The sequence below is a fragment of the Enoplosus armatus genome, chromosome 14 (genome assembly GCF_043641665.1).
Source record: "Enoplosus armatus isolate fEnoArm2 chromosome 14, fEnoArm2.hap1, whole genome shotgun sequence".
NCBI classification, from domain to species: Eukaryota; Metazoa; Chordata; class Actinopteri; order Centrarchiformes; family Enoplosidae; genus Enoplosus; species Enoplosus armatus.
The window spans coordinates 14,668,573-14,740,213 of NC_092193.1; the positions used below are offsets into that span (position 1 = coordinate 14,668,573).

At 42.2% G+C, this 71,641-nt stretch overlaps 4 protein-coding genes across 4 annotated transcripts in view; 3 read left to right on the plus strand and 1 right to left on the minus strand.

Moving 5' to 3' along the window:
• The first annotated feature begins 22,282 nt into the window (after positions 1–22,282).
• LOC139296566 (leucine-rich repeat and immunoglobulin-like domain-containing nogo receptor-interacting protein 3) lies at positions 22,283–24,953 on the plus strand. The gene is made up of 3 exons (XM_070919004.1): positions 22,283–22,837; positions 23,444–24,187; positions 24,380–24,953. The coding sequence occupies exons 1-3, from the start codon at positions 22,283–22,285 to the stop codon at positions 24,947–24,949; spliced, it is 1,869 nt and encodes a 622-aa protein (XP_070775105.1). The 3' UTR covers positions 24,950–24,953.
• A 13,845-nt stretch (positions 24,954–38,798) lies between these two features.
• onecut3b (one cut homeobox 3b) lies at positions 38,799–49,702 on the minus strand. Its single transcript, XM_070919286.1, has 2 exons — positions 48,622–49,702; positions 38,799–39,145 (listed from the first exon to the last, which is right to left on the minus strand). The coding sequence occupies exons 1-2, from the start codon at positions 49,700–49,702 to the stop codon at positions 38,799–38,801; spliced, it is 1,428 nt and encodes a 475-aa protein (XP_070775387.1).
• Positions 49,703–59,657: 9,955 nt separating this feature from the next.
• LOC139296410 (organic cation/carnitine transporter 2-like) lies at positions 59,658–66,469 on the plus strand. The gene is made up of 10 exons (XM_070918809.1): positions 59,658–60,005; positions 60,239–60,342; positions 61,998–62,152; positions 62,394–62,565; positions 62,883–63,024; positions 63,189–63,283; positions 63,928–64,142; positions 64,221–64,403; positions 64,669–64,804; positions 66,292–66,469. Exons 1-10 carry the CDS (start codon positions 59,658–59,660, stop codon positions 66,467–66,469), a joined length of 1,728 nt encoding a protein of 575 aa, XP_070774910.1.
• Positions 66,470–67,110: 641 nt separating this feature from the next.
• map2k2b (mitogen-activated protein kinase kinase 2b) overlaps positions 67,111–71,641 on the plus strand; it is a 5,282-nt gene continuing 751 nt past the window's right edge. The window contains exons 1-11 of the mRNA XM_070918390.1: positions 67,111–67,245; positions 67,340–67,550; positions 67,719–67,865; positions 68,451–68,528; positions 68,806–68,857; positions 69,122–69,246; positions 69,602–69,815; positions 70,194–70,246; positions 70,370–70,431; positions 70,569–70,614; positions 70,894–71,641. The exon at positions 70,894–71,641 is cut by the window's right edge and continues 751 nt beyond it. Of these exons, the coding sequence (XP_070774491.1) occupies positions 67,157–67,245; positions 67,340–67,550; positions 67,719–67,865; positions 68,451–68,528; positions 68,806–68,857; positions 69,122–69,246; positions 69,602–69,815; positions 70,194–70,246; positions 70,370–70,431; positions 70,569–70,614; positions 70,894–71,004 (1,188 nt within the window). The 5' untranslated portion in view covers positions 67,111–67,156 and the 3' untranslated portion in view covers positions 71,005–71,641. The remainder of the gene's footprint in view (positions 67,246–67,339; positions 67,551–67,718; positions 67,866–68,450; positions 68,529–68,805; positions 68,858–69,121; positions 69,247–69,601; positions 69,816–70,193; positions 70,247–70,369; positions 70,432–70,568; positions 70,615–70,893) is intronic.

A 71,641-nucleotide genomic window follows, 5' to 3' on the forward strand; every position in this document is an offset into this window, starting at 1 on the left:
TCTCTCTCGGCTGCTTGGCTCTGATAGGACTAACACTCATAATGAATTAGCATTTAGCTTTGCTTTATTATTCAGTCTGACACAACCCTCCCTGGAGTCATTCTCAATCTCTTTCAAATACACTCTCAAATTGAATTTAGTGATGATTGCATTTTTCCTTTCAAATTACTAAAAAGTCTTACCTGCTGAGGGTTACAAAGTCCTTGAAGGTTTGTAAATCCAGTTTTCCTGTTAAATATCAACCACTGTGACCAGAGACTGCTCAGCCAGGCACAGATTAATTTAAAAGTCAGAAAGGGGGTCTGATTTTACCGACTTTCAAGGGTTTTCTCAATCTAACGCAAATATCTTTTTAAAGAAACTTTATTTGATTATGTACAGTTACACTATGTCCTTGTCTCATTCAGAAGAAAGCATCTTATTTCTTTGACACCTCACTCTGAGCCCTCCTAATAAGGTTTCTTTTTCAGCCGCAGAAAGCACAAAAACAAACTGTTCGAGACCACAACATCACAAAACTGCAGTTCCTGTTATGCTTTGCCAACAGCTGTTATTATCAGACTGCATTTTACAAAGCAGAGTAAAAGAAGCCTTGGAAATACACTGGCTTAGTGAAAAATAACGTTTAGTTCTTACAATGGACACATTAGTGCAGGCAATGTATTGACCTTCAAGCTAAGCCTTGAACAGGCACTGCTTGTTGTTGACTACTCTGGGAGTCTCTGTTCTATCAGTACATTTTATTTCATGTTTCTCAAGCAGCAAGTAATGGTGAATTCACTTCTACCCACAAACAAGGACAATCACAGCCCGACTTCTGTCTTCTCTCTCATCAAACTAGTTGTTTACTCAGTGTGTTTACATCCTTTGTTGACCAACTTTTGAGTCTACATTTCTCCAGACCTCTATGATCTTGCTGAGTCGGAGGTCTGGACACTCAACATTAAGCGACGACTTCTTTGTTGATGTTGCAAAGTCTTTTGGGGTGTAGCTTGGTTCAAGACCTCTAATTTCTGCCCTCATCTCAGAATTGTTCAGTGATTTAAATAGATCTGGTGTTGTCCTCATTGGACGGCTGTTTCTTCCAGTTGGAGAAACAACCAGAGCTTTGTAGGAGGGATGAAGAATGGGGGGGTCATTTTCGTACATGGCATGAAAAATAGCTACAGTAGAACGGCAACAGGCATGGATAAGGTCAACATTAAGTCGCCTAGTTGTTAAGTCGACTCACAGACATCAACTCTACAACATATCTTTTTCATCTATGTGAAAAACATTAACTGTTCTTGGCAACCGCTACTGCAGCTTCTTTGTTAACTGACAATGATGTCGCCAGGCAGGCTGCTAGCATGAACACAATGGCTGACTTGATGAAGTGAAATAAAATGGCGGTTCAGTTTGATAATCAGGCTTCTTTCTGTGAGCAGTATGTGTGACTAAATAATATCAACTCAAAGCTCTACCAGCAGGCTTTTGTTCTGAGTGTTCAACCGCATTTCATAGTCAGGGTCTGGTTACATTACGTCATCTCTGTGTGGAACTTAAGTTATGTGATAACAGGTGGTTGTAAAAGCAGATCACAACACTTGGCCTCAGATTTGTCCTCCTCGATCCTTTTCCGATCGCTCACTGTCTCGTGAGGTCAATGGTTTTGACCTCTTCCCAGTCTATGCTGTTACCAATGTTGGTCTTGTGTTCACAGACATTCACCACACACAGTTTCAGTCGTTGCTATTTCAGTGAGATTACTATAATTTGAAAAATCTCACTTTTGAACTGAAAATGTGACCAAAATAAGAAGTTCATACGAGTTTGAGAGAGAACCTTTTGCCTTTTAATATTATCTGTGAATGTTCTTGTAGGCCGCAAGAAAAATGTCAATAGAAAACGTGACAGTCTGTTAACAATCTCTTCCTCTCGTCACCTGTTGCAATAAGAGGAATCGAGTCCACCAACTGTGTGTGTGTGTGTGTGTGTGTGTGTGTGTGTGTGTGCGGCAGACCTCTCATTACCTGCTCTGCTTGAATTAAGGACTCGTTCTTCTCAGACTTCATTAAATGTTGATGTGGGTCATGAAGTTTGTGGCTCGGCTCACCTGAGCTTCCCGTCCCTCCGCAGATGTTAATGCAGGTCAATGAGATTACCCTTTGTGTGTGTGTGTGTGTGTGTGTGTGTGTGTGTGTGTGTGTGTGTGTGAGTGTGTTTTGCACATATCTGCTATTTTTAATTGAATGTTAATGCAGGTTAAATAGTATTACCTTAAGTTTTAATAATGCAAGGTGCAGGATGCAGGAGCTCTACTTTCTTCACTCTACTTCCTCTTCTCTCTTTCTCTATTGTCTCCCCCTTCTGCTGTGTGTGTGTGTGTGTGTGTGTGTGTGTCATAGAAAACTGTTTTAGTTATTTTGATGCTTTGGTTTGAACTGATGTGATAACGTACTACAATTTGACATTTTAATACACTGTACACATTTGCTGTTTGTTAAATTATTTAAAGGACTGTTCTGATGGCCTGTAGTGTGCATGTAAATGTGTGTGTGTGTGTGTGTGTGTGTGTATTACCATCTAATGCCATCTGTAGAACAGACCTTTGGAACAGGGGGGACGTTATTCATTAACTTTAACAACATGACTTCTAGACAAGAGCACTATCGAAGTGTGTATGTGTGTGTGTGTGTATGTGTGTGTGTTTGTGTGTGAGGAGCATGCTCTTTGCACACATAAGGTCAATCAGTTTCACTCATACGCTTCACTTTTCTCCTCTCCTCTCACTCTTCTCTTTCGCTCTTTCATCTGTGATTCTCAGTAGATGAACGGCGCTCTGATCCGTACGGACTCTGTTAATGAATGCTGTATTGCTATTGATTTCTCCTCTGATCCCTCAGTTTGTTCAGGCACAATACAAACCACGTTTTTCCTGCATCGTGAGAGGAGCGCCTCAGCTGATAGCCGTGATGGAGTGCTGTGCCCCGGTCCTGCAAATTGGATTTTAATGATTCAAGTATCATTTCTCGACACTGCTCAATGCTCTGCGCAGAAATTAAAAAGCGATGCCCTCTGACTGAAAGAAAGGGTCAGGAGAGAAATGTTTTGGTATTCGAGCTGAGAAGATGTTAAAATGCCATTTTACATCATTGTGGAAATGCGTGATTATTTTGCAGTAAAGTTGAAGTGAAATCACTTTTTGCTAAGAAATCAATATGTAGTCAAGTTGAGTAAATTTTATTTATATAGCCCAATATCACAAATCACAAATTTGTCTCAAGGGGCTTTACAATCTGCATTTACAGCATACGACACCCTCTAGTATATGTCTAGCCCCCCACATTAGCGTTCTCCAGGGGGAGTGAATTTTTTAATTCTCTTTCAATGTCAATACTAGTAATTTAATTTGTACAGTATTTGTGCAGACGGGCACTTAAAATAGCTAATAATATCACTTCTATTCCAACGGACACACAGACAGTTAAATGGCTGATGTTGTTAGCTTGTTAGCTCTGTGATTGCGTTACTCTGTGACACTGTTGTGTTGGGATTTGAATCACAACAAGTGCAGAGTGCTGAGGTTACAGGACCATCTGTTGCTGAGAGTTTTGACAGTCTAGTCATTTGCCGTCACCACAACTGGGCCCATGAAAGAGAAGACAGCCAACGCTAGCTGATCTGGGACGGCGTCTAGACAGCAACAGCGGCTCTCAAATGTCAGTCAATCACTGCTGATACGCCACCCAGAGGAGTGAGTTCCATAAATATAGGTTTTTTATCTTCATTTGCAAAATAGAAAATTATCACTGACATATCATTATGGGGAGAATTCAGATGCTGAAATGCAGTGAAGTAAGTAAGATTTAATCTGGTTGTGCATTTTCACATTAAACATCTTCCACGCCGCTGTGGGAATAATTTATTTGGGTGAATGCAGATGGACAGATTTTCTGTAATGTCCTTCAGCACTGACCCCCTATTCTGCACACACACACACGCACACATACATTTCGCTCTGAGGGAGCACAGATTCAGACATTATTTCTGCCTCACTGCTACACAAACAGGCTTGCAGAAGCCTGGGGACTGTTCGCCATTGGTGTGTGTGTATACATACACACATAGACAGACACACATTCACACAGGCACACATGTGCGTCACCCTCCCTGCAGGACTGGAGGCATGTGGAAGTTACTTGGGGATGCCAGCACATATGTGTCGTTCTGTCTTTTATATGTGTCTCGTACAATAAAGAGGCCGGTAGTTGAGTCACAGAGTACATGTATACAGTATCTGTTAAGCTTCCTGCAGAGCTAAAGGTTAGCCGCCTCTTTAAAATGAAATCACTCTTTGCTTGGCTTCACCTCTAGTTTACACAACAGAACTGTCTCAAATCATGTGCTCCATTGCGTGTTGACCTCTTTGTTTTTCACCAGTTTTAAATTGGTCAGAGACTTGTTGCCCTTTAGCAAGGCAGCCGGGTATGTTTTTAAAACAAACTCAAGGGAGGAGAGGCTGCATCTATGGACAACTTCCTATTAATGTTCCCGTCCACATCCACAGATGTAAAGAGAGAGAGAGCGCGGACGAACAGACAGAAGTTTTTCATTAGCTCATGTTCTTGCGTGACTGACTGTGTGGAGCTGCGTGTCCCCTGACTCAGTGTGTTTCAGCAGCTTGTTAAAGTGACTGTTGTTTGTTTAGAAAGGACAAAAGCCTGTGGCAAGTTGCTTCTCTTCATCTTTGTCTTCTTGTCTCTCCTTCTGTTGATTATCTGGTACCTTGTTTTCAAAACTACTGTAGTGGCCCGATTATAAATCAACCCTTAAATACTTTTTATCAGACAAGTCCTGTCGGGAAAGTTTCCCAGATATACTGTTACACCAGGGGAGAAGATAGTCCTCATTCTTGAAAAAACCTTTTCTACTTTAAAAGTGAAACATGCAGTACTTGCCTTATAGCCCCTACTTTTCTCTGGCTGTTAGCATTCAGACAGTTTTTTTGTCCTTATGAGCTGCTCATCGTGACATCTGTGACAGTGGTAATTCTTGCTTATGTACAAACATCAAGAGATGCTTTTGACCTGTTTTCACTCGTCAGGAAATTTGTGGTAAAACATGGCACACGAGCCGTAATGCCGTGGTTAAAGTGGACTGAGTAGACACTTTTAGAGCTGATTAATGCTACAAAACACACTATAAATGGCCAATACAGTATTCATCAACTTTAGCATTTGATTCACTCTTCTCCTTTCTGGTTTCCCTCGCAGCATGTCGGCCTCACTCTCGGTAATATGCTGTGTCAGCTGCGCCCTCATGCGTGGATTTTTTACTGAGAAGCTACTTTAACGTATTTATCAAAATCAAAGAATTTGTCAAAGAATTTGAGTCTTTGTTCCCCGATCTCCTGTTTCCCCCTCCCACTGCTCCTTCCTGTTTCACCCTTGTTTCACACTTTCTGGCACTCACAGCGTGACCTGAGCCCACGACTCTCCGAGCCCCTCCTCTGTCTACCCCCCCCCCCCCTTCTTTTTCTTCTTTTAAACACGGAGTCATGAATTTATTATGCGAATCAAAATAGAGCAATGACTCTTTGTCCCCATCCCTGCATGTCATTGGTCTAGAATGAATAATTCAGCCACTGTGGTTGAAGTTAGGATCAGGCAGAAAAGGGGGAATCTTTTTGGAGCCGCACCATTCAGGCTATTTTCGAAATGGCGAGCTGTCAGCGCCTTTCCTGCAGCGCTCACTCTTTCTTCTCCCTCTCTTCTTGCTCCTTCTCATTCCTCCCACCAGTTCACTCTCTATCACAAGAAGATGGAACAGATTCTTCACTGTCTCCTCCATCCTTGGGAAGGACTGCATACTAAGCAGATAGGATTGGATTGGCGTTGGATAAAGTCAGCCTTGTTTCTTTGTGTCTAGACAGTTGAGGTGCCTGCACAGTTGTGTCTTTCCTGGCTGTCTTTAAAATACGTTTGTTGATAGGTTTGCGCATCTTCCAGTACCAATCCCATAGGTTGTTTCTGGTGATTACGGATGCTCTTTTGCAGATTTCTGCTGAATAGCTTTGATGGCATAACACGCAACAGACAGTTTATTTCACCAGCTCCTTCCCTCAGAGACAGCAAAGGCAGCCGTTGATCTCATCGCGCTTGCCGCCTCACTCTCTTTGAGTCGCACTCGCTGTTTGGCGTTTTAGACCTGGAATGACAGTTGTTGAAGATCCCAGAAAGAGTTCCACAAGCTCACAGCTCGACCAACGGGGGATCTGATAACCCTGTGAGGTAGCGACAGAGGCCACAGAGCGGTCAACCACCTACACCCATAAATGATCCTCACATGGACAAAAACCTAGATACACAAGCTTTCTGCGCACATAAGGTCAATCATGCGCTCGGATACACGCACATAGATGCAGATGCACACTTGGATGATTATTCTCAGCCTCGCGGGGCATCATTGAAACGTTTCAGCCGTGACCTCACTAAGAGGGAGAGAGGGAGCTAGATGAGCATTAGAGGGCGCGAAAATGAGCGATGGAGAGAGTCCTTGAATTTTAACCGGATGCTCCCCGAGGGAGAACTCCCATCATCTCTGTGTGTCTTCAATGCCAGAGTCCCACAGCTTCCTTTAGGAGCTCAAGGACCCTGACTGCTCGGAAATTCTCTGAGGGAGGCTCGTCTGCCATCACTCGCTTTTTAGCTGCTTTTTGGGAGAAAAATCATTTGATGAATCAGTAGCAAAGGGTTTCTCTTATCCGGTTTTAGCGCTGGATAATGACATTCCTCCAGCAGTAGCCAATTCTTCCAGAGCAGAGGATGTACCAGAGGATAAATGTCACTATCAGTTATCAGTAATGTGATCAGGATTCCAGCTACATCATCCCTGTGGTAGTGTGTTTTAAAGGAACTTTCCTGCGACGTATATCCTAAGATTTTTGTAGTTTTTGCCACCTTTTCTGTCAGTTATGATAACATTGCACTCACCGAAAGTACTTGTTGAGATCTGAGACCATGTGATGAAGACAGGTTGTAAATAAACCAACAAATGAGCCAGATTATCTAAAAGGAAGGACAGCACAGATAGTACAGGAGAGATTTTTTTTTTGGTCTAGTAAAATCAATGCTAAGGATTGGTGCACACAGCTAGCCATTTTTTTCCTTTCATTTGGGTAACACACAGACAGAAACTAAACATAAAGCTACTTTAAGGATGAGGGCAAATGTTCACTGTCCTTCGAGAGCTCAACAATTTTGCTATTTTGCAGGACACAAACATTCGGGTGTTTGAGATTGAAAATTCATCCTAGACCTCGGAAACCTCGGCCACTGTCAAAGCAATTTCATTAGTCGCTGTTTTTAATTGCATTATATGATCTTACAGTTTGTTCTTGACCTTGGAAAACCTGGACCTTTTTTTGCCCTTTGTACTTTGTTTCCAACTTTCAGTTTCAACTTGTAAGACCACATGGACGAGATGTCCTTAAAATGCTTTAAAATAAAATGGAAATTTGATCATCTACAAACAGCTACTAATGGACCTTGTGGTGAGATTGTTTTGTCAATTTCTGTTTGTTTGTCCTTTGGTGTCTGCCTCTGATGGACTCATATTTGATAAGACCTTGTTGACACTCAGCAACCAATCAATAGGACAAATGACGACCATGTGACTGTTACAGTTTGATAACAAAAATTTAAAAAATCCTCAAAAACCCCACAGTGTGAAATGCTTACAGCCAGGGAGCTCAGAAGTCCAGTTACTCCCTACCTGGGAGTTTGTTGAAAGCCTGGTTGGGGGGGCTCGGGGTTCGGACGTCTGACTGGAAACCTTTGTTGCATGTTGTTCTCCATCTCTCTCTCCACTCATTTCCTGTCATCTCCCTGTTGACTCACTAATAAAGGTGTAAAATGGAGGAAAACAGCTTGTATGACATTTCGTGTTTCTTGCCCAGTCAGACGTCTTGTTAGCGATGTCTCCAGATCAAAGCAATTAGTCTGGTGAGTACAATGTCGTTATGACAATGATAGTAAGAGTGTCCAGATTATATGAAACTGGAAATTCCTTTTATTGTCAACGTAGGTGCAGACATGGACCGGCTAATAGAAGCTGTCACAGTGCTGTGACTCCAGATAGTCAGCTGTCAATCAACAAGCCGACCCTGAACTCTCCCCAAACCTGGCAACCTGTTCATCGCCCAAAGCTCTTTCTACCTCCCTCTCTCTTCTTCTGGCTCGCTGTCCCATTAATCTCCTCCGTCTCTTTAATCTCCTCCTCTATCAATTTTCCCGTCCTGTGTGTTTTTTTTCTCATTATTTTACCTTCTTCTCACTCCTCCAGCATCCCTTATTTGTTCAACTACTTTTATGACCTTTCCAGAAACTTCCTCCATTGTGATCCTCCTCCTCCTCCTCCTCCTCCTCCTCACAATGATCTGTTTCTTTTCACCACCTTGCTCTGCAGTGTTTACAAAGCCTTCACAACCATACATGTATATACATACGCATGTGTGTGTGTGTGGATGGGGGGGTTTGTATATCCTCCTCTGGGATCTCTGGTGAGAAGAGGATCCAGGATGTGTGATGATCACCTAATGTCCTGTCAAGCACCGTCTTCTTATACGCACAAAGCTGCACACACACACACTCACGCACACACATGCTCTGTTGGTGTTGTACAACCACAAGCTGAACGGTGTTATCAGTGCTCAGGGATTGTCGCCTTTGTTTCCTCAGTACAAAGGATTCAGCTCTCTCCTCCACATCCCCTGCTTTCTTTCATTCCGCATCTCCATCCTTGTCACTCTCCATTTCCATTTTTTCTGCCTTTACCTCTATTTCTCTGTGTTTCTCTCCCCCCTCTTTCTGCCCCTTCATCCCCACATCTGAAACGGTAGCGACGGCTGCTATTGGTCGTGCTGGCAGAATCAGAGAAACGGGTAGCCAATAAGCTTTTGGGCTAACAGGGTCACTATTATCCGTGAAGCAGTGCAATTACTCTGCCGTCTACATCCCTGCCATGTATGCATATGCAATGCTTTCCCCGTCCTTGTACCTATAGTGCACATTTCCACTGTACATGAACATCCTTATTGGGAATATGGTTTATTTACAAGCTTACAAGCTTTGATTGAGAACGAGAGGTCATTTAAATTCTGGGGGAAAATTTGATGTCAGGTTATTGCAATCTTTTGTGCATTTTTAGACAAAATGCAATTTAAAGAAATAGAATGAGAAACTGTATTAGAGTCTGAGTGCGATATAACATAGATTTGCAATCAGTTTATGCATTCAGGTCAAAGCTATGTACATATTCATCGTAAATTCTCCCCATGTGAATCCGGCGCCATGCTGCTCTTCAAAGAGCGGAGAAGGAAAGCTGTCACACTCCTCCCCTCCCCCTCCTTTCTCCCTCCAACTCATTCCTTTTCCCACTGTTTACTTGCCACACAGACTGTTATATATATTTGTCCCACGTAGCAGTCAGTCAGGCTGCGTTATGCAAATTGCACAAGTTTCCCTCTTTTTCTTCTGTGGACAGATGTGGCCTTTTCACTCAGTGAAATGCCACTGACGCCTGGTGTTATAAACTGATATTTAAAATACTAAATTTCAGGCTATGTGTTACCGAGCATCGTCAGGATTCCTGGGCCTCTCTTGTGGCATCTGACGTGCATCATTAGATTCTCTCAACTGTGGAATATCTTTGACCTTCCTCCATCATTAGTGACAGAGTGAGAGAGACTGTCCCTCTCACTCCCCCCCTGCCCACTCTTCCCCTCCTCTTTCATCCATTACACTCACTTCTTTCCTGTCCTCCATGTCCATCATCTCTTCCCCTGATACCCAATTCTATCCATCGCTCACATTTTGGTCACATTATGCAGCTCTGCACTTATCTATTTCAATCTTCTCCCTTCCATTTCTTTTCATCACACTTCTCCCTGCACCTGTCATATTTGCAGTGGTATATCGAGGGGGCGTTGGCTTTCCTGGTTTTAAATTCCCTGTTTGGCTTTCACCTTTCTAATGAGCTGGAGAATTGAATTAATTTCTTTTCTTCTCGATACCAAAGGGATATAAAAACACTCTCACAAACATACACACACATACACTAAGCCGTACAGGGTGAAAAAGGGGCCGTTGCCTTTCAGGTGAGATGTCTCCGGGGAAATGTTTATCTTTGCAGCAATCGCCCGGCTATCATCACAATCCGCGACTGCTCCGTTGGTGCTGAGAAGAAGACGTGATTTCACTTCCCAATGACCAACCCTTGGGATCGCCCCACCATTTTGTGATCTGGAAACTCATTAGCCTTTAGAAAAGAAATGACACCAGAAATGAACTCCCTTCATATCTCGTCCAGAGCCCGGCAATCAGAACTGTGATGACAGAGACGTTTGTCTTCTTTGGCAACAATATGACGCCTCATTTATCAGCACGACCCTCACAATACTGCACTGATATCTAAAAATGAGACCGACATTCTGCGAGTATTTCACAAATATGAGGAAATACAATCAAATAACGCTCATGGCGGTGACCAAGCTTTTTTGCGAGCATGTGTGAGATAATTAATGAGTCATTTCAATCCATGCCAGTAATAAGGCCACAGATCCCCAAAGGGCGAGACTAATTCAAGGCTGTTCAGTCACTTGTCATACTGTGTGTCGCTCAAAATGATGTCTGGTGTCTGCATGTGTGAAAGTTTTTTTCCTCAGAGACAGGTCAAGTTTGATTAAATGATTTCTATCTCCCTGCTATTCTTAACTCCTTCTCTCTAACTTGCACTCTTGCTAATAGTGTAATAATCTCTGCACTTGCTGGTTAATTACACCCCAGGATAAACAATTGCCACACTAAATGCTTTTCCTCAATACACTTAGAAAAAGTAGTGTAAACACAGGCTTATTCGCGTGCGCGCACAGGCACAATTTGTGCAGCTTTGTGCAGCTTCAGTAGTGCACGTACCAGACTTAATGACTTGTAAGTCTTCTATCTGCCTACCAGCTGGCGTATGTCCAAACCTCTGATCTGCAGAGCGAGCTCTTCATCACTCCTGAAAAAACATTGTGGTGCACATGTAGCACCGTATCACACAGACCGGCACACATGCCATTTCAACACATCACAGCGACTCCGCTCGGATCTGAACCGAGAACAAAAAGGTGATTTTGTACATCTTTCAGCGTCAGGAAATGGGCTGTGTAGCAGCTCCAACCTGCTCGCTAATGAGGCCCAGTCCTGGATAACAGGACCACACTTGTAGTGACGCTGCCATAACAGCTGAATGCAGATGAATGAGGTTAGGCAAGAAAAAGTCTCTCAATTAGGGAAACATTCTTGCACTTTACTTACTTGCGAGCAACTTAAGAGACACGGTGCCATCGTCTTGTGACGGACAATAAAGTTTATCTGATTCACTCTCACAGGACTTGCCCAAGAGCTTGTCCAAAGTGTCCGTGTGTGTACTCTCTGAGTGTGTGTGCGCATGTGAGTCAGAGCAGCCTGTGACATAAGTGAATATATGTTTAGAGTTTGAACAGACCTAAGTTTAGTGATAATGTGTGGGTGACTTTTGTTGGGATGTAAACCAATCTGTTCCCTTTTTTAGCCCAGGCATTCCAGTAATGTCTGCCGACTAAGCCAAAACGACCACTGCGCCTGGGATTTATGATAACGCAGTGACCCCTGAACCCCCAGATCACATGACTTCATTAGGAGTTGGAGGGGAAAGTGTGATGTCACATGGTAGAAATAGTACATGTGCGTTTACTACGACTGAATCTGAGAGAGTCGACTTAACACCTGAGCGGAGACCAGATGGCTGCAGGCAAGGTTACCTATCTAATAAGCTAGATTCCCGGACTGCCCTCTGTTGTTTGTGTGTGTGAGCATGCTGTGTGTGTGTGTGTGTGTGTGTGTGTGTGTGTGTGCGTGTATGTCTTTTCATGGGTCTGTGCTCTCAGTTTGTGGAGCCATGTGCTCAGGTTTGAGCCAGAGAAAAGCAGGTCAAAACACCGCAGGGTGTGAGAATCATCAGAATAGCTACCACTAATTAAACGTGCCAGGCCTTCCAGATAAACAAAATGATCCGTGTTCACTAATGTGAGTGCTGACTGAAATGCTCTTTACTTTCAAAATATTACATTTCTGATGAGTTTAGATGTTCAGAGTAACTATTAAACCCTTCAGACCCACTGTCTATTGTAAAAGGACATCAAATATTTATTGCTCTCAGCCAATGAAAATGCATTGTTAAATTTTGACTTTGGCCTTGTGACCAACCAAAGTCAGTCGGTCCATCACTTTGGTGCAGACTGAAATATCTTAACAACTATAGGATGGATTTCCATGATATGCTGTACAGACATTCGTTGTCCCCAGAGGATGAATCCTTATGACTTTGGTGATCCTCTTACTTTTTCTCCAGAGCCACCATCAGGTCCACATTTGTGATTTTCAGATTAATAAGTGTAATAACTTTCTTTATTTCTTTCTGCCCAAAACCAATGATATTTCTATCAGCCTCAGCTGTACTATGTTTAGTGCTAATAAGCAAAGTTAACATGCTAACATGCTGAACTAAGATAGTGAACAATTGGATGGTAAACATTATGCCAGCTAAACATTAGCATGTTAGCATGGTCCTTGTGTTTGATTTCATCATAATTGAACATCACAGTGGACATCACATCTTGAATAAAATAGTAGACTAACGAAACTGCTGGCTGCAGTGACGACAATCATTTCAACCGCAAAACATGTTGTTTATATCATGTTAATGTTTACAGAGGTTCATTAGCTTCTTGTAAATCAAAAAATGTTAATTTTGTAAATTCCTTTAGCAAAAGAAACACAATTCAAGTCTGGAGGGGTTTAACTGTAGGTCAGCTCTTCTTTGTCTTACACCTGCGTATGTGTGTGTGTGTATATGTCTTCATGCATGTATGAACCACTGGACAAATGGCAGTACATTGGTCTAAATGTGTATATTTTTATGTTATTTTTCGTCATTTATGTCAATGTGTGTTTGTTCCATAAAGGTCAATAATGCAAGATTGTCACATAAAGGCAACAGATGGGACAGGGTTATAGGTAATTTCACAGATGTTTGTTCTACTTTGGAAGAGAACAAACAACGTTTGAAGTGATTCATTGGATGCTGCAGTGTTTTGTTTTTGTTTTTCCCTTTAATCCCACCATCCCTTCGTGTATATTTATCACAACTGTCAACACAGGACTCTCTTCAGCTGTCAGATTACACCCAGAAAGAAAAATAGGAAACAAAGACAGAAGGAGATGGATAGACAGAGTGTGTTTAGGTTTACATGTAGGATTCCGGTTTAATCAGTTTTGGGTGCAAGGGGGATTTTTAAATAAAGGTTGAAATACCAAAGATGTGAAAGCTGAGACACTGGAAACTATCCAGCGTTTAGTTTTGTGATTGGGAATAATGTCTACCAATTTTCATTTTTGACAATTGTTAGTTATTACTGTAATCTGACTGACTGACTGACTAGAGTAGATGGTCCATAGTGTCGGTCGGCAGGCGGTCAGTTTAGCTGTTTCTCTTTCTGGTCTTGTTTGTGGCGAGCACAGAGAAAATAATTACAGCAGGAAAAAAAAACCGGATGTACAGATACAATCACTTCAGAGGATTGAAACATGCCCACACACACTCAAACACACAGGCACACACACACCCACACACACACTTCATTGATGTTTGTCATGGATTTGATGATGTGGACTGCACAGCACTGTTGCTCATTATAACAGAGAGGAAGATAACAAAGCCAGTATTGAGTGGGAGCAAAATCAAGCAAGGAACAAAGTAACACAAGACATCAAAGAAGTGAAGCAAAAATATTGTATCTTTCTCAATATGCATGTTCTCAGTGACACATTGGATGCATCATCTATCCGCTGAAGTACGACAGGAACGACGGGAACAGATAGATCCCGATACCAACCAAGAGTGTACTCATCATATACTGACTTGGTAGAAGAAAAGTCAACAGCTGTTTGAAACCGATGAGAAGGTTAACTCCCGTGTCTCAGAATTGATTCAAATTGAGAAGTTTGCTCTCTGTGAGACACGAGAGAGGATTTCACGATCCATTATTATCAGCAAATTTGATTTATTTCACATTTCTTTGGACATGTGTAATGTGTCTTTTACCTGAGACCCGATTCACAGACTTAAATATTACAGTAAGATAAAGGTGAGATGTGCATGAACAACATCTGACAGGCTACTTATACAGTGTTCATGTTAATATTCAAGTCATGACCATTTATGATAATACTGAATATTCCAAATAATTTACTGCAGTGAAAACACAAACTGCAAAAAATGACCTAAACATTACAGTGTATACAATTCTATAGATAGATTTCCTGATTACCATACCATTATTACAGTATGCTCCATGCAGTGTATGAATTATTGTAAACAGGATAGAAAGCAGTAATCATAGCGTGTAGGTGAACTGACTATAATTACAGGATGAACTAGAAAGCACTCAGACAGCACATACCTCCACCAAAGCTGCACAGTTCACTTTATTCTATTTCAATAATGTTTTTATAAGCATCTAAATTAGTGTAGTTTGATGCAGATCTGCATTCACATATAGTGATAGACAGCGACTTTCTTTCATTCCAGTAACTGAGTATTTGATGGCCCATATCATATAACTGCAACAAACCAAGTTTCAAGTTACAGCAGATATCCTGCTAAATAACAGACAAACAAACAAGCAAGCCATTCTTGACAGATAGGGTATCTGCAGGTCTTGAAAAGTCCTTAAAAAGCATTGAATTCAGTTCCCTCAAAAAAGGTCTGAAAAGGTATTTGAAAGTTTTAAATTCCATTTACATATTATATTTTTACTGTTATATTAATGTTAGTAATGTTAGGTATGAAATGATTTTTGGCGCAGATTACTCGCTTCTAGGAGATGTTATAAACCTAACTAAAGGTGGGAGCTTTTTCTTTTTAAGTTTGAGTCAGCACCATCAGTCCTGTAGCAAACACTGTCATGTCTGCTAGCTACAGTAGCAAGGAAGCTCATCGTCTCATGATGGACAAGTGCTGAATCTAGCAAATACTGAACTTTTCATTTTTAAAAGGTTAATCCATCCGTCCGTTTTATACCGCTTATCTGGGTCCAGGTCTCATTCATTTAATTAATCATATCATTAGGAATTATTGATAAATACTACTGGGAAGTACTGAAAACATGTGATGGAATAATAAATAATTCTTGGAAGTAATGTTCCCACTGCTTTTCCATCATACTTTCATACTTCGGCCGATTGTGAAACAGGTTTTAAAATGCGTTCTATGTGGTATTAAAGAGGCGTTTCTGAGCCCTGCAGAAACCCTGGGTAGAGCTGACAAACTCTTTCCCCATCTCCTTAGTGTTCAAGTGAAGGACAGGGCAGGTATGATATTCTGTATCTAGTTCAGTGAATATTCGTTGATTGCTTGCCTCTATGTTTTATGGATTAGCTGCTTGTGACTAATCACTTTGAGTAACGTCTGCTGCACCGAGTGAAACTGATACAGACCAAAGCTATCAGTGTCATGGGATTTACCAGTCAGGCTCCCTGCTGTGCCCGGCGCCCCTCACTGAGGTCTCAGTGAGGGGCGCCTGGTGAAGTTCAAAGTGAAAACATGACACACACACACACACACACACACAAGGATGAAACGACCTTTTGGGCTCATCTCCCTTCTAATCCACTTAGCGTTGTCTACCTCCTGCCCATACACCAACCCAGACAGCTCCTGTCTGAATGCAGGGACATTTATAGTGCACGTGTGTGTGTGTGTGTGTGTTGCAGTATTATTCAACAGTCATTCCAACATTAAAATTATTTTTAGGATGATGAAAGAAACTTGTTTTGAGGATGTGATGTTTTCTGAGGAAGTCATTTGAGGACTGGAAGAGATTCTTTCCCCCTTAATGAACAAGCAACACATTTTTGTTTATATTTTTTATTTTTTGTCTGGTGGGGTTTTATCTTAGCTTGTTTTAGCTTTTCTTTGTTGTGCTGTTGTTCCTCTGTGGCTGTCAGGCATTGTTCTTGATGCAGTGTGCATCCTCCGCTGATGTTCAGTTTCAATGTGATTTGGGCTGACTTTGATGCAGTTAGAGAACTGAGGCTGGAGTTCGGATTCCTTAGCTCGTGCCACTTTTTACTAACTAACAGCACTGGTGGCATCTCAGTTTGCTGTGCTTCTCAGGAAAGATGCAGACATACATCAGCTCAGAGAAATCGTAGAGATCTGTGAAGTATTTTGGGGATCACCCGGTTATACAGTAGGAGGCTGCGTGAGTCAGAAAGCGTCTCTCGTTTCGTGAAACATCATCCCCTGTACGAGGAGACAGTCATCAGCAGAGGGGTGATGCTTCTCCAAAGGATGATGAAGTGTTGTGTGTGTGTGTGTGTGTGTGTGTGTGTGTGTGTGTGTGTGTGTGTGTGTGTGTGTGCTGTAAGCCTCTAGGTGTGCTGCAGATTCAAGTTGTCAGGAGTATAGGAGGGGATTGAGACTGACAGTTTGGATATGTTACCTTGCATCCTCAGCTCAGTCTACTCAGAGTACATGCAATGACTATGTGTGTGTGTGTGTGTGTGAAAGTGTGTGTGTGTGTGTGTGTGTGTGTGTGTGTGTGTGTGTGTGTGTGTGTGTGTGTGTGTGCATGAGACCTGGGCCCATGTTTAAAAGCGAACAATAAGACAAATTTATCGGCCAACTTATTCCCACTTACCGCAGAATGTCAGAGAAACCTTTAAAGAGCAACTTAACACCAGGCTGAAGTTTGAAGTCTCTTGCACGTGTACCACACCCAACAGTGATGTCACAGGGTCCTGGAGTACACTTCCACATCACTGCAGCAAGGTGAGAAATTAAACCTGCAAAAGATCAGCAAAAACAAGATTTTCAGGGGGTGTGAAGTTGCTCTTTCAGAGCAGCTCTCAAGTGATCACATCATTAATCACACATCTGCTCACAGCAGGAACAGCCAATCAGAAGCAATCATCAGAGAAGTCATACAATAAGGAGAATTAGTGTCACACTTTCAAGTGCAGACAATTAAAACATATAGGAAATGACTGGAAACAAAGGTAATGGCAGCTTTACTTTTGTTTGCCCACATCTTAGATTAAAAAAAGTGGTGTAACATTCTGTAAAATGTTCAAATCAAATGCCGGTAACAGGCTGAAATTATACATATGCTTACGCTAATAAAAAGATTAGCTTAACATTATTATTATTATTATTTTATGCAATCACTCCAGAACAGAAGTCTCTGTGTGTTTGTACTAGTTTCAGTACAGTGCAGGACTGTAGTACTTGGTAAATAGCTTTTATTTTTACCTACCACCTGCAATAACTGATTTTTTGGCCGCTTTGGGCAACAGAAACAAGTTGTGAACACAACATTGACATGTAAATCCAGAAGGCTGAATGTGAGACCAAATAACTTGTTACATCAGGTGTTTTTTTTATGAAACCACAGGAGTTTATTTCTGTAAATGGTTGTTTAGATACTAGATATACCATATGGGTTGTCAAATGAAATACTACTGCAGCAGTCAAGTCAGGGGTTTGTGTTTTTGGCTCTAATCAGCTAAAGGTCAAACCAGGCAGCATGTCAGTCTCAATCAGTTCAGACGCGCTGCCTCAGTGACTCAGAGTTCTTAGAGGAAGAGGATGCAGCTACAGTAGGATTGCATGGCACCAGGCGCCGTCATGAGTATCATCTCTCTTTGCAAACTCAAAACAACTGCAGTATCCTTCCTATTGCTCACTGCAGCCCACTGAACTGATGCTTTTGTGAACATCGGGAGCTGTGGTTTATGGTCACATTGTCATCTGTTGTAACAACGGCCATGATGCAGACAAGTGACAGAGACTTTGCGAATGTTGGCCAAGTGTTCGTATTCTGTTAATTCTTTGTGTTCCAGTTTTTTATTCATATTTTATCTTTGTGTTCCCACTCCAGGCATTGTACGCCTCGTCACTGGGGATCCTGTTCTGTGAGCCTCCACCCTGGGCTTCTTCCATTTTTTCCCGCCTAATTATGTTGTGATGACAGTTTTCCTTTGTTACCATCGAGAGTCTAAGTTTGGGCGTTGTTGTTTTTGTTTTTTCACTTCCTAGAATTACAGTGTGGGCATTGTGAATCCTGTTTGAGACTTAAACTTTGATTAGAAGAGACACAAATAAACTTGATTTGACTTTTCAGACTTACAAAAGAAACTTTCATGTTGACTAGTTGATATTTCTTGTGCCAAACTGATCATTTCCACACTTTAATGAAATCATAAATCTCTGCTTTGAACAAATTCACCACAGTTGTCTTCCCTCCCAGCTTTTCCAGAGAGCTGCTAAGCTGCACTCCACACTTGACTTGGGCTTAAAATGGAGTGACTAAGCACAGATTTAATATTGGACTTATAGCTACTTAGCAATGGAAAGTACAAATTGTCAGCGTTCCTCTGAAAAGTGGAAATGTGTCGAGTTTGCACCTTGGTTTGTTTGCAACAATAAAATGCAAAAGGTTTCTCTAATAACCTGCTGACTGCTTGACTGCTCCTACATCACTGATGCTAAATTGTGTCTCTTTTAGAGGTTTTTATTGAGTGTGTGTGTGTGTGTGTGTGTGTGTGTGGGGGGGGGGGGGGGGGGGGGGGGGGGGGTCAGTGTGTGTGTGTGTGTGTGTGTGAAAGGGAGAGAGAGGAAGCGAAAAAACCAGACAAAGCTTATGAAGGATGGATGGGTTGAAGAGACTCATGCTCTGCTGGCCAAATATAAAAGCTTATAAAGGCAACCAGTCAACATGGATGACCTATTTACGGTCAGACATACTGCCACACAAACACACAAATACACACCAGACAATGACCACAACCTGATTTTTTCTCCACAGCTATTTGGGAAGCATCTTCTGTTGGCTACATGGGGTTTTTAATCAGACTATCCCGACTTTGTAAATTAGGTGAAACAACCGATGTTTGAGACATCTGGCCATCAGTGCTGTGCCTGTGCAGGCTGATGATGTATGTGTGATCGGACAGGGATGTTGTTCCCCAACATCTGTTCATTGGGTCGGCCATCTAAAAGTTAGTTATTTTTAGCTTCTGGGCTGATTTTCCTCCCATTCTTCTCCTCCTTGCTCCCTTGACAGCTGGCCTGTGGCAGAATCTGCTTTCCTCACTGTCTGGATAGAATCTGCCACTGTTGTTGCCTCAACATCTGGCAAATGTTAATTTACAGTTTGTAGTGAGATTTTATGTGTGTTGGCAGTCCAGGTGCAGGAACAAGCTGTAAGACTGACCTTGTGCTCTTTAATTTTGAAGTAGAATATGGAAATAGTCTGCTGATAAAACCACCTGCTGCAACAATAAAAGCTATCCTCAGCATTTGCCATGGGAGTCAGAGTAAAGTTGTGTATTTATTCGCCTGCTCACTGGATGATGGAGGTGCAGACTCCTCTGGGTCCATGTGTTTGATGAAGTGTGTGTGTGTGTGAGTGTTTTAAGGATCCCTGCCTGTCCTTGAGTCCAGCAGTGAGGACCTTGTCTGCCTCCACGATGTCGGCTCACTGATTCATGCTATGACTCTGCCACTGACCCGTAGGATGACTCTCTGGGGGAGTGTGAAGACAGGTTGCATCCATCACACGGCCTAAGAGGCGGGCAGATGTGCACTGGCACTCACACAGACACTATATACACTCATAATAAGACTAAGAGTCTATGCTAGCAGCTTAAGCACAGTGGAGCTTTGAGCAAATGCTGATGTCAGCATGCTAACATGCTCACAATGACAATGCTAGCATGTTGATGTTTAGCAGGTATACTGCATGTTTAATGTCTTAGTTTAGAGTGTTTGCATGCTAACATTTGCAAATTAGCAATACACACAAAGTACAGCTGAGGCTGGTAGGGATGTCATTAGTTTTGCAGGTATTTGGTCATTAACCAAAGTGTTGATTAACAGAAAGGTTGACCTGAAGATTGTGATACATGAAAGGTCAGGGGATCCTCAGGGGACCACGATCACTCTGAATATCTCCATAAAAAAAAAAAAAATAGAATTCATGATGGCGCTAGAGGAAAAGTCAGTAGGATTTCTCATCTGGGCACCAAGAATGTCTATACAAAGTGTTGTGCCAGTCCCATCCAAGGGAAGAGCTTGACCTGCTGGTGGTGCTAGAACAAAAGTCAGAGGATCATCAAAGTTATTAGGATTCATCCTCTGGGGACCATGCATGTCGGTATAAAATCTCAAAGCAATCCATAGTCGATGGTTGTCAAGATATTTCAGTCCGGGCCAAAGTGGTGGGTTGACCGTCATTGCCATCCATAGAGCCACGCTGCTAGGATGGCTAAAAGTCCAAAACCTTTAGTGGAGTAAAAGGTGCAAGAAGAGGAAATATCATCATGTCAGTGCCACAAAAATGATCTAGCCGGTGCAGGGACGCAGACGCTAATTTTGTTTGATTTCGTCTCATAAATAGCTCGTTATTTCAGAACATCTGTATACTCATGTTTGTTTATCAGATCTCTCTGTTACTCTCCTGGGCCCTATTCCAAGGAGATGCTGAGGTTTGCTGCTCTGTTGTTGTGGTCATGGTGAGTTGTTGCTGGTTGACAGTGTGAGGCTGAGTTGTTGCTGAGAACTGGGTCAGTTTGTGCGGCAGTCTGCACAGCAGCCTCTCAGTGCCTGCGTTTTGTCTCCCAGCAAACAAAAAAAATGGTGCCAGATTTCGACCAGATCCTTCAGATACGGGATCTGTAAACAGAGTGTTTTCCAGGCCTGTCAAAAAAAGTGGGACTTAGCCACCCTGAGGCTTTGTAGATGGGTTTTTGTTGCAGTTTGTGTATGTGTGATCATGTGTGAAAATATGTGAGCGTTGGGCATGTGTGCAAAGAATTCATGTCTGCCATCATTTAAATTTAGCTTAAATCCCATTTCATCCTGTTTGATCCCATTGATGCCGACGCATTGAAACAGTCACATATGATTAGGCGTTCAAGAGGCTGTTTTTTCAATTCAACTTGCTAGAAAGACACTTGAGGCGAAGCGCACAGCACAGAGAGACTGGCGGCTTTTGGCTCTTTTAACACTGCCCATTAAGCACAAACCAACCCATATATTATTAATCTGTTTGGCTCTGCCTCCCTCCACTGCCAGCATCAGAGTGCATTTTAACATGATACTCCCTGGTGATGATGATATATTCTCTCTCTTTTCCACTTCATCTGAAAAACAAACAACCAAGCAAATAGTCAAGAGTTTAAAATCTGGGGGTTTCTGAAAGGAAAAAACTATCCTGTTTCCCACTCTTGAGTTTAGCCAGATTTTCCTCAAGTGTCAAAGAATTCATACCACTTCCTGCTAACGAGATGGACACTGAGTTGTGTTCCAGATCTAACGCCAGGTGCTCTTTGACTGTCTCTGAGTTGAAAACAGTGTGTGGGAGAGATGACAGGTTGCCCGAAGGAATGTTAAAGCACAAGTGATTCATCTCATCTTCGTGCAAGGAGGACCAAAAAACAATTTTTAATTCATACCCAGCAAAATGCCACATCCTACGCATACATGCATCAACACATACCTGATCAAACACATAATATGCCTTATGTGACACAGTGATTCAAACACTCTTTGCTCCTCACATTTCATGGGTGCGGCGTTGCGTGGCTTCCAGGCCATCATGGCATGATTGTTGAGGAGCACAGTCTGTGTATATTCGTGGTGATAATAAATTCATTGTGTTTGTCAAAATGGAGCAGACGGTCGCAGTGCTGAAAGGAGAGCTGAGGAGATGCAACATGCATGAATTCAGCTGAAGCAAGAAGCTCGCTCGCATGGCTCCCAGTGTCCCAGTACTCCAACTGAAACCATAGATGAATTAGTGAAAAGACAAATTATCTTAAATATCTTACACAGATCCATGTTCCTGTAATGGGGTCTTGTCAGTTGTATTTAAATGCCGTGTCATGATATGTCTCAAATCTCCACAGCTTTCAGTACAATATCACTTAAACTGCAGGAAGCATAGATAATTTACAGCCGTGTGGATGTAATTTTTATGAGCTTGGGAGATGAGAGATTCTCTAGAATCATGTCTTTATTCATTCTTCTTTTTTTCTGTTTTTCTACCCTCTCTCTGCTTCCATCCTGTTCCTGTCTTCCTTCTGTGTCGTCTTGCAGGTGTGTGGTGCACTGACCCTGCCTGCGACAGGCGAGGAGTCAGAAGACCAGGGCCATGATTGGCTCTCCTGGCCCTGGTGGGCGTGCCTTAGTGCCATGGCCGAGGGTGTGGCGATGGGTCCTGGTTGCTTCTCTGGTTGCCATAATAACCTTGACGCTGCCAGGAAGTAGCCAGGCCTGTCCGCCACGGTGCGATTGCTCGGCTCAGCTGAGGTCTGTGTCGTGCCAGCGACGGCGGCTCACCAACATCCCAGAGGGCATCCCCACGGAGACACAACTTCTGGACCTCAGCAAGAACCGGCTCCGCTGGGTGCAAGCAGGTGACCTGGCACCGTACCCGCGGCTGGAGGAAGTGGACCTCAGTGAGAACCTCATCGCCACATTAGAGCCCAATGCCTTCGCTACCCTTCAGAGTCTTAAAGTGCTGAAGTTAAGGGGAAACCAGCTGAAGCTAGTGCCCATGGGGGCCTTTGCCAAGCTGGGCAATCTGACCAGCCTGGACCTGAGCGAGAACAAGATGGTGATTTTATTGGACTACACCTTCCAGGATCTAAGGAGTCTGAAACATTTGGAGGTGGGAGACAACGACCTGGTTTATATATCCCACAAGGTAAGCTCTCCAGCATCTTGTCTGTATCGTGACTGTGTTAGTAATGAAAAACTGGATGGAAGAATATTTACGTTAATTTAAAAAATCCTCCTTGGAAATTAGATCCCAGAAGATCACACTTTCACACTGATAGTAGTAGAGTTTATTCTGTGGTTTTAAATAGACAATAATGACAAGCAGCTATTTGTCAGCCTGGTTTGGCTCAGAAATATATAGATTTTGGGAAATATGCTTATTCACTTTGTTGCCAACAGTTAGATCACAAACTGAACATTGAACTATTCCTTTAATAAAGGAAAATTATGTGTTTATAATGAAAATAAGGAAAACAAAACTGAAACTTCATCAATAAACACATATCTATCTTGATTTTTAATATTTTGTGAGCATGTATATTGTGTAGGAAAAAAATATTTGTGTTGAGTTACTTGAGTTTCAGTACTCACAGCCCCACAAACTCCTAGTATTTCTAACAGAAGCAAAATATACAAGACATGTATTTGCTTATATCATCACACATCAAAACTGAACCTTCGTTGTTGATGTAAAATAGATCAAATGCATCTTATTTTATGTTTTAAAAGCCTTTATCCTCCTGATTCCAAGGCATTCTCTGGGTTGCTGGGGCTGGAAGATCTCACAATAGAGCGCTGCAACCTGACATCCATCTCTGGCCAGACGCTGTCTTACCTCCGCAGCCTGGTCACCCTTCGCCTCCGTCACCTCAGCATCATTGCCCTGGAGGACCAAAACTTCCGCAAGCTCTCCAACCTGCGGGGTCTGGACATCGATCACTGGCCGTACCTGGAGTACATCTCCCCTCTTAGTTTCCAGGGCCTGGACCTCCACTGGCTCTCCATCACCAACACCAACATCACCTCTGTCCCCTCCGCTTCCTTCAAGAACCTGGTGCACCTCACCCACCTCAACCTGTCGTACAATCCCATCACCACACTGGAGCCCTGGGCCTTCAAGGACCTGCTGAGGCTGAAGGAGCTCATCATGGTAAGCACAGGGTTGATGACAGTGGAGCTCCATGCCTTTGGAGGCCTGCGACAGATCCGGGTCCTCAACTTCTCCTCCAACGACCTGCAGACTCTGGAAGAGGGCTCCTTCCACTCTGTCAACAGTCTGGAGACCCTCAGAGTGGATGGGAACCCCCTGATGTGTGACTGCCGTCTGTTGTGGATCCTGCAAAGACGCAAGACCCTCAACTTTGACGGCAGAGTGCCGGTGTGTGCCGGGCCGGTGGAGGTGCAAGGGGTCAGCCTCAGCACCTTCACCGATTCTGCACTCTTCGATCACTTTACATGCCAGAAACCTAAGATACGCAACCGTAAGCTGCAGCAGGTAATGACAATGATTACATTTAGGTTTGATACTTGTGAATAAAATGCTCATGTTTGATTACTGAGGTTATGCTAATTGTTTCTACAAGCACGAAAAGTATTCTGTAATACTGTCAGATTTTATATTCTGCTGTGGTTTTCTGACTCTCCTGCATTTATTAGTCCATGCACTGCTTTGCTCCACCTCCCGCAGGTGATCGCTCGTGAGGGCCAGCCAGTGAGTTTTCTGTGTCGAGCTGAAGGAGAACCTGCACCTGCCATTGTCTGGATTTCCCCACAGCGCAGGCGGATCACAGCCAAGAGTTCAGGGCGCATTACTGTTCTCCCTAGTGGCACCCTGGAGATCCGCTACGCCCAGCTTACTGACAGCGGGACATACATCTGCATCGCCAGTAATGCCGGAGGAAATGACACCTACTTCGCCACGCTCACAGTGCGTGGCCAACCACTAGATGCCGCCTCAGCCTTCTTTCTCAACCGCTCGCTGTACAGCGGCGACTTCTTCAACGACACAAATCTGAACAGCACGCGTGTTTTCCTCAAGTTCACCTTGGACCTGACCACCATCTTGGTCTCCACGGCAATGGGTTGCATCACCTTCCTGGGGGTGGTCCTCTTCTGTTTCCTGCTGTTGTTCGTGTGGAGCCGGGGACGCGGCCAACGCAAGAACAACTTCACAGTGGAGTACTCTTTCCGGAAATCTGAACCCGCCACTGGAGGCTCCTCGGGAGGGACCAGGAAGTTCAACATGAAGATGATATGAAACAACGCAGCCAGGGGTCCCTCGGGGGAGGCATGAGCACGTCCCAAAAACGTGTTTGACACACGCAAACACACACAGCCACTGACTCGCAAAGAAGTTTGAAAGCACAATATAAGTTCCTGTCTATGGCTCTATTCAAAATTGAGCGCCCACATCAAAACTGGAGCCATGACTCGATTTGGTTTGATTTGGGAATGAAAACAAAATGACCCTGATCTCTCTGCCTCTCAGTGGGTTTATTCAGCTTGTGGTGAAAAGCATGTTTGAAGGAGACTGTAAGGAACAACAGTATTGATAGATTTGAAAGAGCTACTTGTCATCCACGCTTGATAAGACTAATAAAGTTAAGATTTATAGGAGATACGTTTTGAAAATTGGCATGATTACTGAGCTGTGGAATACTGGTAGTCCTGTCTCTCGGTTACATTAATGAGAAAATTCCTTTTTCATTTAAATTTCCTTTTACTGTACTCTGTGCAGTCGGGGATTTTAAAAGAAATGTAACGCAGGGAGACCTGGCTTCCATCCATTCATAGGATTTGTAGCTATGCTCTACTAAAGTCTGCTTTGTTAAGAATCATGCATGTAGAAATGCAGTTTAAGAGTTAAGTTGTAAGTTCATACCACTGAATAAAACAAATTGTTTCGAAAGACAGTTTGAATATGTTTTTCTATAAAACATTTAACAGCCACCTTTATCTATTCCAACCACGGCTGAACAGTGAGGAGGGTTCTGTAAATCAAATACTTTGCACATTAACATTATCATATGTCATTTGTTTTAATGGACAAAAGCTTAATGGATGTAATATATGATCTGATAATAATATCTGATAAGAAGCAATGGATTTGGACCATTCACATAAATGACAGACAAAAGAAACACAGATTTGGCCTTTTCTTCTTTGTGAGATTTTGCGACAACGTTAGCTGTGTGAGTTTGGGACGAGCACATTGGCTGAGAGCTGCTGTGGCTGCCCGTGGCCCGGAGGGTTTGGTTAGGAAGTCAAGCCCACCGGACACGGGCCGCCACAGTAACCATAGCAACCAACACAAGAGAGAGCAAGAGGGACCGGGCTGGTGGCCGCTGGAGGGTTGCTGCTGTAGAAGGGGAGGGAGGGGGAAAAAATGTCAATGTGACCTCTTCTTCCTCTCCCCTACATCACAAGCCCCATTCACACTCTTTCATCAACAGGAGAGGGTCGACCTGCCGCCCTCCGCCCTCCGTTTCTGCTCTCTGCTGTGTTGGTGGACGCCTGACCTTCCCAGCGCTGCCTGGGGGGAGCAGCCTGGAGAGTTGGGTCATACTCAGAGGCAGACAGAGGACACACAGTAACACTGTAGGGGTCTTCACACAAACACACACAACTCATCCCAGTGGAAAACACACACGGCAACACATGTATAGCACCTTTTCTCAGGAAAAGTGAAATAACTACCCGACAGAGTGAGTGTAACCACACATACTTACTCTGTTAAAATATGACATTCCAGCAATACTGTATGTAGAGCCATAAAGCCAAAATTCATTCTCTAAGAGAGAACTGGTGTAAATTTGTGAGTGAAGAAACAAAGCCATAGTATGTGCAGGTTGTTTTTTATACAGTAGCATGTGCATGATTCACTTATATAATAACAATTATTGCTACTGCCATCTTACAAGCTGTCGTGGTGATCACAAGACCATCTGCTGTCACTGGGCCTGCATAAAGTTGCACCCCATAACACAAACACACACACACACACACACACACACACACACACACACACACACACACACACAGAAGTGGTAAAACCACGTCAAGGTTATTTGGAATGATAGGAACAACAATCGCAGTTACACATGACCAAACATACAAATTGACAAATCACAAAGTGTGACACTGACTGCTCTCTCTCTGTCTCTGAGACAGTCAGTGTGCGAATGTCTCTGCCCCCCTAGCCCAGTGCATCCCCCCTCCTCACCCCCAACACCCCCCACACACCCCCACTGGGTCCTCCTTTGGGAGGGGTCCCTGGCTGGAGACAGGATTAAAATGTAAATGAAGTCGTGTTAACCCTACCCACGCCATGTGCATCGTATAGTGGAGAGTAGTACTGTGGTTTTAGAAACAAAAAAAAAACAACTAAAAACTTTCTTTGAAGTGTTCTGTTGCTTCTTGTTTGTCCTCCATTTTATTTTCCTCAGTTGCTGTTCTCCGTGACCTTTTAGCTGTTTACCGTTTTAAAGTTCCCTGTCCTCCATGTGGGACTGTTCTGTTCTCAACACCTAATAACATTCCTGTGAACACGCCCATTCACATCTCAACTGAAACCAGACAGAGCGATACTTTGACCAAGAAACGAGACAACATCTAAAGCAGTGGTTCCTAACTTAGTGTAACAAGTTGAACTGGAGGTGTCACGAGATGGTTAACGGGATAAGAAAGAAGAAAAAAGATATATATATATATATGTCTACTACACAAAATTATATTATTTATTTTATCTAATTGAAAAAAAAGCACCAGCTCTTTGTGAGTTCAAACGTGGCCTAGTTACACGTGTTTACTCAGTAGATATTTACACATCACTAAATTAAAACTGGTTGCACCACACAAACAAACAAACAAACAAAGTTCTTACATAGAGATTAGTTGTTAATATTTACACACAGCAACAGCCATGTGTAACTGTTGCATAGCTAACTGAACCAACTGACAAAACTAATGTTAGCTTGCTAATATATATAATATGACCCATTCACAGTGAGTTACAGAGGTTATGGAATACGGTCAACATATTCTGACCTGATACTTGGATCAAAATGCTGTTTAATAATAATGTAAACTGGGAATATTTTACCCAATATCCATCAAACCATTATGCCAATAATGTTATGCTGGCATAATCAGATATTTCCCAATCATTCTAAACTGCATGAATACTAGCCTACAAGCTAACTCTCAAACACGTGGACATGTGTATGCATAAATATAACAAAGTCACGCCTACACTTAAAAAGGACTGACAGTTAAGGTTAATATATAGTTTGACCCCTAAAACTGATCATTTTTTAAGCTATCCTTGTGACGCTACAGTGACATTACAAATGGCTAGCATGGATAACGTAAGCTTGGTAACATTAGTAATGGATTATAGTCGACATGTCTGAAATTTAATCAAAATGTTGTTTAATAATGATGTAAACTGGAAAGATTTTAAATTGCATTTCACTAAAACAAACAATATACTTCAAATTGCAACCTGTAATATCAATCGTAATGATTCTAAATGAAAACTAACTCTGAAACACACATTTTTCTCCATGTTTGTAATTGTTGATGAGCAAAGTCGTGCATTCATTTACAAAGACTTGTCAGTTAAGTTCAATATATTGTTTGCCCCCAAAACTGTTCATGATGCGCCAGTGACTTCCTGTTTACATAGCTGATTATAGTATGGAACATAATTACTTGTTTTAACTGTGCAACTTGAGTAAGTAAATCCTTGTTTTCAAACTATCTAGTAGTTTTAGTTTTAGGTATAATTTAAGAGGGAGTTAGTGAAGAATTTACAAATATCTGGTGCCATTCAACTCACTGATGCGCGCAATATGTCATGAGAGGTTGCAAGTACATATTGCTTAATTTCAAGGGGCCATATAAAATGTTGGGAACCACTGATTTAAAGCACACCCATAACACTGTATAAAGACAGGTTTATGTTTGGAAATAATTTGCCCCAGGTAAGAGAGAACCACAAACTCTCGACACTTTTGCAAAATAAATCCAGCATACTCAATTTTTGGCCCTTGTGAGGGATGATGAAACCACGGCTTCTGTGTCAGGATGAATAACTGAGCAGCTGTTAAAGATTCATGAGGCCGAATGAGAATAGTTGAAAAAAAATTGGCCTGGTTTTCACACTGCCTTTAACAATGTCAGTGGCCATTTTTTGTGTGTTGAGAACAGGACGTTGCCTTCATGGACATCTCCTCTCCCCGAGCCGACCCTTTTGTGTTTCCATTCCCCTGTATTTCTCAGTGGAAATTAGGTTTAGAAGACAGTGAGAATGTCTGTAGTGATTGTTGATGGTGTTATTGTGTAAACATCAATCACAAATGTAAGCGTAGATGAGGGTGTGTTTCATTTTATTATCTTCTTCTCCTTCTCCCCCTCTTTACCGCCCTCCTCCCCTCTTCCTGCTCCCTGTCTTCTTAACATTTCCCACCCTTGTTGTCCCTGTTCACAGTATTAGGCTGGAGTATGGTTGTGTGGTAGTAGACACGTGTTCTGTGTGGTCGGTGAGTCAGTGTTGTCGTGTTATGATTTGTTGCTCCTCGTGATGCCATCGAACACGGAGCAAGGTTTGGATCAGTGGAGACAAAAGATGAAAGGGGTGACCCAGGTTCCCAAAAAAAAAAAAAAAACATTGGTTCCCATTTCATGCCCTACTCATTCCTAAAGAGCCATTTCTGGAACTTTCCCGCTCTGCACAGTGCCGCTCTGGAATCTTTCTCTGGATATGAAAACCCGTGGACTGTACTGTATGTATTTTCTCTGATGATACCTTGTCACGCTTTAACTTACAAATGTAGAAAGGGGGATTGGGTTGTTGTAATGGCGTGACTATGAGCCTACACTCACTTTCTGCCTACTGTACACTGAGTCATTTTCACAAGAAAACAGTCCATTCACTGGAAACTGACATTTTCATGTTGGTCAGGGTTGAAAATAAGCGCTTGTATCTATTCAAGTCTTTGAAAGCTGGAGGAACACATTTTGCTTCAAGCTAAATGCTCCTTGAAAAAAACTTTCCTGTCCCCTCCATCTTCAATTTTCTCCCATTATAAAAGGCTTTAGGAATAAGGTTAAACATTTTAAATGACAGAACTGACACTTTGCCAAACAATTGTTCAGCAGCTCTATTTTAAAAAAGGTGCGAGTGCACACAGCTTTGTCGCCAAGCCATCGCCTCAGTGTTTCTGACACACTCTCGGTGTGCATAGATACCGCTGGAGCTGAGCTTGATTCATCTCCTCTGCCGTGATACTTGAGAAAGTAGGCTGAGCGACCCCCCCGCTCCCTCCTCGGGTTCGTCCTTGCCTGGGGTTGGTTTACTGTAGTCTAGACGCCCCATTTACAGCAGCAGCAGCAGCAGCAGCAACATCACTGTTAGGATACCTTCCACTGGGGAACTGTTCAAAGACATAGACCAAAATAAGACAAACCCTGAGACACCATAATCATGGCATCATCATCAGCCAAGCTTGAATTAAAAAAAAGAAAATTTAATTGAAAGAGGTTCTCTTACTATTGAGCCAAGAACGAACCATTTTAGTCTTACCTTTAAGACTGCATTTCTACAGCTTTAGCTTCCTGTCATTTCTGACTCCATATTAGCTCTAAATGAATTCATCTCCTTTTCCAGATCCTACGGCTGCTGTAGTGATTGGATTAGACTTGGGTTGAATTATCAGAGCTGAGAGGAGCAATAATGGGGAGGACGGAGAAGTGAGCTCAGCTGATTGGGTGATTACTTGGCTTATTAGTCCCATTTCCTTTACAGACCCCTCAGAACAGTGTGTCATACAAATGACGTTATTTTAGCTTTTTTACATATCTGTTTGATAGAGATATTACCTGTGGAGGTTTTCTCTGATTGGACAAAGAGATGGTAATGCAAAGCAGTCATTGTTTACTGATATATTATCATATAGATTGCTGTAGCATTGTTTAAAGAACCTTGGACAGACGACTGCTTCCTCTTAACCTTGACCAGATAATTGTTAAGTGCCCCCCTTTCTATGTGGCAATACTGACCCCAAGTGGTCAACGTAAGTAACAGCAACAAATGGGACCATACGGACGATGCTGATGTACCAGTGTCGTTTATGGTGGGAAAATAAATAAATAACAGCTCTGGGTCTCATACAGTGAAACACTGAAGAGAGCAAATTGACTGTTAGCGTCATGAATCAGTGCTTCGCTGATTTTCTTATAGCCATAGCGTGACCTCCTCTCTGCTCTGGGTGTTTGCTCTCAGACACCTGTGAGGGAAGCGGAGTTATGAGGAGAGGCCTCCATCAGATGATCAAAAGCAAAAGTTCTGACCTGATTTGCTGGGACTCAGTCTGTAGATTAGACTAATACTTTCTGATGCTCCCCGCCAGTCTTACCACCATCATAACAAACAATAACAAACCATGATAAAATGTCACAGCATCATTCTTTCTCCTGTATATGACTGAGAGCTGGTCAGCAAACAATTGGTTTCTTCTCTAGAGAAAAACACTTTCTTTCTTGTGGTCTTAGCAGGTTTAATCTATGCATGCCTTTTGTATACAGTGATTGGTCTTGCCAAACTCTCACCTACACTTGTACGGAGAGCTATGGGTGCCATTGTTGCTGGCCATGGGACTGGTTGAAACAAACCTACTGTTTTGAGCAAGTGAGCCCATTAAAGTGTTTTTAATCTGGTACAAATTAAAGCCAGGGGCAAATAATCACCTGCACCTGCATTCCTGGGTATTTAAATGGGGGTGTGCATCTTGTTTACTCGGGATGATTGTACTTTTACACATATCTATCCACACACAGAGGATCTGCTCAGATATGGAAGCTGTAGATAAAACGATTGATATTTCAAGCAGGATGGTGGGACTGATCAATGCTGTATGGGGATGGGATTATTAATGGCATACTTCCATTGATCTATCTTGAATCTTGTCACTCTCCCACAATCCCTCTGGAGCAGGAGGAGGCGTACAGAGCTCTACAGACCTGGTTGGCACTCATTCCTAGGTTTTCCACATTAAGGTAATTTCACTTTTCCTTCTTTTAAGAACGAGACGGTGCCAGATTTCGACTTTTTTTTCCAGGTCTGAGCCGATGTAACGCTCTCTTACCTCTCCCACGCTTCAGAGGAAGCTGTCGTTGGTATAGCTCTGTATTTGTTGGAGCCCTCTAATGGGAAATATTGAAGTTTATGTCTCAAATTTGACAGGGGTGAACTTATTCTCCCCTCTCTCTTTCTCTCTCTCTCTTCTCCCTCTCTGTCTTTTCTCTCTGTCTCTCTATCAACCTGGCGCCGACCTCGTTAAACATTTCAGAACATTTTTCATTGATTACTTTTAGTTTTAGCGCTGGTACATATTTGTTCCTCGTTGACACGGTCGTTACTGACGTCTGAAACCTAGGAATGGGTGCTGAGCGCTCCAATTAAATACAGAGCTAACATAAAGACAAGTTGTTCAGCTTGTCGGATTGAATCAATCATTAAAGCACATGACTGGCTCACAATAGAGACTGTTATACAGTAAGTACCAAATTTGGACTCAAGAACATCTGACTGTACCTGAATTACAAAATGTATGTTTTGCAGCGTGATGTGTGGATCCTTGGACGTGAAGAACAGAAACTGTACATAATAGATCTATTAGCCATATTATGTCATCTAATCTGTAGACCTCCTTGCCATGTCTGACAGAGGAAAATGACTGTTGAACTGTAAATAGTGTAGGAATAGTAATATAGGATTTAACTGCTGCTTCTTTTCTCCAGGGATCACCCGAGTTTTGCTCAGTCCCATGGCTGCTTGGTCTCAAAAGGGAAGGATGAGACAATAATGTACTTGTCTATAAAACACATATGAGTTCTTTTTTTATTTCAATGTATGTTTTATATACCGTCTGTCTTGTAAATTAACTCCTTTTCGTCATAAAAGCATGATGTGACTCTGTCGAAAGTGTCCTGTGTCTCTTCTCATTACCTGATGTTAAAAAGGCTAACATTCAGAAAGCAATGAAACGCTCGCACACAAGCTACATTACGCTATTCAATATGACATGTTGAAACACCATGGCTAGATATTTAAAGCTGCTATAATCTATATTTTTATAATAACAACATGCAGTACGACTACTTGTGTGACAAAGGTGGCGCTCATAGGGACAAACCCACAGAGAATTATCAACCAGCAGTTGTCTTCTACAGAGCTTTAAAACATTGTTTTGGTTTTCTGACCTGCAATATTACTGTTTTGGTTCACTCTCATCGCAACCATTCACAGCACACCATTCACACCACCTTTTTGCAGTTGTTTCACAGCTCTCTCTCTCTCTCTCTCTCTCTCTCTCTCTCTCTCTCTTTTTGATCAATGTTTTGTGTAAAATACTGAAAAAATGTAATTTGTGTTTGGTTTTTTTACTGGTTACTAGTATCTAGTACATAGGCCTACTGTATTATGTAGTATGGATTTGGGACACTGCTCTAGACTTGTCATAGTAAGAAACGCACAGGTGCTACTGAACCGTGTCCCAGTAAGTCATGATAGTGTGACAGTGAAACAGCATGCAGGACCCTGAAACTGAAGCAGCTAAATGGGATTCAGCCATTGCCATTGTTTGATCTGATTTGATAATGCTGGCAACAATATTGAGAAAATTGGTTTTCAGGGCCTTTAACATAAAATGTAATAGAGCAATTACTGATTGAATAAAACATGATGACAAAATCCAAATAATCAAAACATTTTAGAGATTTTATTTTAGGGTGTCTGATCAGACTTTTTAGAAGGCAGTATTAGACTCATGACCTCAGTATTTCTAAAATCCTGGCTACAGTCCTGGTTTTAGTGACCTGCAGGGAGTTTATATTCTACAATTAAAGAAATATACATGGTGGGTATTTTGTGAGCTAATTGAAACATCAATTAGACATTTGTGTTGGAAAATAAGATATACAGAACAGTTAACTAACTAAATAAGTAGTAAAAATTGTTATTTTGGTCCTGGTGCTTTGATTTCCTTTGATCTGAAGGGTGAAACAGCCTCATACCAAAAGTACACATAAGAGTATCAGGACAGGGGGGTCCACAAACTTTTATTTTACACCACCAGATGGCAACAGCACACCACAGTAAGAAACCAGCACACAGAAAATGAAAACGCCAGTCAGCCAATTGCTTATTTCTTTATTTGTTTTAGTCAAAACACACAATTTACCCATACTGGTTTTCACTTGGTGTATTATTTGTTCCAGTTATTACTTGAGTCTCCCTCCACAGGCTGAAGGCAGACCAACGTGACTGACAGACTCACTGTGTTACTGGGAGATGAAGATCAGAAGAAAGGCTCTCTGGGTGACGACTGTGTGTGTGTGTGTGTGTGTGTGTGTGTGTGTGTGTGCATATATGCGAAGGCATTTGATCAACATCTTCGATTGGATGTCCACTTAACAAGTCAAATCATCCCCCCAACCACCACCTCCATCGTAGCCGTGGGAGGGTCCTGGGGGCCTCAGCCCCGACCGTAAAGGTCACTCTGCAGAGGTTAAAGGTGGCCACACACACACACACGCACACACATACACACTGATTTCTCTGAGAGCCATCCTTTCTCCTTTCCTTCCATCTCTCCTGTCGTCAGTTCCTCTGCCCTCCTCCATCACTCTCTCTCTTTCTCCCTCCTTCTTTTTTTTTTGTCTCTGCTCTATTTGAAATTGATTGTCTTCTACCATCACAAAGACACTTGGTTCTGATTGATTGATTGGTAAGGGAAGAGGGAGAGAACATCGACACTGGGACTTCCAGAGCTCTGAGGTCTGAAGGAGAAAAAAAAAGCAAATGACGCCATTTTGATGCACTGGAAGAAACCGTATTTCAGCTGCCCGGCCGTTTGTTTGTTTATGCTTCTGCCGGCTCCTAAAGCAGACAAACATCCAGGCTGATCGAATCTAGATTAAATACGGATGAGCTGAAATACAGGAACAAAACAAAGAAGCTCGCACACAAAGTCACACTCACACCTGTGTGATGAAACAAAGGGTAGATACAGATACAGACATGGAAGTGTGGAGGCTATCTGCACACAAAGGGAAGGGTTACAACAGGAGGACAGACACAGTAATGAAGCAGATACACGTACAAATACACACATTTTATACAAATACACAAACAGCATGTCAAAGACACAAAGCTAAAAAGGATGTAAAGATTACTTGGAAACCAAAACCCAGTTGTTTTTTTTCCCTGTTTCTCCCCCTCTGCCCAACCTGTAGAGGTACAGTTCATCCTGCAGTTTATATACACTTATATAGTATCCATGCATAAAAGAATCGCTCATCCCAACCCTGACAGAGGTGCTTTGGTTGGTTCTCTTTTTTTTAATATGGGAATCACTTTAACACACATAGGAGACAATCTTTAAACACAAAATAAGCCTAAACATGATGCAAAACAGAAATTTGTGTCCTTGATGTGTCATTTTTGAACTTTTCCTACTACGTCTTACTTTGTTTTCATAATCTTTCGTCTCTGATTTCTTCCTTCTGCTTCTTTCTCATTATGTCTTTCCCTATGCCCTCTACATCTCCATCACTCCTCCTTTCAATCTTTCTCTTGACTCCAAAAAGGACAACGTGCAAACCTACAAACAATAAATTAACCAACTCAAAAGATGTCAAACCATAAGACGGCTTATACTGCACACGCTCCTTTAAAGAAATCTTTTAAAAAACGGAACAATCATTTTGCTGTGACTTTAATGTCACTTTCATTGCTAAACATTGTCATTATTGTTTCACTACATTAACCTTTACAATAAAGATTTGAGGTATATCAAGATGAATTGTCTACACATGCCTGCCTGTGATGCTACCCTGGACGGAGGGACCAGCGAAGAGGGTTTGGATGGGCAGGGGTCACTGGCGGGCATCACGTGTCATTTGGAGATGAGAGGTTGAATCATTTTTATACTGATTGATCATTGGTTATTGTTGTTACACAGGTTAAGTTTAAATGTGAGCCAATGAGAGAGCGGGATCAGAGGGCTTTGTAAACAGTCAGATACACACACACACCTACACTCGGATTACAAATTACACAAAAATATCTCTGGTGGGAGTGTGTGTGCATGTGTGTATCATGGAGAGGACTCGGTGAGATGACATACTCTCACCAGTACGTAAGAACATACGCAAAAACAAAAGGGTGGCGGAAAACAATCTTTTCCCCTCGTTGTGTGAAAAAAAGTGTTCTTTGAAACTGAACAAAAGTGGCTTTTTTATGTCATGAGGACCCCTCCTGTGCTGCTCCCCCTTCACCCAATGTGTGCCCCCCTTCACTTTAAACACTGTGTGTTTATGTATATATATGCGTGTGTGTGTGTGTGTGTGTGTGTGTGTGTGTGTGTGTGTGTGCGTACATGCACGCATGCACACACACACACACACACACACACACACACGTGCATGCAGAGCAGTCCAACCCCCTGGTTGAAGGAAAAAGGCACTCAACTCTTCGCACATAACAAACACCCCCCTGTGTTAGCCATGCGGCATGACTGCTCTGTGGAAGTGTGTGGGTGTGTGTGTGTGTGTGTGTGTGTGTGTGTGTGTGTGTACACTTAGAAGCATATCTTCATCTGCATGTGTGTAGTGTTTGCGTGTGTGCACGTCCCAGGTCCAGTGTGAACACGGCAGGCTTGAAGTATCTTTGGTATTGATGGCTGTGTCACAGTCCACTCACACACACTCACACTCTCTCACACACACACACTCACACACACTCACACTTACACACACACACTCACACTCACACACACACACACACACACACACACACACACACACACACACACTCACACTCACACACAGTTTCCTATCACTAACTCTCTGCTTTGGATCTGAACTCCAAACATCTGCACTGGAAACCTACAGTCTTTCCCTCTGGACTCTAGAAGAAGTGACGCCTCCATCAGGGAATCTGTTATAGTGCACTACGTTACGACCAGAACCCAAACTATGGAGGAATGTCACTTAAACGTTCCCTTCCAGTCTGATGATGGGCCTCTGATGCTCCTGCTGCGCCTTTCTTCCTCCTGTCTGCGTCTCCTCTCTAATATGATTATCTCCCGCTACAAGATGCTACACAACAAGTGGCTTTGCCCACAGAAAAATTAAAACAAAAAAAAAAGACACAAAGAAATGAGGCGGTTCTCATGGTAACCAAAAAACACCATCAGTAGAGGAATGCAGTGACAGTCAAGTTCAAAGGGCTCAAAGTTCAGAGATCAAGGAAGAGGTCCGCATCATTCACACATATGCACAGTTCGTCACTTGTAGTATTCCTTCCTTGTCTGTGCATAGGATCAGTCAGTGACATGTTGATTCTTCTTTTTCTTCTTTTTTTTCATCTTTAAGTTTTTACATTTTGTCGACAAGGTGCTTCTTTACATAATAGTTTTAGCACAACATAGCACAATAGTCACGAGAGAAAAACCATGTGTCTATGGTACTATTATTACCCGCATCAATAGTTAAGGAGGGAGGAAATGAAAGAAAGACACAACGTAGCAAGAGAGTAGATAAATAGAGAATAGATAAGACAGAGAGAAAGAGAGAAATTAAAGATTATTTACAGTCATTTTCATTGTGTTCTCGATCACGTCAATATTTTTCTGAGGTATGGAATAGGCAACGTGCCCGTGTAGTGCTTGCAGTTTGTTTGACGGTTGTAATGACACAGGCCAGACACGACGGGGCGCATGGCGGCGGAGCGGGCTGCACCTGTTCTCTGATTATCATAAAGAGGCAAACATCATTGGCACTCAGGATCCTATATTGTGACATTTGACCTCTGCGTTTGGCCACTAGAACAGAGCACACACCCCCCCACACACCTCACTCACTCCCTACACTCGGGCACAACACTTTTTAACGTGGGGAGTGTCATCCCTGTTTGATTGTTCTCCTTTTGTAACCTGAAAATAACCTCTCAAGTGGCTACGCCGTCTATGGCCATGTCGCCATACAACGAGACTTAAGAAACAAACATTCAAATACGTATCAAAGGGTTTGTGAGTCGTCGTGTTTTATCATTTTGTCTCAGTTTGTTTGGTGTTTGCAGGGCTACACTTATGCTTATATCGAGTATTGGTATTTTTGTCCTAATAGAAATCTACACTGCAGGCTACACTGTCAGGCCTGCTGGAGATATGAGCTGCAACTACATGCTCAGAACATGTCTGAAGATGTGGTTTAAATGGACAGCAGGTGGCACTGTTACTCTGATATGAAGCAGGCCGAATCACTGCAGAGGAATTACACCCCCCCCTCCCAGCACACGCAGCATGTGAACATCACGCACCACACACACGCATGCAGTGATGCAGGGCTGCGAGGTGGTTTGTGGTTAGCGGGTCAAAGAATCTGCCGAGAGCGTTTCACAGACACTTGACACACGAACCCACCTCTCAATCAGCCTCAGTGTCTGTTACTGAAATGAGGAGTGGTTGATCACGGCCCAGCAGACACATCCGCTGTCTGATTTCTGGCTGATTTGTGAAGGCCAACGTGTGGCCGCTCAAGGTTTCCTGTCTTAAAGCTATTGGTTCCCTGTCAAGAGTGATTCTTTGGTGTGTTTACATCCTGACAACAAGCAAACACGGCAGAGGTTCCTAAAGCAAAATCCTCCCTTTTCAAGGCTTTAACACAGACCCACAGCTTGGTTTAGTGTATATGGATTTTCTTTGGTTTTCCGATGGATTTACTAAAAGCCATGTGTGGTTGTTCGAAGACAACTCTCTTGAAGATACTGGATCTTTGGTTTGAAATGCATGTCAACCCCTAAGAGCAACATTCAGGTTAAAATAAAACATATGGAGCATTGAGAAGATCAGATTCATCTGCACAAGTCATCAGCACTTTGAGCAGATGAATCAGATGAGTGGTCTGAAGCTACACACACTGTAGCTCTGCATGATTTAGAGTTAGAGTCTGCTGCTGTAGTGACAATCACCCCCCCTCACCCCCTCCATCCTCCATCCTCCATCCTCCATGCATCAGTTCAACCATCCGTTCTGCCACCATCAGGCCTTAGAGAAAGTGGTTGCAGAGGAGGTACCGGGTTGGATGGGTGAGGCGTTGTTGTTGTTTCCATGAGGAGTGTGCACGTGGCCGTGCACCCCGTGACTGTGCTCCTCTGTGTCCCAGCGGTCCGTACAGCGGCGGCGTGAGTTCATGAAGAAGTTGGAGACGGTGGTGAGCTCCAGGCCAAGCTGCTGTGAGATGGTGATCTGCATCTCTTTGGAGGGGCGACGGTTCTCTCTGAAGATGGCTACCAAGGTGCGACGCTGCAGGTCGGTGAAGACCAGTCGCTGCTTCTTTGGCACCTGGTTGCGGTCTCGTCCTCGGTCCTCCTCCTTACGCTTACATGCTGGAGAGAGAGGAAGGGAAGGCACAGAGGAAGGAGGGAAGAGGACAGAACAAAGGAGATTTTTATTGCCATCAAAATATTCTAGGGTCGTGTACATTTACAGAATAAAAAACACAGGATTGGGTGTGAACTAACAAATAATGCAACATATGGCTACAATATGAGTGGGATGCCTTAGACACATTAATGATGACATAAAGGGAAATGTCAAAGACTTTAAGACAGATAATTAAAATGGCTAAAGGGCAAATCAGAGTGTGAAAGCAAAAGGTTGAAATGGACCAATGCAGGTGTTTGTTTGCATGCATGAATGTTTTAGTGTTGTGAGACTTGTAGTATTTCAGTCGAACGTGTTTAGCTCATTGTTAAAATGTAAATGTATATCATGACTGTATGATACAGGTTAGAAATGAACTAATTTGGAGATGAAACTGACAAATTACAAAGTGACATGTAACATGTTGCAGCAGGTTATGCAGGCTACAAAAGAGGGAATGGAAAAGTGGAAAGGCAGAAAGGAAAGTAACGAGTCAGTGAGTCGACACTGGTGAGTGAAAAAGACCAAATCAAAACGTCTCAGTTTTGATTTTCAGACTCTGAAAGAAAGATCTGATCACTGCACAACTTTCAAGAGTATATCTCGTCTAAATCAGTGTTTCCCAAGCAGAGCATCAGACCACCCTTGGGATCCTTTAATGGCCATTACCGTGGCTTTTTCAAATTTCAGCCTTTAAAATGTCATATATTATTGCTCTTTGCTAAAGTAGGAATATACTAAAAGTTTTCAGATTGATTTCTTACCCTCCAGGCAGCCTTTGTTTTCCATTTATTTCACTGTGGTATGAAAATGAACTTGAGGAGATCTGAAACTTTCTCCAGAGTTAAAACTTTTCTTGCTTACCTACTTTTAAACAGGCACTGTTTTGAAAACTCTTCCTGTTGTGTTCAGGAGCACTCCGAGATTTGAGACTCAGTTGTCAAACAGCTCATTTTTGCACAGCATAAACGAGCAAAAATAACATTATAATTTTCATCACAAACGTTTATAATTGTTTATATGTACAATGTAGCTTGTGGAATTCGTACTTTCAGCAGTTGAGTATCAATTCCCTGACTGTCCTTGAATGCTACACAAACGATAGTATTTTTAATGGTCCCTGCTGACTCCTGCAGCAGAACATTATTATAGACAATAAGATTTAAATAAACGTTAAGGAGACTAAGTGTTCACTGGGATGGATTCTCTATTTCAAGCAAGTTTAAAATATCTACAAGTTGATTCTCAAAGTGCAGTGAAATGAAGTGAAACCAGTGGCCACCTGGAGGATAGGAAATCAATCTGAAAACGTAACTTACAGAAGGCTCGGAAAATGGTCATCAGTAATGTAAAGTGGGTAGTACACTTTGTGGATAATGGGCTACAACATGCAAAAACCACCAGTGGGGTTCCTTTAAAGTCAATACAGTGGCTACATGTGGGAGGATGGCGAGTTTAATTGTTATTATTCTGTGTGTTTCATTTTATTCTCCCGGTCTAATGACACAATTCTCTTAAGGAAATGAGGTGATTGTACATGGTTTTCATTGTGGGTCCGTGTGTCTCGTTGAAACTGGAGGAGCGTGATGTGAAATGCTGACAAAGAAGCGGTCTGCCGTGCCTGGATGCACCGTCAGTAGGCTCGGCTCTCGCTGTGGAGACTGAAGGGAGTCTGTTCTGTTCTGCTGCCCTAAAAAGCTGCAATGATCGATTTTCCGCGGTTTTCTCCCGAACACGTGGTCCAGTAATCAGGGCTCCCTTCCCCACCCGATCGATCCCCATCGATCCGCGAGACCGAGGCGTGTGTGTGTGTGTGTGTGTGGCGTGAGCGCGTGCACTGCCTCGCATTGGGGGGAGTAGGAGCTCGCGAGCGCGCTTTGTGACAGATGAAGAAGAAATTGTTTATCTGTGGAAGAACAAAGGAGATGTGGCGGGAAAAAAGAGTGCCAGTCCTCCAGTCTTGAGAGGACAAATGTCTCTCATGATGTGTCACTGAGGTGTAGTCTGCTGGCTCGCGTGAAAGAAAGAAACAAAGTGAGGAATTATATTTAAGTCAGTCTTGAAGTGTTGGTGCACATGTGGTTGAAAGGGGGGAAAGGATGGTGGGAGAGGGGGAGTAAGGCTGGCTGCAGTGTGGAGGTGGTGTATGCAAATGATTGATGACTTTACAGCAGGTTTAGACAACAGCAGTAAACAGATTTGACTTGGGGGGGGGGAGCAATATGATTGTGCACATGTGTATGCATGCCTTTGTGTGTGTGGGCGTGCCTGTATTTGAATTGCCATTGTTCATGCTTTGTTACTGCAAGCAAAGCATAATTACAAGATATTTTTCCTCAGAAGAACGTAGGTTATATGTTTGTCCCATTAGAGCCTCCACAGATGGGCCACGTCACTCCATACCTTCTCCGCTTCTTCAACTGTTTTCCTCTTGTTGTTTTTCTCAATTGTTTTAATTTGCCCTCAGATTGATAGCCCCCATATTGATTGATCCGCACTTCAGAACCATTTCATGGAACGTTTATTCAATTGGTTCAGGCCCAGCCATGCCAGGATCTCCTCGCGGCTCTCTAAGTGCTGTCTCAAACCAAACTCAATACTCCCTAATGTAATGACTGAATGCTAGTGCTAATATAGTGATAATTTAATATGTAATGCCTGTTTTCCAACAACTTGTGCTACCGGCCATTTTACAATGCCAACACCACTCTGGTTCCCCTCCATCAGCTCAAACGCAGCTCTGCAGTTCTGAGGCCTGCAGAGCCAAGCAGCCGCCATCCCAACCAAAGTGAAACCGAGGAGTTAGCACAAGGCCTGCGCCTGGTCAATACATATTTCAAATAATCAATATACATTTCAAATGAGACTCCTCTGGCCCCCTGAAAGCCCCCTTCCACAGCAATGAATAGGACCACAGGGAAGGTAAAGACAGAGCTGCTCATTAAACCGACCTCTCTTGAGACGAGAACCAAACCATCGTAGGCTATCTTTAGTCGCCTCATTACCAAATGGGCTCTTCTGAAGAGACAAGCGGTGACGCTCAGCAGTCTCAAGTGGCACTTGCTCATGTCGTCTCTTTCAGATGCTCTGGTGTCAGCGATGCTAAAGGTATCAGGCAACTGCCACTTTGCTTAATCTCAACCTCTCGCTGATCCAAAGATTAACTCACTAGGCTGTGCAGCATGTTAAGCTGTGGCCCACGCTTGCTTTAAGAGCCGCTCTGCTATATCACTTAAGTGGCTGCTGTTTCTACTCTCCCTTTCACTGTCTGTAAGACTGCACTTATACATGAAGATGAGGAGGGGAAGTGTAGGTGGATGGTGGTTGACTTTAAGTCTGTTATATTACAGTGCATGTGATAGCCTATAGAAACCTACAGCTAAGAGCGAGCTGGCTGACAAAAACCACTGGATTGGACAACAGTCTATCATTTTCAGTCAATTCATTGAAAGATCCCATTACAGATGTGTCTTAAGACATTTAAAAATACTCTGCTTGGAATAATAATTTGTGTCAGATATGTTTTTTCCACAACATAGTTCAATGGTCTACTCCTTCTCCTTCATAGAAAAATCCAGAATCTAAAAGTTTAACTACTGGACACAAGTTGTCATTCACCGAAAAGTCCATTCCAACTTAAAGTTTCCACATCACACTCGTATGAGTTGCATACTGACTTTGGTGAAGACAGAGAAACGCTCCCGCCTCAGGAAGATGAAGGAGGAAAAGTGTCAGACTCTGCACACACATGATTCTGCACAGCTAACCTCACACATCCAGGTGAAGTAACAAGAAGCAAAACACATTTTTAAGTGGAGGGTGACTTTAAACTTCCTCCTTCATCACTGACATTAATAAACACAATAAAGATTATGTGTGTTTTACAGGATGAATAACACTGACTTCAGACTCTCAGTTAACAACAGGATTTAGTCTGAAGACACTCGGCCTCCTGTGTTTTGAAATGTTGAATGTGCAGGAGGAAACGTGAGATTCTCAGATGGCAGCTGTACGTCCTCAGGGTATCACAGTGCCATTCAACAGAGATGAAAGCCAATAAGTGGATGTGAGTCACACTAAAAAGGACATCTATCTATATCCTGTGATGTGGTGGAAAAATTAAAAAGCAGTTTTCATATGAGTCTAATCCTCAAAAGGCAGAAAACAACCAACATAAACAAACATTAAATCATAGTTGTATGAGTTCCTTATGTTGTGTGTGTATATTTGCTGAAAGATCTCTAAACTTACTTGTAATTTACATCAGTGTGTGTGTGTGTGTGTGTGTGTGTGTGTGTGTGTGTGCGTGCAGATGGGACATGAGGGGCAGACGGTGAACTAACCGCACCGTGCTGCTGCTAGTCGACGCCTGGACGGACGGATGAGATCGGGCTTTGTGTCCGGTGAGACGGGCCCTCTCCCGCCCTGGACGGACTACTGCAGGCGAGAAACAGTTTGGCGTCAATCACTCTCTGTCACACCTCTCAGATGTACGGTTATTGATTATATTGATCATATTATAGGCCTATTCATTGCTGGGAAGTAAAACGCCCGGAAAGCAAATCACCATCAACCCGCACCAACACACAGCAGCGGTGAGAGCACACCAAACCCTTCATCCTCAAAAACACCCTCGATTGATCAGGATTGGATTATTTGTTTATTTGTCAATATAAAGCTTGTGTTGTCCTGTTGAGACGAGTGATCGGCAGCTTTACAGCCTATCACATATTGGCTGGTAGTCTATAAACCGTCTGCGCTACATTCAAATGTTTTTTTAATGCCTCTCCTTTTTAATCCAGAGCGAATTATGTACTTTATTTACTCCAGAACAACTCAAAGTAAAATGATCTATTTTAACTCCAGAGAGCAAAGACTTCTAGCAAACGTTTGCAGCTGATTTTAAGAAGCTAAACACGCTGAAAAGTGAAGAGAATAAAACGAGTTGTCGGTGAAAACGAAGCTGCAAACGAGCCACTGAGGGGAAGTTACAGTGAGAAATGTTTACAGCGTTCAGAAACATTTGTCAGAGGGTTTATTATGAAATACAACAGCTGTTTTATATTAGTTCTATCATTATGACGATTTATGATTTAAAGATCGTTTCAGGTTTTGGAGAAGGTGTTTTATTGAAGTAAACAAAGTCTCTTTAAATGTTTTAATCGCCTGGAAGTCTTTTATTTTTGTGTTTGATTTTACTATCGGAAAATGTTGTCGGCTATTCATTTCAGCTTTTAGTTTGATGAGAACCAGAACTGCGTTTGCCTAAAATACTGAATACAAAATGTGCGGCCTGGACCGATATATTGTTCTTTTTTAAGGATTATTAATAGTGTAGTAAAGTTACTACAAACAAAAACTATATTTGAAAACATTAAACGACTTTTTTAAATATAAATCTAGTTGTTTTTTAAATATCCACTGTGCTGGAGTTTAATTGAGAATTAACTTTATTTGTACGAAGTCATTTTTTGGTTTCTCCTACTGACCATTTTAATAAATACAATAGGCTACATTATGTAATTAGAACTGATACACTGATACGGTCTAATTACATAATGTAGCTAAAATACACCTCTAAGAAATTACAAACACACACACACACACACACACACACACACACACAGAGCTATAGAGGGTCTAATGTTGAAACAAGTTTCTGTGTGCTAAATTTCAGAGTACAGTAGTTGAGGAGTTGTAATTTAACCCTGACATATGCACCTTTAAAGGTTTTATTTGCACCTTTAACACCAACGTGCTGCTGTGTGAGATCAGAGGGAACTGTCCCTTCAGCACCTGGAGGCCTTTTCCAAACTGACATGAGGTAATTAATGAAGCTTTAAAGTAAACTAAGTAAACAAAGGCTCCAAATTACTCATCACAAATTACTGTGAGAGCTTGGATTAAGAGATGCATCAAATCAACAACAGAATTGGCGGCTTATTTACATGTTTATGTATATATATATATATTTATATTATATATATATAATATTTATCCGGAGAGACCTTTAGGCAATTTATACTCAATAGTAGGCAAAGATGTAATCATATATTTCTACCACAGAGCCTCATTACACACAAATATTTCTAAACTAAATGTTGCATCCTGTACACAATCATACTTTCATGTCGTTTGGTTACGTAAAAATAATGAGATATGACTGGTTCAAATGGGGGCTTAGTGATTATCTATTTCCATCAGTTGTATGTCATGAAAGGTCATTTTAAATATTTGTATATTTGAGTTATACAAAGCGTTTCTATACTCTACTGTATTGTAAAGCTTGTGTTTTCTTAAGTCAGGACACATTCGTTCACATTCATGCTGAGTGTCAAAATATTTCACACCAGTGTGCCAGTAGTGGCTGTACAAAATGAGTTCTGTCTGTTACAGAGAGGGATGAAACGAAATAAGGGTAGAAAGGCAAAGGATCTGTTTTGCTGATGCTGGTACAGAGCCAGAAGAGAAGGAAGGGGGAGGAAGGAGGAAGGCAGGGAGGGAAGAGGGGAGAGAGAGAGGGAGAGAGAATGAGAGAGCCGAAGAGAGCAGAAGAGAGGAAATCAATACCGATTCAGAGTGAGTCAGATAAGCCTGAACAATGTATAGTGCAGACACACTCTATAACCCAGTCTCACACACACACACACACACACACACACACACATGTGCATGTAGAAGCACTCATACACACACACACTGGGTGAAATGTGCTTGCATGCCTCCATAAAGACGCATTACAAACCCCATAAAGCATCGCAACCTTTAAAATCAAATGACATCACAACCTTGGATTGCTTTGAGGATTCGCTGACATGAGCAGAAAGCACTCATTACAACGACTCGATAGGCAAGTGGACGCTCTGATGCTCTTTGTCTACTGTAAGATGCTCTTAAGCTCAGATCGGTTTATGTTTGTGTTCAAACATCAGCCTCCCTGCCCTCATTTCACCAGAAATATTGCAGCTCTTTTGTTGCAAATTGTCAGAGAGGCTACTTTTCCAGCCTCATAAATATGTTCTGACCTGAGCTTTTTCAGCACAGGAAGTCTAACTCCATGCTTGTTGGTGTCAGATGTGTGCTGTTGATGTTTCGCAGGATGTTTCTGGGTGTAAACAGCGTTCTTCAAAACCACTTACACACTCTCTGCCGTGGTGTTCGGGGCTGTGAGACTGGTGTGTGGTCCTCAGCTGTTAACCACAGATTTGACTTTGCTTACCTAGAAGATGCTGTTACAAGCTCTAACACCACCACTCTCTGCCTCTCTCTTTCTTCCCCTCTCCCCTCTGTCTCCCTTATACTTATCAATTATTAAGGTCGGTATTGATCCTTTCACTACCCTGCCTCTATCTGGCTGTTCACACAAAGCCCAAACCTGCCTGCCCTCACTCAATCAATGGCATCTCCCAGCTCTTTTTTCCACATGTCAGTTTTGCTTTTCTCGCTTTTGCACTTAAGCTGTGCCGACTGAATTTTTGTACATCCCAATTTGGTCCATTTGGATTCTTCAGAAAATATGAGAAACAGCGGACTGATATTAATCTTTCATGGCACAAGCAGGTTTGATTGGCATTTAAAGATATGGGTCTGGTAAGAGAGCAGGGAGAGTGGAAAATGACTGTGTGCATTGTTTGACTTTATGAAACAGCTCACATTCATCCTCCCCTCGTCCTCCAGTCAATGATTTTTTTTGTTTTGTTTTGCTCTGTGGCACTGATCTCCTGAAGCCAAACAACCTGCCTGCCTGTTGCCAGGTTAACCAGTGAAAGATTAGTGATATTATTGTCATATGCTGCAGAGAGAGAGAGAGAGAGAGAGAGAGGGAGGGAGGGAGAGAAAAGGAAAATAGAGAGGGAGAGCACCAGGGAGTGGGAGAGAAGGGGGTTGGGAAGGGAAAACGGCCTTATTGATCTCTCATGTGCAAAGCCAGGCAAACACTGAAAGGACAGAGCTACACTATTAATGACACTCACAGCCTCAGCTACTAATCCTCATCTATCTATCTATCTATCTATAGTGCCTATAAAAACGTATTCAAATAAATGGTGTTTTGCTGTCGATCAGTGACAAAAAACACATTAAAACCCCTCTGATTCAAGGTTTTAAACATAATAACTTCCAAGTGAATACTTTTTATAGGCACTCTATCACCCAGTCTATCTGATGTGCCAGTTAAAGACACTGTAGTGATTCTGCTCAATCTAATGTTATAGTCCATAAACAGTGATTGATTGTAATATACATCTGGAGAGAAGGATATCAAGGGTATAACTGTGATGCATTTTACTGTAACACATTGACATGGCATAGTTTTGGAAATCTAGTTATAGAAGCCAAAAGTGGACACAAGTTCCCCTTTCAGGCAATATAAAGGTACATTTTCTTTAGGTATGGCCCCTGTGCTTTTCAGTATCAATCAAAACTCTTTATTGTCTATATATTCTTGTCTGTACTGGTGCTTGTTACCAATCCCCATCCCGGCTCCAATCAATATTTCATCAGAACAGTTGAAGCAGCTTAAGGTTGCCTTGAAATAGATCTGGGGATCATATGGAGGCCGTGTTGGATGCAGACTTTATACATGTTTTTAAGTTTTTCTTTTACATCTGTAATTATGAGAGTGATGTCCTGGGTGAGTGCAGAGTATGATGCAGAGTATAACCAGTGTTTTAATCCAGTGACATCATGATGACATTCATGTTCACATTTGGCTCCACTGTGGAAGAAGCGTCTGTAATGAGTCCCAGCGATCATACCTGTCTATGTTCTAAATTTAGAGCTTTTACTACAGAGTATTAAATGCAAAGCCGGAGAGACCGTGCGGTTATTGCGTCTTTCAGCTCCGATACGAGTATCGATCCGCGTGCCACATTTAAAAGGGAGAGTGGGAACTGGCGTATTGATCAGGCAGCCTGGGGTCACCCCGCTTCTCCCGCGCAACTAGTTGGCCCAGTAGCCCCACTGTGTTTATGGTCGGACACAGAGAGAGGGAGTAAAAAAAAAGAGGCGTCGGGTGAGGGAAACTATTTCGAGGTTTATTGTGAATCAATGGCGATTTGCTGTGTGCCGATCAAAAATATAGACCTCCGAATTAAGTCTACAACAGCCCGCGTAAACGCAAGTGTACACGCCCAAAGCAGTCCTTACCTTCTTTGTTTTCTAGAGCTCTAAATTCACCACAATTAGACTTTCTCTCTTCCTATAAAGAATCCATATTTGTTTCAGGTTATAGGAAATAAGAATCATTTTCGTCAGTGATGAAGCTGTGTTTTAGCCGGTTGAACTGTCCGGGGTGCTGGATCTTTTAGGCCTGCGCCTAAGTTTAGTGTGCCTGTTAATAATTTTAAATAAAAATAAGAAGGTGGAAGGTGACCGGGCTGTTACTTCAGATTGATCTGTTTTAATGTGAAATAATGATATTGAAAGGACAGTATCTTACCGGCCAGTCGGAGAGCAGACATCCGTTGAAACTCGGGCTCCTGCAGCCACTTCCACATCCTCCTGAAGGTCTCTCGGCCTGACTTGAGCTTACTCCAGGGTTTGGGGTTCCGTAGCAGGTCTGAGAGGGTCCCCTGTGACCGGCTCAAGATCCTCTGGGCGAATATGGCCTGCGGGATGGAGTATCGCTTTAACTCGGCCGTTATCCGCTGAGCCACTTCCTTTGTGTTGATTTCCTCCGCCTGGACGCCTGACCCTGCTACTCCCTGCCCGGCTCCGTGGCCGTGCCTCTCCCGGTCCCCCAGCATTACCGCGCCGTTCGCCTGGGAGTGGAGGTGACTGTGCGGGTGGTGGTGCATGCCGTTGAGGTTGGAGATCATACCGTGGCCATGGCCCCCTAAACTCCTGGCCAGGTGCTCTTGGTCGCTTCGGGACAGCATGGAGGCGTGGGACTCAAACCCTGACACCGGAGAGAGCATCTTGGCGTCGGCGGAGAGGTGCGCGCTCGGACCGTAAGCTGAGAGCGTCTGCTGGGAGTTGTGCAAAGAGCCCAGCCCGCTGGACAGCGGGGAGAGCGAGCCGTGACCCATGCCGGACACGGACATCTCTTTGGGGTAGTGACTGTACAGGTTGCCCATGGAGGCGAGCCCCCGGTGGTCGTCCCGCATAAGCGTAAAGCTGCCGCTGACGTTCCCGGCGGAGAGTCGTTGATGGGCGGCAGCATGGTGGTGTGAGTGCGGGTGGTGAAACTTATCCGAGACCGTGGATATCGGAGGTAGATGCTGCAGAGGAGTCAGGGTGGTGTACGAGTTGCTGAGGCTCATCCCGTTCTCGCACATGCTGATGGACGGGTGCAGGTGTCCGGACAGCGCAGACGGGTCTGTCCGGTAGTCCCCGCCGGAGCCCTCCAGGAGCGAGGCCATGCCGGAGACCATGGCTGACCGCGCGCCGGGAGCGTGCGAGACCAGATTCCGGGGAGTGGTGCTGGGGGACGGCGACGGCCGCGCGTGCGGAGAGCTCATGAGGTCTCCCGCGTGGGAGTGCGAGGAGACGCTGTGAAGGTTCTCCATGGTGAGCTCCATAGCTGAAAGGATATGAGTTCCCCTGTCCCACCCTCCCCACCCTCTCCCCCTGTCTCTCCCTCTCGCTCCTGTCTCTCACGCTCACTCAGGGACGCGCGCTCTCTTACCCCCTAGCCCTCCTGGAGCGATAAAATGACCAGACCGTTTGAATGCCAATCCATTGATTCAAATTCTCCGATCAATCCAGTGTGGTGTAGATAAGTTCTGATGTTCCGAGGAAGGTGCAGAAGCGAGCGTCTCCGCGGCGCCGTAGCGCTTTATGCCTTCATGTGGACGGGAGCTCTCCAGGGTTATATCTCATCTCTGGTCCAACAGCGCTTCCACTAAGAGCAGGCTGAGCCGCGTGTCAGAGTCATGGGAGCGCGCCTCTGTGTATTTAAAATGTGGGGCGGGTACGAGCAGAGGCTTCTTAATAGTCTTCCTCACTGAGAGGAAAACGCGGCTGGTGAAGACACAAAGTCTCACACCGGATATCTCACAGTTTTAAATGATCCCGCATATCACTTAGTTTTGAGAAGAAGTAAATATTTAACATAGTGCCTATGACGTTTGCATGTGGGCGCGTGCGCCCGTGTAGCCCGCTGGTGCCTGTGCACATGTGACATCAGACAGGTGATGTCCTGACGTGGAATATGTGTAAAATACAGTCAGCATCAGTTTCCGGACACAGGAGTTCCTTACAGATAAACTTTGTTTTCCCACGGACTGTATGGTTTTGCATTTATGCGCTTAGTGATAAACATGATCGAAGTATTGATTGACAGAGATTAATGACGTGGCGCAGGCCGGTGCGGGGGTGGGGTGGGGACGAAGGAGGTCACAAAGTAAGTTAGGATCCCAACGCTGCTGCAGACCAATGACTGAACAGAAGCCCCAAGTTCCGCAAGTCCAGAGATGAAGTTCAGTGTGTTCAGTGTTTCATCTGCTTGTCTACAAACTAAATAATACTGTGTACACTATATCTTTTCTATGATACTCCAGAAAACTGTCACAGTCCAGAGGAAAGTGGACTGCAGCCTTAACAGACCAAGATGAGATCAGTTTTAAATTAAACTGAATTTGTAACAGTGGGGAGTTGATTTTAACAGAAGTAAATTGATGAATGAGTGAATGAATAGGATATATCTTCTTAACTTGTGAGGCAGTTGGGTCACTTGTGATTTTATGTTGAAGCAATCATTTGGATCACTAGAAATGTAGTAGTGTATGTGACTAAAGTAAAGAACTTGTTAACAAAGCTATTCCAGAATATAAGAATGATAGTATAATAACAACAATAATATGGAGGCCTGCATTTATTTTCTTTAATGTTGGATTTTATATTATTTATTTATATTGTATATGCAGACAGTCAGGTCTTCAGTGTGTTAGCGGTCTAATCGCTTTGCTCACTAACAGAAATAGATAGTCGGACACCTCGAGGAGCAGATCGGCACCGGGCTCGTGATTGATGCGTGTACCATCCGCTTCTTCAGCCACGGCCGATATGCAGATGTTGCTTTGTTGTTTAGCTGCGTGCGTGCGTGCGTGTGTGTGTGTGTGTGTGTCTGTGTGTGTGTGTGTGTGTGTGTGTGTGAACTAGACTTTAAGCAGGTTATAAAGAAATGTGAGAAGCTTTAAAACAGTTGCGCCACTTTGTTGTGCTAATGGTCTGTTTGTCTTTCATTTTGATGGATTGTTATATTGTTCTCAGTAATTCCGTTTGCTGCACAGGGCAAATTAAGAAATGACCAATCGAATATAAAGACAATTATAGTTATTTCCACCCGTATTATTAAGTCTGTTCATTAAACATTAACAGATAATAACAACATAATATTCCCAGACAGAGGGCAGATTCTGCCTTTAATTCAACAGTGACAATGGTCAACCGAAGTATTAAAGATAAATAGAGCTTTTAAAAAATTATGTTTTACAACTTATAGCCAATGCTTATTTCAAAGCAAGAATTAATGTATAGCATAAACAAATTAATTAAATATATTATTTGCTATTGGATGTTGAACTATATGCTTCAAAAGGCTCTATAGGATCTTTTTCGATTTTTTAAAAACCTAAAATAAACCTGAATAGAAATTACATTTTTCAGTATAAGTGCATTTTTAAGGCCTTTTATTTTTTAGGAATTAAACAACATAGCTGACAAGAAACGGACACACACTCAGACTCACACGCACCTTTCTGAGCAGTGTGCTGCTGTCTGTGAGCTGCAGGCCTCCTGTCCCACAACCCAAAACGCGCCCGGAAGATAAAGACTGAGCCGAAGATTGTTTCTGCACATTTTTATTCGCCAGATCACAAATATACTTTTTAAGAGCGTGGGGTCAAAAAATAATTTTAAGCAACGACAGCCTATAAATTAAACCGGAAAAGTCCATCCACACTAACTGTTATTTCTGGATATCATAAAGCTCCATGGTGAAGCCGTTTCCCCTGAAGTTCGATATATTGATCATCGATCACTTCAATCTCACTCGGGGCTGTTTGCTAAACACAGAGGCATTTGTAGGAGATCGTTTCAGTGGTTAGGCTTTGACCTGTAGCACCTGAATGACTGGCACCGGGAATATGTGGGAAAAATAAATAAATGTCAGCCGCGTTGTTTTATTATCTATTGACAAAAAGGCCATTCTAAACTTCCGCTTCTTCCTCCTTTCAGTGAGGTTAATAATGAAATCCGTGTTGGCCTATTTAGGTTCTTACATTGATGTGATTCACAGGCACGAGCTTATTTCGATGATGACAGAAAACAATTCCGCTTATTTATTTTATTACAAAGTAAAAGAAATGTTTTTTTTATCTGCTACGGCACGTAATTCTCGTATTTATTTATTTACTTAAATTTAAATTAAATCTAAGCAGAATGACAAGGCAGTTTATTTTGTGTGCATCTTCCAACATTCACCTTTGTCAGCAAAATTCAAATGTTCATATTTGAGAAAGACTGATGAGTTGTGGTAAATGATTAAAATTAAAAATGCTAAATTAGTAAAATAAATAAATAAATAAAGAGCAGCTGAAACACAGCAGAAGAGAGCTCATTGAGAAACATTCAAGATGTTTCCTCTTCCTCGTCAAAATGTGCTGAAGTGCACTGCATGCATCATTAGAGGACTCTGCAGCTTATTTATGTGCACACACACGCAGGAGCTGGCTGTAGAAGTGAAGAGGTGCTTTAACCCACAAAAAGTCTTCTGTGCTGTCTAGCTAACATAATTGATTGCATGTTTTACAAAACAAAAATATAAAAATATATTGATTACATTTATTTCTGTCTTTCTGTGAGATGACTGAGCCACAGCTAAAAAGGAAACTGAAATGCAGAAAACAAAAAAAAATGCAAGCTGTACATGCTGGCTGGAAAGAAAAAAAGTTCACATTTACAGTATTGGGACAAAGAAATATCATCGAGCTACATCAGACATTTTCTGCACATTGGCTGAACATTGCCTTTCACATCAGCATAGTAAATCAGAAAAAGAATCAGTAAAAAAGTGTTTTTCCCACATTGGCTTCTGTCACCTCACTAATGTTTTTATTATCAGGTCTCAAAGTTTTACATCTGCTGTGGTGGAAAGGTGAGTGAGGTCTGTCACATTTCAGTTTATCAATTTTTTATCAAAACATGTCCTGAATGTTAGATACACGACTGTCAGTCAATGTGACATTATTTACATGTATATGGGAAATAATGTAAAGTTTAAATGCATTAAAGTATAATTCACACGCGACAGTTTGTGTTTTATTCGAGATAATTCAACCTATTGAAAGTCTTTTACTGCAAGGAGTGCTTCAGCAATTTAATCTCAAGTGTTTTGTATAAAAGATAGTACAGATTCAGAAAGCAGCTTCTGAGTGTTGCAGTGAACGTTTACATTGTAGTGTAGTCTGGATATTTTCCTGTTGCAGTAGTAGTGAGCTGTACTGGCTTCAGTTTTGATAAAGGAGTCTATTATCAGCTTTTTCAAGATGAGAGAATACAAGTCGCCCTTAAAATCTAATAGATCAGAGCAAAAAGGAAATTAAATGATCATAGATTGAAGAGAATATTAACAACAGCATCATTACATCGCAGCAGTGTCTGTGATTATCAAAGAATAACAATGCACGTAAGACATTAATGCTAGTAATAGTGAAGATGGTTAAATTTGGGTTTCTTTGTCAGTTTGTTCCAACACAGAAGCAATTTGTTTTCACATGTTACGGTGCAGTAAACAATTGAAAAAAGTCATACTGATTAAAACAACTCGCTAACTTAATCTACTCACTCAATTGGCACAAAACTGAAACACCAAATGAGGATATTCTTATCATTGATTGTAAGTCTGCAGAGTATTTTAAGTCAAGAATTCAGGCACAGTTTAAGAAAACAACGAGATCCAAAGATCATGTATCCCCTTTTATTTCTGAGTCATTGTTTTTTCAGCATTTCAACACATAGTAATGGTGATGTTTTCATTAATCATATCTCTTTATCAAGTGAAAATGCACAGGAGTAAAACTATCCAGCATCCGTTTCCTCTCAGGCAACGGTTGCTAAGTAACAGAAGGAGAGATGTATTGAGACAGAATAGTCAATCAATTCTCCTGTGAGGTGTGTGTGTCGTACAGCCATATTGTTTCTGCAGTTGAGTGTATGTCTGTAAGTAACGGCAGAGAGAATATATGTATGTTTTCAAAGCTACGAAGAGAATTTAAATATCTGAAATATCAATTTATTGTCAGCGGTGAAATCTTCTTGGAAAGTAGATTATGATATAAATGGGTCACAAATTCTCTGATAGATTCCCACACTTGTCATTTCAACCACTTAATATTGAGAACATAATCATCTTCAACCATTTTATATCCAAAGGTCATAAGTCACCTCACTTCTCCTGCAGGGATTATCTGCTTTTCATCACATCAATCACGCATTCCCAGGGAAAAACTCTTATCTCTGCCGTACAGAGGCAAAGCAACAGATTATTAGTCAGCTGGACCGCTGGAAGACCTTATGCTGCCCGTACCCAAAAGGGACGCATTGGACATCATTTGCTTTGCCCCCAGATCGAAAACAGCTCCAAAAAACAAAAACAACCCTGACCCCCCCGGACTTCGTTGTTGAACAGAACAGCTTCCAACTTTAGGATTGTTCAACTGTGAAATCAAGAGATTCTGTTTCTGATGATCTATTCAATAGACAAAAAGGGTTATTTTTGTATTGAGAATCGGGGGTCTAAGGATAGAGTGTGGTATGTTGTGCAGATTGTCATGCCCTATGAGGCAAGTGATTTGGGGGTATATAAATAAAATAAATTTGAGAGGCTCTAAAATGAATTGTACCATCTCGACTTAGCCATATTGAGTGGGTGGTCTATGCCAGGGAACCTGGGAAACCATTCTATGAAAACACTCCTATCTTTTCTAACTTCTCCATAAAAATATGAGATTTCTGCTTCGAAATGCTTAAAAACTGGACATTAACCCACAAGAAGGCAAGTGGAAATATACAGATTTACTGTGAACCTCCTTCTCCATGTCTGTTTCTCTCAGGTCTCCTACAGCAGGAGGCAGAGAAATATGCTGGTTTCATACACTTCATCGATTTTGCCCTCGAACAAAGACAGAGAGAGAGAGAGAGAGAGAGAGAGAGAGAGAGAGAGAGAGAGAGAGAGAGAGGGGGAAAGATGGAGGCAGGGAGCGGGGAGAGGAGGAGTGAGGAAAATGAGAGATAGATGAAGAGCACTTGCCACAATGGTACATTTTCTTGTTTCATCTAAACACACAGACAACAATTCAAGATTCGGTTTGGCAATCATTGGCAGCTGGAAAAGGACATACAGGGATGCATTTAATGTTGGGAACATTTAAATGTGTGTGTGTTTACACTTCAGTGGGGAAAACACTCATCAAGACGGCTTCAAGCTCCAAAATGCGGAAAAGGCGGCATTTACTCTGCGAATGAGTGTGACACAGAGCAACAGGGAAGAAGAGGAGGACAGAGAAAGAGAGAGAGAGAGAGAGAGAGAGTTGGGCTGGTGTTAAGGTGATTAGTCTGGTGGGTTGGCGATAGAGAGAGTTGATCAATAACCTATCGATCTCCCATTGCGAGTGTCAGGGGGGTAGTGGGAAAGAGAGGGAGGGTGAGAGAAAGGATAGGGAGGGAGTCGGTCCTGGCTTGACTTTTAAAAATCCTTTACTCTGCAGATGACAAATAACCCATTAGATTGCAGGAGAGCTGGAAAATCTGGAAATTCTTCCTGCTACACACACACACACACACACACACACACACACACACACCTGTGCCTTTTCTGAATGTCGCAAATATTTCTCACTTCCAAATAAGCATGGCACAGACAATTTTTCAACTGCGGCTGCATGCAAAAGAAAAATCATTTCTGTAAGTAGTGTGGAGGAACTATTGAGCTCAATGCAGTGAAGTTACTTAGCAGACCATTACTTCGAAGAATTCCTCCAGGCTGAAACATTCACTGAAGCAAGTCTCACTCGATACTCACCCCGAAGCCTTTTTAAAAAGCTTTGCAATAAGTCTATTAGAAACAAGTGACAAATCTGAATGCAAAACACAAGCAGGAAAGAAACAAAAGCTGCCAGTTTCCACTCACTTTTTTGTGAATTGTGGGCTGCGAGAAGGCAAATGTGTTGCATCCGAGAACAGTGCGTGTGATCAGTGAATATTCTCTGTTGAAAATAATGAGATGATGACAAACATGGCTATTAACCATGCAGTCCCCTCAGGCCTCCTCCCGGACAAGAACAGCGGTTATTAGAGTCTGAAAAATGAATACAGAGAGAAAACTCTTTAAAAAGGAATATATATATTTATGTGCAGGTGTCTTTGTTATGTGTGTGTCACCCAGGAGAGAGGTCATGGTGTTACAAGGTTTGTGGCTCCCCGGTGTAATCTGGACTATGCCGAGTGGGGGTCAGAGTTGAGGGGTGAGAGGTGAGGGGTCACTTAGCCCTTGAAAATACCTTAGAGCCCAAAGGACGGATGTCAGAGTAATAGAGAGGATGGTTATTGAACAAGCCATCATTTTTATTGTCAGCACCCATATACCGGAAGTCTTTTACTACAGCAGGTGGGGTTAAAGCATCCAAAGTGGAGTCAGGGTTTCGGTGCAGGTACGTCTGCATCGAAATAAAAACACAGTGCCTTTCCTGCAATGAATCACCATTGTACTCCGCTCTCTCTTTGCAGAGGCTTGGAGATTTGATGGCAGAGAATGATGGATTCTCCTCGCATTGGGGCTCAGCTCTCAAACGGCCATCATCATTACAGGATCCTGCTGACTTCAGGGCTCATTCGGACAAATGGAGGGGGCTTCTGATATTTGAGGGAGGCCATGTGTAATAATGGTTAATGGGGGAAACACGGCCTCTTTGTCCGGTCGTCTCTTTCTCATCCACGCTCGGCTCTCCCATCCTTCATCCCGCCCTCCATTTCCTCATTTTCCTCTCGTTTCTCTTCCTCCGCCTGGCTCTCTCCTTCTTATGTCCTTGTCTCCCTGTGTGCCACTACTCCCCCCTCCATGCCTCCATCCACCCCCCTGTCTCTGCTGCCACGTAGTGCCTCAAATTAATGTAGAGATATTGACATGTGATGGGCCTGGGAGACATAGATCATCAGGAGGGCTGGGATGGCCAAACGGATGGAGAGGCTTCCCTTTCCTCCACTCTACAGCAGCTTACTTAGCTGGCTATCTGTGGCTGCCCAGCAAATATCCACCAACAACACCAAGTTGTTAACAGAATCTTCAAGTCCGCAATCAGCTGATTGACTTCCTGTGTGACTCAGAGGTGGAGGCAAGATGGAGGAAATGGGTGACATTTTCATCTGTGATTTACACACACAAGCACACCTTTACAAAAAATTAGCCGGCACAAACGTCTCGCACACCAGCCTCCACACTACACTTGAAGTGAAGAAGATGCTGTTAACAATGTGCAAAAGGCCAGTTGGTCAATATGCCAATTACATAGATGAGGGTATGGAAAGGGCAAATGATAGCCAATCAGTGAAGTGCTTTTACTGTCTTCCAGCAAGAGCTGACCTCCTGACCCTGTTTGACGACCCTCAGGCCAAAGGTCACCTCTCCGGGGGTCAGAGGGCATTGCCATGCGCTGACCAGAGAGGCGTTGCTATGGTAACAGCAATGGCCGAAGAATGGCAAGGTGTGGCGGTGAGAGAGGGGGGTTACATCACTTGTTTAAGCTGCATTCAGTGGCAGCTGGTGAAAATGTTTCCAGGTGGAGCTGCGCCATATCTACCCAGGTTCAGTAGCCCTCTGAACACAGTCCATTTATCACTTAAATTAACAACTTATGATGGCAACATTTTAAAAAACTTAAGGCATTTTTACACACACACACGAAAAAATGCACCAGTGAAACTTTCGAATACACCAGCTTGACACCAGGTTTTTGATTTCGGGAATTATTTCATTGGATTTCCATTTGTGTTTTAAAATTATCTTGTTGAAAACTAATTCATTACAATGAACTGTATCGTGATGGCCACAGCCACACACGGAGATAAGATCTCACCTCATTAGTTTTAGTACCTACACAGGTTCATTTCATTTGCGGTCAACAACATTTAAACGATTAATATTACAATTTGTTTGATTTGTAATGCGTTACATTAATCATTTGTCTCTACCTGGTTGTTGGGGGAGGTTCCTTTCTGATGGAGCAAAAGGTGTGGCCGAGGGCTGAGGACTCTTAAATCCTGGAGCCAGCTCATCAGGCCGGACCACGTGCTGCCATGTCATGGGGGGGATTTGGGTTTATTAAGTTTTGCTTTGAATGTAGTTGGTGTCCATCTTGTTTACCCATTGTGCATCATTTGGTTTAACCAAGCCACTATATATGTTCAGGTGTGTCATAGTGGCAGGGCAGCTTGTGCAGTTAACACCTTGTTTAGTTGTTATATTGAGTATGGCTTTGTTGACCTCTTTTGTAGGCTTAATTATCATCTTCTTGGTTTACAATGTTTTTGCTTTTTTCTCAAACTCCTGTTTCTTTGTTGCCTCACTGCTTGGGCCAAAACAGTATACATATTATTTATTTTAGTTACTTTACAGATTAAGATGTTCAATTAAAAAGGTTTACCTAAGTAAAGTTTCTGAACACTGCTTTTATCACAACCTGTGAATATAAACATATATCTGCAGAAGGATCTCCTTCCATACCAGCACATCACTGACCATTTTGTGCTATGTTGCACCATCTTGTGGTGGTTGTACAGCTACTACTTTACTATTAGTGTTGCTGAAATTAAATTGTATTTATCAATTTTGGGTAACAGATCTTTCCCTCTCTGTTGATGTTATGTCTTCTGTCACACATTAGTACCTGTACAGTTTTTCACTGTCTGGGCTTTTCCAAGGCTCTCACACACACAAACTTGTTTCCATCACCAAAGAGGACACTGCACTGCTTACATTAATTCACCGGAGATTCACCCACTTCTTATCCATAACCACCACATACCCAACTCCAACCACAACCCTGATCTTAACCTTAAGAGGTGTGTCCCCATAAGGAGTCTTCAAAGTGTGATTAACAGATTACTGTCGTCACAATGTGAGTATACGTTTACACACACGGACAGAAGACTGCAGTCCACAAAGAGTGACTAGTGCAGCGCTGCAGTGGTGAACCAGCCGGAACCTGTCAAAAGAGCTGGATTATTTCACTCATTTAAGATCAGCTCAGGGTTTCTTCTCTGCCGCTTCACCCCAGCTGATCTCGTGGAAGATCTTTTTTATTGTGTTCTATGTGATAACACTTATCTGTGTCACCTTCTCAGGGCAACCTGACGTAATCCAGTCAAACAGGGCTCGTGAGCTGACATAAACTTGGTGTGAAGAAGAGAAAGAGAGAAACCCTGTAAATCCCGTGGAGATAAACACCATCAGGCTTTTTTAAAGTCATGCGTGGAAAAATGAAAGACTTCGATGAAATCACGTCTTTTCTGGGCGACTACGGCCTCTTTCAGATTCTAATAAGTGTTCTGCTCAGTCTAAGTGCAATCCCATGCGGGTACATGGGGGTGATCGTGGTATTCGTTTCGGATACACCCGAGCACCGCTGCAAACTATCGATCAACTCCACGCGCAGCGGCGCAGATGTGGGGGCTCTCTTCCTCGAACACAGCAGCTGGATCGGACCAGACAGCTGTTCCCGATACAAACTGAACGGGAACTGGACGGGACTCAGCAACGACACGGAGGAATGTCTGGATGGATGGGTCTTCAGCACCGAGAGATACACCGCCACTATTGTGTCTGAGGTATCTTCACATTTGCAGAATGATGATTCAGCTCAGATCAGTTGAGAAGTGTAATGTAGTTGACAGGTGTTGTACAAATAAAGATATGTTAAGATTCCTACATATCTTTATCTCTGCTTTGGCTTTCTGGCAGCTCAGGGTCCTGTCTGAAACTCCCTCAATTTACTTTAGATTAGATTAGATTAGATTAGATTAAAGTTTAAACTCTCTGTCTTCTCTCCTGTTCATTTCAGTGGGATCTGGTGTGTGACAATGCATGGAAGGTCCCCTTTTCCACCTCTTTATTCTTTGTAGGGGGCCTGATTGGATCCTTTATAAGTGGTCACCTCTCAGACCAGTAAGTCCTGCTGTGTGGCAATAATCCTAATAAGAAGAAGAAGAAGAAGAAGAAGAAGAAGGAGTTGCCTTACATGGACAAATCAATAAGTAATTCATAACAAAAAAGGACAAATTTCACAAGAAATTGTCATGCATGAGCAAGAATGAAAACACATAAAAAAAATACAAATATCTAAAAAAAAAAAAAAAAGATAAAAAGATAATTAAACATACACTGAAAGTGGAACAGTAATTCAATTTTAGCTGCTCTCTCCAGATGAGCTTCTCTAGGAATAAAAGTGCTTTAAAGCTCATCTGTCCGCTGTCAATGTGGACGACCAAAATGTGTTCAAAGATAAAGGTTGAGTGATCTCTATACATCCACCCTGAAACTCAGAGCTGGTTCCTCGACAGACAGCACAATCAGGTTTTGATGCTCATAAATACCAAGTTCAAGTCCAAAGTGCAGTTTTGACACATGATGTGAGTCTCAGGAAGAAGGTGTGAAAAATACTTGTGTTGCACCCTCGACTCCAATATTCAATGAATTGCTTCCTTCATCCATAAATAAAAAAACACACTTACTCATTTACCCATGAAAATAATTTTGAAGGTTGATATGTATTTAGTATCCAAACACTAGCTGACTAACTGGGAGGATCTTCTTTATTTCACCTCGTGTTTCTGTGCAGGGAGTTCATCAAAGTGATTTACCATTTAAATAAGAGACCCTAAAGCAGGTGATGCCTGGGTTACACTTTTACAGGCAACCAAACACCACAATCAGTGAGTGCGTTTCTGAGAATCCGACTAAATAGATTGGATAGCTCCTGTGTTTACTCACAGTGAACCATCAAACCATCAAACCCCTTTGTCTTAATGATGTTGAGCTGCAGGTTGTACAGCCCGCTCCTCAAACCTGTCCACAACACCTCTCTTCAATTCCAAAGTAAGACACAGGATGTAAAACATACATATAGCAGAAGCACATATATGTGCTATGTTTTATGCATGAGAGGGACAAACAACCCAAACCGGTGTGTCAACCTTGCTAACCACGATCTCACGCATGGGACAGGCATTTGATCAACAGAAAGAGATGATTAACTGGTGCTGAGAGGAAGTGCAAGAGACCAAAACAAAGTCTTCACAGTTGAAATATCTATGAAAACAATATAAACATGAATGCTAACCGCAGCATCCTTGATTGAAATAACTGCTAAATGCAATTTCATTATTTATTATTTTAGAATAAAACGTCACAGGTAAGATGACCTTTATTCTGTAGATAGCGTTCAATTGTCTTAAAATGTCCAAATTCTATATTAAAATTAGATATGTGTGATTTTTTTTTCAAGCTGATAGCATTTTTAAATATCATTATGATTCTTTCATGTTTTGTTTAGAACAGTTTGTATAGTATTTCATTATAATTAGCTAACTAATGACTTTCATTTTCATTATCAGCCACTTACTTTCTCAGTTAATTGATTGATAACTTTGGCAGTGAAATGAGGAAAAGTCATTCACAGTTTGCAAAACCCAAAGATATCCAGTTATGACGAGGAAAGAAAGACGAGAAGCTTATCACATAATAAATACTCAGTGTGATGGAGTTCACTCACAGATGGAACATGCTCTGTTAAGTTCATCTTTCTGTACGTTGTCTTACAGGTTTGGCAGAAAGCCGGTGTTTTTCTTCACCGTGATCTTACAAACAGTCACTTCCTTGGTCCAGGCCACCTCCATCAGTTGGGTTATGTTCTGTATCCTCAACTGTCTGAGAGGACTTGGCCAGATATCCAATTACATTGCGTCACTCATACTGGGTGAGATAGCACATGCACTTCTATCGGTCTCAAAAGAGCCCCTCTATCTCTGTCTCTTCTCCAATATCTTCCTGTGATAAAGTGTAGCTCACTTCTGGCAGTGTGGCAGTGGTATGTTTCCGGCTGTTGAAGGAAGCACTGAATTCAATATGGCTGCAGACAGTTTTCTGTGTTCAGTTAATACACTGTCACGTTCTCTCCTGTCTTAATGCCATGCCTCTTGGTCCTCTTCTCTGGTCAGGGTCTGAGGTGCTGAGCCAGTCTGCCAGGGTGAGCTACACTCTGCTGGGCCACAGTCTAGGTTTTGGCATCGGTTACGCCTTGTTGCCGCTCTTTGCCTACTTCATACGAGGCTGGAGGATGCTGCTGGTTGCTGCTGCCATCCCCGGCTTCCTATTTATTCCAATGTGGTGGTAAATCATTGGCTGATGTCATGTTATTGATCGGTGGTCTGTCCCATCTCACATGTCAGTGTCTTTTTATGCGCGTGCCTTCCTCTATTTAAATTAAGTTTTTAATTGTTCTGTGTTCATGTGCTTCAGCTCCAAAACAAATACTGATCTCAATAATCATCACTGTGTACATACTACATATTCTCTGCTCTTTTACATGCATTACCATTTTTTCAGTGGCTGCCTAAGATCAACCTTTACTGGTGTGCAAAATTGCATTGCAAATTTTTTCATATGAACTTATGAACTAATAAACTTCAGTCTCTCTTTCTGTTCAGGGTGATTCCTGAGTCTCCACGTTGGCTTTTGCAGAAAGGTCGGGTGGCGGAGGCTGAGCTTGTCATACGCAACGCTGCTAAAAGGAACAAAGTCCCTGCCCCTGAGGTCATATTCAGAGCAGGGGAGTGCTTGGAGCTAATGGTATTTATTCCATTTTTTACTCCTCATGCTGTGGAAGCTGTTGTGCTCCAGTATAAAATATGGCCCTAAAATAACTGTGGTAACCAGGTGATACTTGTGTCAAGCAAATAATACACTGTACGCAATGTGACTGTTGTGTTTCTTGTCCTATATGTCTAATTCAGCAAAATAAGGGTGAAGAGGAGCAGACATACACTTATGTGGACCTGATGCGCACCCGTAACATGAGACATATTACAATTCTGGGAGTTTTTACATGGTAATGTGTTTGCAACTTTCCTGAATATGTTTGCACGTACACTTTATTCTATACCAAAGTAATTCCCTTATGTTATTTTGTAAATATACAGTAATGTTTGACGAATCAAAACTCATCACTCTGTTTTATAATTTGAAAAAAAGTTTTGATGTGTTCAATTGGAGTTTTGAAAACTTAATTTATTCGTACATTAATTATATAATGAACAGTCTTTATGATTTTTAACAATATTGATGTGAAAGAAATTTCCCATTTAGAAGTTTGTCTTTACACCAAAAACACTTCAGATTCAAAATATAGGCCGGTTTTATACCTGTGATTACAAGTATTTTTTAAACTGTATCAGAAAATATTATTAACTTCTTAACAGTATTGTTATTATTAGTTGTTGATGGGTGTTAGTCCCATAAAAATCTATTTCCAGGTTAGGTTCTGGAAATTGTTCAGGTTCCAGTCTTGTTCCAACTTTTTTCTGTTTGCAGTAGGATCACAAATTGAACATTTAATAGTTGAACAAACTCAAGTTTAAACTGTAGTTCTTTCAAAGCAACTTGAATAAAAGGTGTCAGTATGAGACAATTGGTATCTTCAAAGAAAAACATTGCCTTCCATCTTCATCCAGTCTTGATTTTGTATTTCTGCAGGATCTCTGTCTCCATGGTCTTCTATGGTCTCTCTCTCAATACTAGTAACCTGAACGGAAATGTCTACCTCAACTGTTTCACTTCAGCAGCCATTGACATTTTGGTGTATGTGGCCACATGGCTGCTGGTCAACCGCGTGCCACGACCCACTCTGCTCTTCTCCACACTGATGTTCTGTGGCATCATGCTTCTGGTCATGCAGCTGGTCCCTGAAGGTCTCTCTATTCTATGTTGACTTATTGATTTGTAAAATTGTGTATGCCTTGTCTAATAATCCCGTTTATTTTTCTCAGACATGCATGTCATGTTCCAGGTGTTAGCCTTGGTGGGAAAGATGGGTGTGTCTGGTGCTTACTGCGTCATCTACGTGTTTTTCACTGAGCTGATCCCCACTGTGGTCAGGAACATGGGCTTAGGGATCGTCTCCACAGCTGCACGCATAGGCACCATCATTTGTCCCTATGTGATCTACATGGGCAAGTTACAAATACTTTGTAGTTGTATTTTTATACACTGTTGAAACCAAAATACTCTGAGAGAGAGAGGAATGGCATCAAAACTGTAGAAAACCCTCTGTGGATGATATTAATACATTTGAGTGAACCTAATTTTATTATTTACAACTGTGCTTTTGCCACTGTGGCATATCAAAAAGTCTTCTGTGAGGCCTATGATTGCAACCCATAGACATAAACAGGTCAGTGACTAATGTAATTCAAGTGCCTTTTATTCTGTTTGCAGGTGTGTACAACAAGATCCTGCCATACATTATTTTTGGCACAATCAGCATCATGGCTGCTGTTGTTTGCATGCTGCTGCCAGACACCAGAAACAGCAAACTCCCTGACCTTATCAGCCAGGCCAAACCCACCAGAGGGTATGTCTCTGTGTGTTTGTGTGTGTGTGTGTGTGTGTGTGTGTGTGTGTGTGTGTGTGTGCGTGTGTGTGTGTGTGTGTGTTTATTTATGTGTGTGTGTGTGTGTGTGTGAATGTGTGAATAATGATTAACAGAGATAAAGATCACTACTTGTCTTCTAAGTATTCTACAGCAATTCTATTAAACTGAGACAATTATATATTGTGAAACACAAGGGAGCAAAAATGTTTAAGAGCGAACTGAAAAACAGCTTTATCTCTTTGCTTGTAATAATGTGCATTTCAAAACTTCTCTCTCTGTTTCCCTTTGCATCTTAAAGCTGCTGCTGCCCAAATGAAACAAATACAGCACAGCCAGATACAACTGAAGGCTGTAAAGAAATTAGCAAGAGCGCCCTCTGCTGAAAGAACATTACACAGCAAGACTTGAGCAATCACAGACAAGGGTGAGCAGCTTCAAATACCTGGGAGTCCACATCACAGAGGATCTGACATGGGCAACACAAACAGACACTCTGGTGAGAAAGGCAAGGCAGCGCCTTTACCACCTCAGGCAGCTGAGGAAATTCAGATAGGATCCTTCAATCCTTCTCCTCTGGAGCTATAGAGAGCACCCTGACATGAAACATCACTGCCTGGTTTGCAACAGGACAGGAGGCCTCTGCAGGACTTACAGAATCCGAGCCTGTAGGATCATGAAAGATCCTCACCATCCCAACAACAAACTGTTCCAGCTGCGGTCAGGCAAGCGCCTCTGCAGTCAAGCAGCTAAAACCGAAAGGCTGTTTCTTTCCTCAGGCTTGCAAACACTGATCTCACCAGGGACCCCCATTAGGTTCCACATACTCATCATCTCATGCACACTCATATAAGAACACATAGACATTAAAATTAATAATATTATTGTAAATATTGTAATTTCTTTTTTTATTGTTGTGGTTGCTTTTTCAGAATCAGAATTGGGTTTGTTGCCAAGTAGGTTTTCACACACATGGAATATGTGCAATATACAAAGATAATAGACCAAAAAATGTGCATTCATGTAACACATTAAGACAGATGTGGAGACTGTACATTAATGTAATGCTAATGTGAATTGTTCTGTGTTGTGCACTATCTTTGTGGGCATTGCCATTTTTTTTATATTTCACTGGACTTACATGTGCATGTGACAAATAAAGTTCTTGAATCTTGAATCTTGCCATGAATTTGAGCACTGTAGCCTACCTGATGGGAACTTGCAGGGAGCATACACAATGCACAGAGAGCAATAGGTGAGGGTGGGGATGTCAATAGGGGCCCAACAGCAGATATTGCAGAGATAACATAATGAATGCTTGGGAAATAAAGATAATTCTAGTTGAATGGTCATTTTTAATAACCTACATATGCGCGAAGAGTTTGGTCATTACATAATTCCGTTTACATGTCTTTATTGCTACACAGCTGACTGTCAACATCTGAATTATCGCGAGATTGACTCCACAGTTACACCCGGCAGTGTGCGGGTGCTGTTGGACCTCTGTACTGCGCCGCGCCCCCATCTCTGCTGCTGACACTGGGACCCGTGTCTGTCTGCAGCAACCACACACCTGCCAGCGGAAAGACGGGGCAAGGATACAGTAGCCGACACTACAGCCACATTAGACTGGTGTTTCTAACTTAAACAACTGGGTGGTGAACCGCACTGGAAGCGTTTTGTAAAGTAACAGTTGCTTGCTATCCGCTAGCGTTAAATGTAGTACTATCACGCAACAGTAGTACTGTCACGCAACAGCTAGCAGTTGAAGTTAGCTAGCTAGCTAACTAAAGTGAAGTACTGCTAGTGATGGCTCCGGGTTTGAAAATATTCTGTTTACTTTTACGTTGTAGCTAGTTCGGCGTTCATTTAAGATTCACTTCACGTTAGTGCTGTGGCCTGAACACTAGCTAGTTATCGTGCTAACCAGCTAAGTACCACGTCTCATCATTTACGTAAGCCAAAACAACTAATCTAGCTACGTTAACGTTAAGTTAACGTTAGCCAACTAGCTAACGATAGCGTCATACTGCCCAAGTCTTTTTAATAATTTGCAGTTTTGCACGTTGTGTTGTGAATCAGAGAAGGGCCATTTAATCAGTCTGAGGCTAAACCCGTGTAAAGTGTTCAACCCGATACTTTACCTAGGATAAGTTAACTGGCCCACCTAATAGCTAACTGACAGTTAACTGACAGATAACGTGAAGTCCATCGCTCGTTAGTCCAGATAGCATCTACAAGATAATACCTGTTTGCTATCTAACCTCCAAAAAGAAAAGAAGAAGAAAGAAAAGTGTCACTTAAGCCCAGTTCATAGTTTATGCACAAGTGAGCATGGCTCCTAAAAAGAGACCAATGCCCTTAAACATTGCTCCTACTGGCGATGGGTTATCCACCTCCACCAACACCGATGTTGCATCTGAGTAAGTTATACTAACCACATTAATATCCTCATATACTGTATAAACAGTCAATATGTCAGTCATCTGTATTCCTGTTGTATATCCATTTTCTCAGGGCCAATTTAGAAGCACTTAAAAAAATATTGGCAGAGTTGGACCTGGATGAACAACAGAAGAAAAGGTTAGAAGCTTTCCTCACCCAGAAGGCCAAGGTGGGCGAGTTGAGAGATGATGACTTCCATCGTATCTGTGAGCTGGGTGCGGGCAACGGAGGAGTCGTCAATAAGGAATGCCACAAACCTTCAGGAATAATCATGGCCAGAAAGGTGAGCCACAAATACACTTTTACCTTAATGATATGAATGTGATCAAACTGGGATTTCTGTTGTTGTACAAAAATAGTTATATAGAACCTGGTAATGAAATGTTGTTGAGCCTGTACAAAGTGGTCACACCATAAAACACATCTGATAACAATTCTCTATTCTGTGCAGCTCATTCATCTTGAAATCAAACCTGCTATCAGAAACCAGATCATCCGAGAGCTTCAGGTGCTGCATGAGTGTAACTCTCCCTACATTGTGGGCTTCTATGGAGCATTTTACAGCGATGGAGAGATCAGCATCTGCATGGAACACATGGTGAGAGAATTGGAGGGGGAAGACTCTTCTTTTGCCCCTTTGCACATTTTTATTTTAGATACCCATGCTGAAGATCAGGTACAAAAAGCCCTTTTTGAAGGATCGTGACATTGAATCAAGGAAAAAAAAAAAAACATCCTCCGTGGCCTTCCAATATGTACGTGTGTCGGTACCATGTTTGATTTTTTATTTTATTTTTTTAAAGTAAAGCAGGTTAAACGGCAACCAATAAACAGTTCAAAAGCTAATCTTAAATTCTCCTTGATCTACTGTAGCTCGGACTGTATCGCATTTGTACATTGCTTTGAACAAAAGCATCTGCCAAATAATTTCATTTCATTTCATTTTCAATTAAATAAAAAAGGGCCTGGAGTGTGATGTTATGGTAAAATGTTTAACAAAGTCATTGGGAGAGTCATGACATGAAACTACACTTTGCTGTACTGGATATTTTCTTGAAAAATGTTTATTTTTCACAGATTAAGAACCACTGTGCTTATTTAGTAAATGTACACATGCACATTACTATAATGGGAAATAATTTTTTAACAGATTTTTTTCTTGTTGTCTCACTTTATTGTGCAGGATGGTGGATCTCTGGACCAGGTGCTGAAAGAAGCAAAGAGGATCCCTGAAGAGATTCTGGGCAAAGTCAGCATTGCTGTAAGTGTTCTATATTGTAATATTATGTGATATTACATTATTGGCATTAACAGTGGTTGGTTTAAATTGTTCTGTTTAGATAAAACTATTTCATCAGGGCTTAAAAAAATCAAGCTCTTTTGTAGTCATAATACCAGCTCTTTCATTTTACTGTATAGAAGTCAAAATAAACTGTGGACACACACACACCATGGGCCTGAAGACATTTAATGCTTGTTTCCACATTAAGATTATTTGCGATTATTGACATGTGTAATTTCTGCCCTTTTTGAAACAGGTTTTGAGAGGCCTTGCCTACCTAAGAGAAAAACACCAAATCATGCATAGAGGTATTAATTTTTCCATGGAGTTAATTACTGATTCTTGTATTTCAAAACATGGAATTTCATCTCCCAGGCATAATGCACATGTATTTTGTTCAAACGTGTATAAGCCTGTCGATACACAGGGTCACATGCCAAAGATAATAAAAATGTAAATGTTAATATCAATAGTCACTTCAATGGTTGGGTCAAGGTAGTACCTGTTGACTGCATATTGTTCTAGATGTCCAGTAAGGTAAAGTTTTTCGATTGGATCCTTTTTGCCCCCAGATGTGAAGCCTTCAAACATACTGGTGAACTCGCGCGGGGAGATCAAGTTGTGTGACTTCGGTGTAAGCGGGCAGCTCATAGACTCTATGGCCAATTCCTTTGTTGGAACAAGATCCTATATGTCGGTATGTTGGTCCCCTCTGATTTATCCTCCACATTACCCTGATCTGTTGCCTTTGTGTCTAACTTGACTTGTTTGTGTGGGTATTAAAATGAAACATTTCCATCCTTCATCGTATTGATTAGGCCACTAACCTCCATCAAAATATTATTAACTTCAACTAGTGCCTATATTTGAAAAAAAAAAAAAAAAAAATAGTAATAATTTATTATTATTTATAACTGTTATGAATGGCTTAATCTACTGAGAAATCTAAACAAATGTAACACCAGAATAGTATTTTATATGCTTGAGCAGTGAGCAGCAGTTTCTTATCTTTGTTGATATGTTAATTGTTGACTTTGTTGTTTGCTGTGTAGCCTGAGAGACTGCAGGGAACCCACTATTCTGTGCAGTCAGATGTGTGGAGTATGGGGCTGTCCCTCGTAGAGCTGTCAATCGGACGCTTCCCCATCCCTCCTCCTGATGCTAAAGAACTGGAGGCCATATTTGGACGTCACATCTTGGATGGTAGTGAGAGAGAGACGCACAGCACTTCACCCAGACCCAGACCACCGGGTAGACCTGTCAGCGGTGAGCAACACACACACTTTTGTTTGATAGATATTTTAAAATGTGAGAAGTGAGAAATAATGCAACCTGATTTAAATACATTGCACAGTTAAGGTCTACCAACCTGGCCAGAAATTGAGAGTTTGAGACTCTGAGCTCTCACTGTCTGCTACTGCGGAGACTGTTTGCATTTCATTTTTACGCTTTGATTCATCAATTCCTGTTGGTAGAAAACTATATACTTACCATTAGAGTCAAATTTATATGTGCTCAGTCAGTATGATAATCAGGAGTCTGTTGCTGCTCTTCAGCGTAAAATCAAACTGGTGTGTTTGTACAGAACAGTCTTGCTTTAAATGTTGTGAATATAAAATACATTTTCCTATGCTCATTTTGCAGGTCATGGTCCTGCAATGGCCATCTTTGAACTACTAGACTACATAGTAAATGAGGTAAGAATCTAAGATGTTGCCCTCTGATTCCATTTACTGTCATCCTTGCAAAATCAGAAAGCTGTTCCTCTCTGCTGCTGGTGATATGATCAGATGTTCATTCAACTTTCTTCTGTATTTCAGCCCCCTCCCAAACTACCACATGGCGTCTTCACCTCGGATTTCCAGGACTTTGTAACAAAGTGGTGAGAAGTTTTAGCCTGAAAACGTTTCCCCATTGTCCTTTTCACATACACATTTTTTTAGTGTGTACTGAGCTATCATAAGTGATAGATGAAAAGATCTCTCTGAAACTTTCCCCTCGTTCTTCTGTTATTTACAGTCTCATCAAAAATCCCGCAGACAGGGCTGACTTGAAAATGTTGATGGTGAGTGTTTTGATGAGTTTGAATTTAAGCTCCTACCTTGTGTTTGGGTCCATTTGCATGAAGAACATGGAATATCTGAAAGGTTGACGGTCTAGATCACAAAAAAAAAAAAAGTAGAAAAACGCAAGTCACTGAGGTTAAACTCTACTACATTTTGTGAAGGCAAGTTACATTCGTACACACTATAAAGTCAGAGGCGGCTGCAGAAAACTCCCTTTTAAATGAATCATGTTTTTAATGTCCAATATCTTATTTGCATGTGATTGTGTTTTGTTGCAGAACCATACATTTATCAAGCGGTCTGAGGCGGAGGAGGTAGACTTTGCTGGCTGGCTTTGTAAAACCATGGGGTTGAACCAACCTGGAACTCCCACGCGCTCTGCAGACTGAACACGCACACAGTATGCACATGCAACAACATGGAGAAGCTGCTGTCTAAAACCTTACGTCCACACACACACACACACACACACACACACACACACACACACACAGCTTGTTTGCCACATCCCTCCCGCAGGTGAACCTCTGAAGTCTCCATCTATCAAATGAACTCTACTGACATGTAAGCCAGTTGATCACATGCTAGGAAAGATACTGTATCTACAGTTTGCACCTTTGTGGAAAGTTGGTACACAGGGACACTGTTATTCATAAAAATGTCTTCTTAAATCAATTACAACACAATTTCTCTGAATATTTGTTGGCAACATAGAGAACATTGGTCATCACTAATTTGTGTAAAGCTCAAATCAGGATTTTGGGCCATTAAATCTCTTATTTTGAGACTAACAAACCTACAGCTGCTAGATTGGAATCTTACTATAATATGTTTGAGTTTGTCATCGTTATTACGTTATTACGTATTCATGGCTGGTGTTCAGCACTATTTTTCCTTGTTTGGGTGATGAATGCCATTATGCATTAGCCTTTTGCTCAGTCTTACCCACCATCCTGCAGTCATTCAGACTGAACATACTGTATCAAAACTGGAAAAGATATCCCTCAACAGAAAATGAAAATGCAT

Excerpts from the sequence above, each read along its gene's own strand:
- onecut3b (XM_070919286.1), bottom strand. The coding sequence starts at position 49,702 with ATGGAGCTCACCATGGAGAACCTTCACAGCGTCTCCTCGCACTCCCAC. Across the intron at positions 39,146-48,621 it reads GTCTGCTCTCCGACTGGCCG|CATGTAAGCGTAAGGAGGAG; the intron begins GTAAGATACTGT and ends CTCTCTCTCCAG.
- LOC139296410 (XM_070918809.1), top strand. The coding sequence starts at position 59,658 with ATGAAAGACTTCGATGAAATCACGTCTTTTCTGGGCGACTACGGCCTC. Across the intron at positions 63,284-63,927 it reads ATTCTGGGAGTTTTTACATG|GATCTCTGTCTCCATGGTCT; the intron begins GTAATGTGTTTG and ends GTATTTCTGCAG. Across the intron at positions 64,143-64,220 it reads CATGCAGCTGGTCCCTGAAG|ACATGCATGTCATGTTCCAG; the intron begins GTCTCTCTATTC and ends TATTTTTCTCAG.
- LOC139296566 (XM_070919004.1), top strand. The coding sequence starts at position 22,283 with ATGATTGGCTCTCCTGGCCCTGGTGGGCGTGCCTTAGTGCCATGGCCG. Across the intron at positions 22,838-23,443 it reads TGGTTTATATATCCCACAAG|GCATTCTCTGGGTTGCTGGG; the intron begins GTAAGCTCTCCA and ends CCTGATTCCAAG. Across the intron at positions 24,188-24,379 it reads GCAACCGTAAGCTGCAGCAG|GTGATCGCTCGTGAGGGCCA; the intron begins GTAATGACAATG and ends CACCTCCCGCAG.